Source organism: Mauremys reevesii, linkage group 18, assembly GCF_016161935.1.
Source record: "Mauremys reevesii isolate NIE-2019 linkage group 18, ASM1616193v1, whole genome shotgun sequence".
In the NCBI taxonomy this organism is placed as follows: Eukaryota; Metazoa; Chordata; order Testudines; family Geoemydidae; genus Mauremys; species Mauremys reevesii.
In genome coordinates this window covers 1,747,408-1,819,496 of record NC_052640.1, presented here as the reverse complement: position 1 = coordinate 1,819,496, position 72,089 = coordinate 1,747,408, and positions in this window count along the sequence as shown.

Sequence of the window (72,089 nt, the reverse complement as noted above, 5' to 3'; positions counted from 1 at the left end):
AGGAGAGAGCTCTTCCGTCAGCATAATAAAACCACCACGAGCGGCCACAGCTATGTCAGCAGGAGAAACTCTTCCACCGACAGCGCTGTCCATCCCGGCACTTAGGTCAGTGAAACTTATGTCACTCAGGGATGGTTTATTCACACCTCCGAGCGACATAAAGGGTAGTGTAGACATAGCCTGAGTCACAAAGAGTGTGAAGCTCTGTGGGAAACATGCAGAACGACTCCCTCATTCCTGATCTTTCAAGCAACAGAAAAGCTCAGCAGCCAAAGCATTCTAGAAGAGAGCGAGAGCTCTGTGCTTCCTGAACCGTCAGAACAGCGAGCAATCACTGCACAATTCGTTCCTGGCACTATCCTTTCCCTGGCACCAATGAGGCAGGAACCTGCTTAGATTCAATAAGTGTCCATTTACAAAAGGAAAGCTGGCAATTGTGTAGAATGTTCCCAAGCTGCAGACTGTAATGTGTTGTAAATAATTATCTTTACCATGGAAATCGATATCTCTTGAAATGGAGCCCTTTCTTCACTTGGAAAATATTGCAGATTTTTATTCCTTCATTTGCATAACATCTGAGATAGTCGGCTCCATACATAACACTGAGTATGTGCAGAATCACTGAAATATACATAATATGTATCTCATGCTAAACTGGAATGCTGCAGCTCCAATAACAGAGCATATTACTGCACCATAAAGCACACAAGCTAGTGAAGGAGATAAAAAATGTTTTCCCCTTTGGACAAGTAACCAGTAAAGCTGTGACATGTCCTCAGGTGAAGGTTGCTTGTCTGAAACTATAACATGCAAGAAGAAGTGGAGGGCAATCAGCAGTGACAAAGACAGAGGCATCGACCTCGTAAAACACTGGGGTAAAGGGATGTAAACATGAATCAGTACACAAATTCCTCAGCTGGCCATTGCATTATACATGGGGCACAGATTTGGTATTCTTCTCCCAGCCGGAACGGGGAATGCTGGCATGCTGCGAAAATGTGCACTGCTAAATAACTCTACATTTACCGGCCAGCTCCAGTGACTGTGCCTGAAGAGGGATGCAGGAGCCTCCCAAAAAGCAGCGGGATGTTTCCTGACCCACATCAAGCAAAGGTTGGTGAGAAAACCACTCAAGGAAGATACATATAATGAGGTCAGCTGAGCAGCAGAAGCCCAGTTAATTTGCAGACATTAACCAGTGAGTTTGGTGTCCGAACTGATTGGGATAGAATAAGATTCCAGCCGTTCATATACAGTTGTTCAGTCCTTTACAAAATATTTAACATTGTGCTTAAGTGTTTTGCTGAATCAAGGCCATTAAAGGGAATGTGTTATTTATAACAAAGAAACTTCATACCTCATGGCCATTAAAATTCCACTGTCTAGATGATATGTAAATGCCCGTATGGCACGGTGCTCGAATATGTTCTCACTACCCCTACTTTTATTCACTGTTTAACTAGGTTTACATCCTGCTATTTCCTTGCTCCTTTATCTGAGACATCACAGCGAATGTAACTGGGATTCTAATACACTGGGCATCCAGCTTTTTCACACTTTAATTTCCTAAATTTGCAATATTCCCCATCTCCGACATGCTCTGTTTTAATGCCTAACAGGGGAAACCACAGCTCTCCTGCTGAAGTAGCATTGCAGCTCTGTTCTCCAAGTGAACACACAAAGGTTATCCACCTATTCTGAGCTGGCTACATCACACACGGTATTATTCTTAATCCAGACCAAAAAAAGAGCTCTTTGTTCTTCTCTGAACCATTCTATACAAACAAAATCTTTGCCAGGTACATGACTTAACTGAAGCAGTGACCTCTGACCTCCCTGGCTTCCATTTCCCCTGGCAGTCCAGCCAGTCATGTGGCGCTCAGACTGTTCTGTTTCCCATTCAAGCGTGGCTGTGTGAAGCTCAGAGCCGGAAGGCATTCCCATAAGGGGCACGGAGCCGGCCAAAGTCAAACTTCAGCACAGTCTCGCAGACCAGCAAAAGACAAGGCTTCTGTCATCACCTACTTCGCTTTCAAAGAATGCTTCAACCAAACCTGCTACCACAGGCTGCACAGCCATAATCGGTGTACAGGGGAGAATGCCAGTGCCAACTTCAGTCGAAGATGACATATAACTAAGCTGCCTCATTTGGGCTCCTCGGAAACAAATCGATGGCCTGCCAGGTCTCCAAGCCAATAAATAATAACAATGATCATAATAAACTAGAACTAATAGCAAGGCAATGCCTTTATGTAGCACCCTCCTCACATGGGCAGGAGACTTCGCAATCCAGCTCTATTAAAAGTAACACTGAATAAAGTGTCCTTTCAAATCTGACTGTAAAAATATACTATTTTCTGTTAACAGCCATAGGCAGTTTCAGCTGTTAATTGAACAGCAGCAACAGAACGACACAGAACTGCCAGCTCTGATTGGTTTGTTTGCATGCAGCTGCAACACAGACATCATCTGAGAAGCATTTTCCCACCCAACAAGCTAGGTGACTTCAGAGAAAAACTAAAAACTTTACACACTCACAAAATAGTCAATGCAGCCACCTAGCTGTAATTCATCCTAATTATTTCCCCTGCTACTGTATGCATTAATGACCCTGGTATTAATTTGGAGCACTGTCATTTATACCCATATGTACCAGATTGCTCATTAATACACTGTAAATTGTAATGTGGTGTTTTTCAGCTGCTGTGTCTCACTGTGTATTTAAAGCTGTTATGCTGTAAGCGTACAAGTGAGGGTGACCCAGAATGTGTCTCCAGTCCTGACATTTTTCTGGAAAGGCAGGTTGACAAAGCAGAAAAACATTCAATCTTATACCATAGAATCATAGATATTCATCCTCAGTTCTGTCTGAAGTCCCCAGACCTACCACCCACTGGTTTCCTCTTTCCCGGCAACCAGATGGATCCAGTTAAGTTTTCTCGGTTGCAAGATAAAGTACTGTCAGAGGCCGTGCTTGTCCCAGTGAGGAGCACCTCGAAATTCTAAAGCACCCTCTATGTCTTCCTCCTGCAAATCTCATCACAAACACTCCCCAGACATGGAACTGGCTGACACTGCATTCTGTTTTGCAGGCATATATGGAACATATTCATTGAGTTGCACATGGTGGGTGCCTGCTTTTATTCCTAGCTTATTAGTGGAGTGGGAATTGCAGGATACCTATGTAATTGTGCAATTTACTCAAACACAGTTCTTTTTAGACATGTACAAGCCTTCCTTTCCCCACATTATTTACTGATTGCCTCTGGACAGCTGAAATCCAGAACGCCCCAGACTGTAGATTTCAGATTACTACAGTAGTTCTGTATTGAAGAGCAGTAATTCAGATGCAGGCACCAGAAACTTTCTGTAAAGATTATTATAATTATAGAAGAACCTAGATGCTCCAACCAGGATTGGGGGCCACATTATATGAGGCACTGGGCAAACATATAGTAAGAGAATTTCACTCCCCCAAATGCTGACTAGCTAAGGACAAAGGAAGGATTGTTAATCCCACTTTATAGATGTGGTGACTTAGGGACTTGTCCAAGCCCACACAGGAAATTGGTGGTAGATCTGTCAATTGAACCCACACTTGCTAAGGCCCAGGACTGTGCTTTCGCCACAAGGCCACCTTTCCTTTCTCTAGGACTGCTCGCTGTCCTGCAGTGACATTCCCCACAAAACTCATGTGCAGCGGTTCATGGGGGAGACAAGGCGGGGGAGGTAATACCTTGTATTGGACCAATTTCTGTGGGTGAGAGAGACAAACTTTCGAGCTTACACTGGGCTCTTCGTCAGGTCATGGGGACATTTGACATCCTCCAGTGCCTTCATATGCAGAATTCTTCTGCCAGATGTGTGCAGTCAGACCCATTGTCTTTGCTGGTAAGGGGCCGATAGTCTGACTCAGATCCCTCTTTGTTAAGATAAACCTGCCATCTGAAAGCCCTTCAGAGCAGAAGGCTTCCATGTAGGCCCTTTCAAACAACACGACAACTTGAAATCGGGAATTGGCTCATTCTAATCTTCTCCCACTTTGATGACTTTAGATCTATATTAGCACAAGATGTTTTTAATCTCTTCTATATGGCATTTTGTTTTCCTTTAATCACACAAGGTGGGCTTAAGCAGGAGAACATTATACAATTCCCTCCTGCTGTTTCTTTGTAGCTTGATAGTTGCACATGCTAATGCTCAATTACTTGTTATACAGTGTCTAATATTTTCTGTAGTAAAGAGAATTTTATTATCACTTAACATATTGATGAAAGAGCACAAGCTAGTTAATTGAATACGTAATAAATACAGGCATATACTTGAACTATTGATTACTTCAGATGCGTGCTTGAAGCACTGATGTACAAAGTGCAGATTTGCCCTTAAGACTGTGGAGTCACGTTGCACCAGTCTCTATTTTTAATAATGGGGCAACTTGTTTTTAAGCACATCAGGGGGAAAAAACTGCATGTGCTAAATGAGCTGAGTGCTCGTGTGTTGTGGAGGGGCCAGAGGGGGCATGGGGAGTAACTACGTCCATACTAGGGAGAATACACACTCGACCAGGGATATTTATTTTATCATGTATTTCATAATTAAATGAACCAAACCAACCAACCCAACCCTCTCCATTAACAGAGCATGAAGGTTGAGAGTCAAGGACACAGTAGTTAGGAAATGCCAGAGTTAAAGATGCCTGTGCAACAGAGGAGCTACCCTAAGGCTTTCATGCAACCCCCCTCCCCTCCTTGTTCCTGCTTTGACACACGCCACCCAGGAGCATATGCCCTACCTCCCACCTGGGATTACAGACCTTCTCTGCCTGGAAGAGGCCCCAAAGCACCTTCTGGGGGTCCCAGGTGCCCTGCATCCACCACTGCTGGGAACTTTAGTAGGGAAAGAAGGCCCCAGTTCCCTATAATGGAGGCAGTCCTCTGCCTGCAGCTTCTCTCTGCACTCACCATTGGGAGCAGAAAATGCCCCTTCTGCTGGCAATAATCCCCCGCCTGCTTCTTTCAACTGCTCCAGGCTGAGCTGGGAGCTGGAAACTGGTGGGTCCCAAACCAGAAGAGCAGGGATGGCACATCGCATACCAGAGTTAGACACTAGTACCTCTGAAAAAGAATCTGGTTCTGTAGTTGCCATGATGGCTGTGGTAGTCGCGGTAATGCTCGCGTTACACTGGATCTGGGATGTGTGCCCACTGGCCGCAGTCATTTTTTCAGACCCAATAGCAGGCCCTGTGGCAATAAAAAGGGGTGTCTCCGTATGTAGAAGTTAAGGAGGGTCAAGGAGGAAGCCCATATGGACGGCTGGCCTGGAATCCTCTCCTGAGGAAAGGAGTCTGGCAGGAGGCCAGGAGAGACTGGAGTGGCAACTAGTGTGGAGCAAGCTCTGGTGAGAAGCCCTGCTAAAGGAGCAGCAGCTGGAGTCCCAGGGAACGAGCCCTGGGAGTCACTCAATTGACAACAGAGGGGTGAAAGGTCAAGCCTTCCTGAGGAGGGAAGAGGTCAGTTTAAACCTATACTTTTGGTTTGGATTTACTGAGGGGCTCTAGGCAGGGGTAGCCCTGTGTACAACATGGGTGTAGAGCGTGGAGAGGCCTTGTGAATGGGCCAGCTGCCTCCTAAGGCCCCCCACATTGCCTTAGGATACCCTGACTCCGTTTCCCTCTTCTTCAGCCTAGGACCCTTAAGCAAACTTCCAGAACAAACTCTTCTCAAGTTCAGCAGCACCCCTATTTGGGGCTGGAGTTCTATAACTAACCCAAATATTCCCCATACAAGTTCCCAAATCCCCAGCAAGGCCAGGCTCCCAGTCCTCATGCTGGGATTGCCAGGCCTTGTCCGCCTGGAGCCCTTTCCCCAGCAGATGCTGTAGGTAGGTTCTGGGTCAGTCTCTCTCTCTGAGCATCCCCTTTCTCTGTGTTTCTTTCTAGCAGCACCAGTGACTCCAGACCCAGCTGGTTCTACTAACTAAGCTCCAGACCTCAGCCCAGATGGGGCAGGCAGGGCTAATTGTATGGCACTGGCCAGCTCTGGGCCTCTGGCCCTTAAAGGGGCAGGCCGCCCATGACAAGCCTGCTGACAGGGAACAGCAGGAAGAAATCCATGGACGCGGCAACAAGGAGTCTGGTGACATGACCCTTGACTGCCTGCCCTAGTGTCCCTGGCCTGGAACCCAGCCTAGGGATCAGGCCTGGGCTCCCCTACCAGCCAGTGGTAAGGTAGGTTGGAGCCCCTCAGAAGGGGAAAGGACGCCTGGGAGCCTGGGAAAGGTGTGTATGAACCTCTGAGCCAGGATGGAGGGCAGCAGGCCGGACGGAGGGGCTGGATGTTTTTTGTTGGACAGTCTGTTACCCCGGAAGCAGTGGGGCAAAGTGACCTGTCTGGAGGGCTGAGCCACGAGCAGAGGGGGAGCCCTGCAGGACCAGAGCGACTGTTGGCCCGGGGCACTAGAAGGGGAGAGACTGCTGTGCCACGGGGCTCCAACCGTGAGTCGATTCTTTGACACGCCCCAAAAGGGGGAAGCATGTTGCTAGCGTCCTGTGCAACCTTCCTCAGTATGGGGGTGGGGGAGGAATATGGGTCCTCCGAGGGTCACAGCCCCGCAAAGACAGCTGTCGGGGAAAGAGGCCCTGCTGGGTGGGACTATCATCTCACCTGCCTGTTCAGCGCACTGCTGCCTTTGTCTCTTCATTACCAGCCCAGCTTTAGCCTACCTTCTTAAACAATTCTGGCCTTTCAGCCCCTCTCTCTCTGCCTTTCCCAGTCTAACCCGGAGACAGTCCCAGCCCAGAGAGCACATTCTATTGATGTCTAATGTGCTCCGAGGTGGATCAGTTACCCCAACCAATAATACCTCCATTTACAAAGGATCTTTCAGCAGACGCAATGTGATCCTAAGCCCCTGACTTTTCCAGTCCATTCACAGATTTCCCTCAGACGTTTCCCTTCATTAAAAGAATGCTCCCATCCTCAGGTGCTATTCCGTGACTGAGCACACTAAAATGGAGGCTTTATATTGTATGGACGATCTCTTATAAAAAAGCCATCTATACGGCAGCCTGTGATGGATTCTTATCAGATGCAGGTTTACAGAGAACGGACTGTTCCCTCAGGGAAGTGCAAGTTGTGGTTTAGGTAGTCTGCAGCTTTCTTCTAAATCCCAGAGTGCAGGGGATAGCAGGAAACAATCGCCAGTGAAATAGACGTCTCTGTTCCAGTGCTGGACAATGAGGATGTCTCGGACATTAGTAAAGTGACTGGGAATGAGATACAGTATGAGGCCTTCGGAAGATTTTACACTTTTTCTCCCTTTCATGGAGTTTTTTTTTCTTTCTGGGCTTTCTGATCCTTTTTTCAAGCATCATACTTGATGGCCTGATGCATTCTGGGATACACACCACCACTAGTCCAGGAGGCCACCATGCATCAGAACATTTTGTATTTTAAGCACATGTTTAAACACTGCCGGGTGCTGTCACGCGCCTGTAATCCCAGCTCCTTGGGAGGCCGAGACTAGCAGATTGCTTGCGCTCAGGGGTTCTGGGCTGCGGTGTGCTATGCTGATTGGGTGGCCAGTGCCACTGACAGCCTGGCCAGCGGGTGACTGAGGGCCTGCCTAGGACAACATGAACAGCACGTTGCGATCTGTGCTGTCTCTGTGAGGGCTGATGGACCAATGGCTCAAGGTGACTTAAACACTTTGCTGAATTGGGGACTTAGTGAGGAATATGAAACTGCCTCATAAATATGATGTAGACAAACTCACCTCTACCTGACATCAGTCCAACATATTAAGAAAAATTAAGAAAATCAAAAAAAATCAATGAGGTCCTATTGGCTAAAGGAGTGACAAGAAGCAAGAGATTTTCAAATATATTGATGGGAGAGAAGGACATGAGATGAAGTTGGGAGATGTGGCACAGCAGACTCAATAAAAGAAGAACCCTTAACATCAATATTTGTATTTGATCTGGTTTAGCCACTTCTGTTAGGAGAGAAATGGGATCGGAGACACACAAAGTCCATTTCAGTGCGTACTGTACATAGTAAAGAGTAGGTCTAGGCTGCATTAAGGGGGCTGCACATGATTTTTTAAAAATTCAGAAATGCAGCGTCTAGGAACAGATGGGAAACATGCCTGGGTGCTGTAGGAATTAGCTGCAAAAAGAGTGAAAACTCTACTGCTAGAGTCTGGCATGGCTTAGACACTGGGTGGGGTTTTGGGAATGCAAGATGGATAATTTTGTTCCGGTCTTTAAAAACAGGAATTACCAGCTTATTAGCCTGACTTCTCTCGCAGGTAAAATGCTTGAAAATGGTAATGACTCAATTACTGCTCGACTAGGGGGAAGGAAGGGCAGTAGGGTAGCCAACCTGGTTTGGGAAGCAGAATTTGTGCCAACCCAGCCCCACAGCCTTTTGTGACAAAACAAACTAGTAAGGCAGCTGGTATCATTCATCTGGATCTTAGGAACGGCTGTGACACAGCATTGCGCTGCAATCTCATTGGCGAGGTATTGTCTGGATAACCGTGCTATGAGGTGGATAAACAATTGGCTTGCAGATAGGACAGAAGCAGTATTGTCAGTTGTATTACATCAGATTGGGAAGATGTGTTAAGTGCACCAGCAACAGCAGCAAAGCAGTGTTTCCAGATACACAGTGGAAGCTGTTGTAACCACATTCTACATTATGGGGTGGGGGCTCTGGAGAGTAAGTGGGCTGGGTGAGGAGATGGTCCAGGAATAAAGAAATGGGCCACTTGGTCTTTAGAGTGTGAGGAAGGCTCCTGAAAGGATGGCAGAACATCACCCAGCTGGAGTTGGTGTGCAGAGTGAGGAAGAGGTAGGTAAGGAGCCAAGAACAATCAGGAGTGGAGCACTGTGTCTTCACAGCTTCTAGTTTTGATGTAGCTTAAATGTTAATTGTCCGAGCCAATGAATATGTATATTCCTGACAGTCCTGGCCATCTATAACTGGAAGCTTGTCTGCGTGGATGGAAATGCTTCTGACCTTTACTATCAAATGGACTTTGGATCCTGAGAAATCAGAATTTATTAAATTATATATATTTCCATAGGAGAATGATGGAAATTGATATTTCTCCCCTTTGCGTGATTTCCTTTCTTTACATTTGTTTGCTTGAATAGGGCTATTTACAAGATTAATTCACAGGTAAGTGTTGGAGCTGAAGGAATGGTGGAAAAGACAGCAGATATTTGTTCAAATTCCAAATCAAATTTTGATCTGACTGTATCTTGGGCCATTTCTGTGAATATAATTGATTGTAAAAATCCAAGTCAATCAATCAATCTATAATAAAAGAGCCCCCATCCCATGGTCTGGGCAGCCTTGCCAATCTTTAAAATGTACTAAACAAATAAACAGACCCCTCACTTTCCAGAGATCAGCTCAAATAACCCAGCCACAACTAGAAATGGTTGGCCTTGTTGTCAGCAAAGAAGTTATTTTCTTTGAAAAAAATGAAGTTTGGATTTGCTGGAAAACAAATTATTTTCAGAATTGTTTTCAAATAAAACATTCAGATTTTCACTGAAGAACCAAAAACCCAAGCACCAACATCTTGTTTTGCTTTGTTTTGTTTAAAACCAAAAATTGAGGGATTTTGTTTTTCAATGAAAATCCAAAATTTTTCATGGAAAATTCTTGATGAAAGCAAAATTATTTTAATTTAGTCTGAATTTTTTGACAGATAAAATCATTTCGTGACAAGTTCTTGGAACAATATAAACGTTAACAGGAATTACACACATTCCTCAGAGCCTCCATTGTCACTGCCGTGAATGTTGAGGTCAAATGCTTGAATCTTCACTGAAAGTAAATTGAATCATATCTGCCACGGTGAAATTCAGCATCCACGCTCTGCAGGTTAGCATGCATTGCAGATATTACCATCCATATTCCTCATTTATACAACATAGACCGTGTCTAACATATGTAATCGTGATGTTACTGGAGTTATATAGTATCAGAGGGGTAGCCGTGTTAGTCTGGATCTGTAAAAGCAGCAAAGAGTCTTGTGGCACCTTATAGACCAACAGATGTTTTGGAGCATGAGCTTTCGTGGGTGAATACACACTTCGTCAGATGGAGTTATATAGGTTAGTTATGGTATTGGTTACTTGTAACTTACCAGGCAAATTGTATATTTGATTGTGGTAATAATTGCAATTTTCAATTCAAGTGTTCTGCAGAACAAGAATTACTCACCAAACGAAATCAAGAACATTTTAGATTAATACATTTGGGAATTTTGCTTTCTGTTCACTTAAATGCCATGAACAGAAAAATGGCCAAACTTATTGAAAAACTATTCTCTCTGTTCTAGTAAATATAATGTACAGTATAAAGGAAAATACATGCATGTATAAGTTTGCTATTGTTACAAGGTATATAGGTAAGAGCAAGGGAAGCTGGTGCAACATATTTATACATAATAAAATGCATATAGTCCTGAGATGGCTTTTAGGATCACTGGGCTTTACCCAGTGAGCTACTTGAAACACACAAGCAACAAAGACAAAAATAACCTTGACCCCAAACATAATTTACCACAGAAACCAGAGTATTATTTACACACCGAATAAATAACACCTGAACACTTACTCAGGCATGCCAGTGTACCTACAGAATCTGTGTATGAAAGCTCAGATCCACAATCACTTGTATAATAAGTATCTGTGTATACCAATTAATACGTGCCCATGGATATCATCTCTCTATTGGCTATGTTGTGATTGTAGGGCTTTATTCTGGATATTAGCAAGGCACGTCACCAGGGTATGGCTCAGAGAAAAAACACCTTTACACCTTATTTCATAGATTTGGGGAGGTTTCTGCCAGCACAGCATAGGCTGGGTCGACACGCAATATGAATTTTCTCTTAGGTTTTATGTACATATGTGTCACCCAGTCATATGGGTATCTGCTCAGGCCTGAGAATGCATGAGCAGTGTGTTCGCTCACACTTTCCCCAGCAGAGGCTGGGCTGCAGGATTCCTTTCTGTTAGTATTCAGTGGTGTGTAATAGACGTGCGATTGCTTTCCCTGGGAATTCTCTGCCGGCGATGGTGAGAAGGAGTTGGTGATGTGTGAACTTGGGAGAATTCCTGCCTCACAGTCATCTTCCGTAATACCCTGAAATTCTGCATCCCATTTTTCTTTTCTAGGCAGTGACTTATCTATCTCGGCACTATTCAGAGCAACAAAGAGAGCGCATCCTTTTAGCTCTGCCAGCTTTCCTGAGTTTTTGCAATTTGCTTTCAATCCTGAACACTGGTTGCTGTATGTCTGCCCAGTCCGTTCTTATGTGGAGCTAATCCCATGACTTGATTTTCAAGTACTTTAGCGTCTAGACATGGTATTGCAATCTTTTGTCCTTCCCCGCTGCTTCCATTATTGATTTCGATAGCCCTTCAGGCATGGGCACCTTCTAAGTACAGACGTGATTAGTAGCATTGCGGCTCTTCTCCACATTGGGTGAATTTAATATTTTTGTAAGATAATTCAGCCAAACTTTGCTAACTGGTTTCCATGTAACTATGAAAGAGAGAAGAAAGTACAGCTACAGAGAGGAAGGGAAGAGAAAGAGGGAGGTGGAACTAGCATGCACCACGGAAGAAGAAAGGATACAGTCACAGACAGGAGTTGGCGTTGCCGTAATGCGATCTAACAATAATAATAAAGCCTGGGACCCAGCTGGGACCGTGCAGCAAGACAAGGAGCCCTGATGAGAGAAAGTGCTGCAGAGAACCCTCAACTAGCTGCAGCCCCAGAAATCTTGAATTTACTGTACATATAAATGATCACTAAGGTGTTAGTCCAGGGCTCAGCAGGCAGACGAGGGAGGAATGATAGTGATCGTTTACTTCAACCTCATATTGGAACTTGGTGGGAAGTTGTGTGCACTTGTTTAAAACTTTGCACGCTCCTCGGATTTCCCCATTCCAGGTGCAGGGTGTGGGAGGCTGAAAGTCCTGCTGTGATGAGTGGACCTGATCTGGAATGCTCTGGGTTAAGTGGAGGCCTTTGGATGCACGGATCGGCATCATTGCCAGATCAGAGAGGCTCACTCCTTCTCTGTGTACCCGTGTATCAGGATAACCCAATTAAGTCATTTACAGTGAGGACCTGGAGATGGCAGCAACATATAATCACAGACATAAGCAGAGTTTACATGGTAATTATATATTCTATTTTTTATCAGTGCAACGCAGACAGAAGATTATTTTCTGCTTGATATCATCGTAATTTTTGATCCATTTCCCCCCTAACTTAAAAAGGATTAAGATTGGGTTTCTGGTAATAATTTTGGATATGCCAGCTTCCTAAGTACTACACAGTACTTATGTATTGTATTAAACTGATTATTAACTACTTTTGCTTATTGTTAGCACCGCTTCTGCTCTTCAGGCTAGCATCAGAAATGTATAAAACCAGCTGTTTTGGGTGGTCAGGCAAATATGCCAAAGTCTGTTTTAAAATAAAGTACACTGTCCCTTTAAACTCCCTGGGCTGAAATAGGCTCAAGCAGATAGGCAATGGAGAGACGAAATACTATGCCTGGCTTTGATCATTTTCAAAAGGAATTCGTAGGAGGTGAAGGCACCAGGTGAAACTATTTCATATCCCGAGACCTTGTCTCTGCCGAAACCACCATCTGCTTTTCATTTGCTCTTGGTCTGAGGAGCAGACTGACTGACCTCACCATTTACATCAATAATTGGTCTGTACCAATACGTTTGCACTGGGTTCTGACTGTCACTAGAGGTGAAACTACCTGGCCAGTTGTGAGCAGCATGGTGTCAGCGACGGTGGTACTAATGGGGAAGAAATGGATGCTACGTCTCTATTTATTGCTTGGGGTTAAACAACGTTTGTAGCTGATGTTCAGTTCAGATTCAGGCTGCCTTTGAACACGAGGTCCCCGAGGCAATTCAGATCTGTGATTCACTCCATTGCCTACCAGATGTTGATGGTAGTGCCCATACCAGGGATGGGACATTTATCTGGCAGGCAAAATGTTCAGATGCAGGAGTTCTAGGCTTTGAACTGCTGACATGCTCATTGACCCTTCCGCCAACCTGGTCATGGGCCTAATTCTATGACCAGGCTCAGCGGGAGTTTGATTGTACTCTGCCCTCTCCCTGGGCGTCCTGCGGGTCACAGAGCCAAGTTCAGGGTCTTTGTCTTTATCTTCAGCCCACCTTGTGCGTGGGCATCTGTTACTGTGTGAGAGACAAAACGAGCATCCCAGGCACAGAGCAGCACAGCTACTCCCCTACTTTCCTGGAAGGGGATGCACCAGCACACACCACAGCTGCCAGGAAACAGAAAGGTGGTGCATGGAGCGCCCTGCCCCAGCACAGAGCACAGCTCAGCTCCATCAGGGCCCCTCTCATGTTGTTCGGGGGTGAGGGACAGCTGACTTGGGGGAGCATGGGCATGTCTAGTGCATCCACTGGATGTTGTCTCTGGCACATGAGGGACACAGGAGCTGATAAAGCCACTGGAGCTGCATTATTGGGTGCAGAGCTGATTGCCAGTGGCTCTGTGGCTTGTTCCCTGCATGCCAAGCCATCGGGGCACCTCTGCTTTCAAGCCTGGCTGCTCGAGCTGTGTGCTGCTCTCTAGAATTTGGCCATTAGCGAAGGACCCCATAGCATGGGCGCTAGCAGAGCGGGAATTCTGAGGCTGTGTTGCTGAGCAAAGCAAGTTCTCTGCTCCTTCCAAACAAGGTATTTGTGCCTCCCAGTGCAAACCATGAAATCTCGCTAGAGTAAGTAGCAAGGCATTTGTTCCACAGATCGGTGCCTCGATTAGCGCAAAACACAGGTTTCATTAAAGCAAATGTATAAATCTCTCCTCTCCTAATCTCTGTGCATTTCCAAGCTGCACCATCCAGCTACGGGCTGCACCACTGAGACATTTGCAGACAATTAGGCTACCCTCAAAGATGACATTAATTTTAACTAGTTCCCTATTAGCTGAAAATAACTAATGTAATTCTCCCTGTTTGGCACCAGTAGGGAACCAGTGCAGAGTAAATGAGCTCATGGTTAGGAATTAAAGATTAACAGACTAGCTAGGAGTAATTTTGTCTCTGCATGAATTAGGAAATCGTAGGGAATTACTGTGGACAGAGCTGGGCAGGTTCATTTTACTAGGTCAGTTAAGAATAGCCTGGAATAATTATAGTTTCTCTAGAGCAAGTAGCAACACTGGAGTTAAAGCTGAAAAGTCCTTTTCACTCTCAATTCATCACCTTAGTTGCTCACATTTGCCCTAAACATTTTCCTTGGGGCAGAAATAGATCTTGACTGGTACATTATTTATTTTTGGCAGATTTAATAAATTCCACTTTGCAGTGTTTGAATCACAAAGTTGTGACAATGGTCTGCGCCCCACCAAAATTATCTCCCCTGATTTTACACTGGGGGAATTATTTAAAACCAAGCCATCTTCTCAAGTTAAACTGGGCTCAGCTCCTGGAGCTTACGAGCAAGGCAGGAGTTGGGAAGGCTGAAAAAAACAGAGACTTGGAAACAAAACTTGAAGCACTTGAAAATGCCGTCCAGAACACGTGCAGTGCATCAGTCTCCTTAGCTACAGAAACATAAATCATTCTCTGGACACTGAAAACAGGGCAGGGTGACCCACTTCCCAGCCAGCCTACATCCGAGACACCCATTGCCTCCGCCTTGTTCTGATCCCAGGGTGAGGTTCTTGGGCCTCGGTTAGACTAGATCATCATAGTGGTCCCTTCTGGCCTGGCAAGCTATGGTATCTGAGGCTTCTTGCTGAGATTGTTTGAAGTTTTATGCATGACCTATAGATATAAACATTCGTAATGCATGGTTCAGGACCAGAGTCTGTCCACACAACTCCCAGCAAAGCCAACACCAGCTCCTTCCACCTATGGGAGGGCAGAATGTGGTCCAGAGTTGCTTTTTGTGGTAGGGGTGTGGAAAATTTCATTAAAAAATACGTTTGTGGGCAAGATTCCCATTAATGTTTCTAAGTGGGAATCTGCACCATGAGAGAGAACATCCAGTCAGGCCACTAACACACCTGTAGCTGCTTAGAAAAGAAAAACTCACCACAGATTTGTATCAAAACCTGATGGCCTGGGGGAGGAGAGAGAGAGAACTCAGGAGAGCTTTTTGCATTTTATTTACTCTGGACATTATCTCGCAGTAGGATGCAGCTTTACCTCTCAGTGTTTAGTTCTATTGGAGAAAGGATGCAGCATCATTAAAAATAGAAGCATCAAAGATTATTTACATTTCGAGAATAGCTAAGGTCTTTAAAGAACCTTCCATCATCCTTTAAAGGCTCTTAGTCAAATGCTGTTCATTATTAAAGCCTGCTGGCTTTATTTAGCCTATGACTACAATTATCTATTTATGAGGGAATCAGCAATTGGAAATTTCCCTGTAACGGTAACTGGAGCTTGGCATCCAAATAAAATGAACCCCATTAAGAAAGTATTGTGGTCAGTGGGGTGGATCAAGTGTGCTAATAGTCCAACTAACAGCAATTAAGTCAATTAAGCATTCAGACATATGCTGCTCAATTTCCCTGCTTAAACAGCCTGGTGCATCTGTGAATTTGTGGAACTTATTTATGGCGTAAGCGGCTGCTCATCACTATTAACCAGGGGAACCAGTGAAAAGAAGGGAGGCTTGTGAAAAATTAACGACTGCAGCAAAAAGACCGGCTAATTGCCAGCCCCCCTCCCAGTGAGGGGAAAGGTTTGGCTTTTCAATGTATTTATTTTATTGTCATCCCAATATGGTGACAAGCACTGTATGGAGTTATTTGGATATGCAGATGAGAGAAGTAAAAGTTATCTTCGTTAGCAGCGTCTCGGTGGTGCAGCGTCACTGGGAACACGTCTGTTGTGAGCACTGTCCGTGCGAGAGCACGCCTTGGCCGGTTATAGGGCAGCAGGGCTCAGGCGAGAAAGAGCGCGACTGGCTGGGGAAACGATTCGTGGGAGCCAAGGGAGCGGGTCAGGCAAACCGTCCACACACAGTGACAGCTCAAGCCTCCGCTGCCTGCGGAGAGCCAGAACATCTGGGCTTACGGCCGTGTGGTTACCCACCTGTTTTGGCAAAGACACAGACATGGAAGGGGGCTGTGGCTATTCAACAGCACTTCAGGACTATGAGCTTGCACCAAGCTCCCCCCTGTGCCCCTCCCCTTCACTACCCTTCTGAATGGCTGAATCTACGACACGGCTCCAAACTCTGTGTATCCTGTCGCCAAAGTGTCTGAGCACCTTGCAAGCATCCGTGGGTTTATCCTCATAGCCCTCCTGTGAGCTTGGGAAGTGCCATCCCTGTGGTACAGATGGGGACCTGCCAAGGGAGGCCACGCAGGGGTTCTCTGGCACAGCAGGGCCTGACTCTGACTCGCCGAGCGACATTTTTCAGACAACTTTTTTTCAACAACAAAAAATGCAGATTTGGGCTGATTGAAACATTTCCCCCATCTGGTGCTGAATTCCCTGAATTGTTTCAGTCCAGGCAAAAGCCTCCCAAACGTTCTTGAACACTATCAAAAGGCTGCCTTGCGACATGTTCAAAACAAAAGGGTTTGTTTTTTTCAGTTCCAAACGACTTTTTGTTTCTAAATTCAGTGTCATTGAAAAATTTCTCTCTCACGGTTTAGGCATTTTTGACTTTTTGTTTAAAAAAAAAAATAAAAAATGGAAAAATGGATTGTTGGGACTAGGCAATGAACAGGGAAATCCGCTCGGCTGACACGAGACTGGGCTGCGGGGTTCAGGAACAGGGCTTGCCTGCACTTAGTACCTCAGCAGCACTGGGCCTGAATTCAGCCTTAGTGTAACCGCTTTCATTCCAATGGACTCACAGAGGGATGAATTTGACTTATTCATCCTCCCAGCCTCCACTTAGAAATAGGTTACTGTGGTTTATTATTTACATGGCAGTGGTGCATAAAGACTCCAGTCAGGGCCAAGGCCCAGATCCCAATGTGCTAGATGCTGTACAAGCATTCATTAAAGAGACAGCCCCTGCCCTGTAGCTGTTACAGTGTCAGTTACAGTGCATTGCACCCATTTTACAGATGGGAACTCTGAGACAGAGATGTTTAAGGTGCAATACAGGTCTAAACCTCCCAATCTTGTCCTACTCTGGAGCCAACTGCAGTAATAAAACTATTTAGTGAGCATTGAGAATCTCAAGAATGTGCTTAAAAAATCTCCTCCTCTTCTGCAATTCAGATCCTTGCCCTCTGTCCAGATGAGGATGTTCCAAATTTTTGTTAAGTACTTGCTTTAATGAACTCTGTTAAAGTTAACCTAGCCATATAGTATATGAGAGAAATCTACCATAAATATAGGTAAATAGAGATTGTAAAGATAAATAACCAGAGCAGTGTGTGAGAAGTGAGAATGTTCTCTATTTACTGCAGACCCATAAAAGGCCGGTAAAAGATACTGCACCTTTAATGACTCACTCTCTTCCTGGCAGCCGGCACTCACAGTTAGTGAGCTAAGGATGCAGTGACACAAAAAGCTTACAGATAATTAAATATTGATTTTTGTTTTCTAATCCTATATAAAAATTGTCCTGGGTCTCCCAATGGTAGTTTCATCTCACTAGGACAGAGGCGGGAGGGCTATTAACCCTGCTTGGTTTCAAGCTCGTGTAGAACAAATACAAAGGGAGACTTGAAAAATTGAAGGAACAACAGCTCTAGAACCTCAGAGAGCTGCTGTTGCTCTCCCCCCTCCTCCACCCTCAGCTCTGCCAAGAATGTCACGCCTGGGAAGGAAGCCAGAGCACAATTTGGGATCAGAACTTTTTTTTTTTTTGGAAGAGCTTCACATTTTGTGCTTGGAAAGCTGCAACAGGGCTTCTTGCATTACACACCCGGGCAGCGAGTCGTACATCCCGTGCGCAGATGGGTGCGTACTTTAGCTACGAGCGCTGAGATTGAATACTGCAAATTGAAGGTCCAGGCATGTACATGCCTCAGTATCTGGAGCATTGTTATAACAGAGGACACAAGCAGGTGCCTCTCTCTTTAAGCACAGAATTTGCTTACAGCCAGAAACATCTCCTTCCTTCTGTGCTGTCTGTTCCCTTCCCCATTAGGTTTCCCCGTCTCTGTCGTGGCTGTGTGCTGCTCAGTGAGAACACACCACTAAGTGCCGGACAAAGCACCATTACCAAGAGTGCTGTGGCCCCGGGGAGCTTACAGGCTAGAAAAGAAATATAGAAACACTTTATGCACTAGCAGGGCCAGAGAAAAGACAGCGTTGGGGCATGTGCGCTGAGTCAAATATCTGCATTTTTCTACAGAACGTTTCTTTATTGGAAAATACCGATTTGTCAAATCTGAAACTTTTTACAGAACCATATCGGTTTCGATGAGCCTTTTGTTAGGAAGATTTCTCAGGCCTGGGATGGAATAGCTGGTCCAACAGAGAGAGCCAGAGCAAGCCCCAACTGGACTAGCCCAGGGGTCTGGGATGTGTGAGACTCAGGTTCAAATCCCTCATTCAGCCCTAAGCCCCTGGCCATTTGCAGGCATCGATGTCTCCCTCACTCTCACTTTTGTTCCAGTGCAACATGCAATTTTATTCCCAAACATCAAGATTTTCCACAAAAGGATGTTCTTGTTTTCCAGCCAGCCCTGTAGGAATGAGGCGCTTGGGGACACAGAGCGGCTGAGAGCAGGAGGTTGTTCCCTGCACAGACAGAATGGGAGAAGGGGCTGGTGACACTGGAGGAGTAAAGGGCACTGCTATGAGACAAGCTCCGGGTCAGGCCGGCTTGGACCTGGGAGGTGAGGATACAATGGGCGAGAGGAGGCCAGTGGGGGTGGCATGGTCTGCCTGACAGGTGAGGAGGATATTTCTGGATGGACTGGTGGGATATGCACAGTAGGGAGGGTTGCTGGAGCCTGGACAGCAGATGACTTGGGCCTGGGCACAGGTATTAGCTGCTGGACCAGAAAAGAAGAGGAAGATTTTCCGAGCTGTGGAGAAAGTAGCAGCAGGATTGGAAAACGGCGGGAGTGTAAGAGAGGGAGAGGGAGAGGGAGAGCTCATGCAGACGTGCTGCTACACAACAAGCAAGAGGTATTAAAATAATAACCTTCTGAGGCTGCCACGCGTGGCGTTTTCTATCACTATTGGGAAAGCAATTGCCTTCAGCAAAGATCTATTTCCAAACTTCCTCATTTACAGCCATGCAGTAAGTACTGTGTACACAGTATGAAATGGAATAAACCCCAACATTATACAATAGAGTCACTCATTCACCAAATGAAGCACGGGGCCTCCTTTTGCAGTTATCTTTTCAAAAGCAGCATCCAGCATAACTCACACTGTTTACAGAGTTCAGGATGCAAGTAAATCACGTTGCTTTACATAATTCCTCTCCTTTGGTAAATTGTGCCTTTTCTGAAAGAAGAGAATATTTATTCCCCTCACTTTCCAATGCTGTATATAAATGAGGCCATTGCTCTAATGCGCTGGATGAGTCTGGTTGTAGGGAAAACAGCAAAAAGTCTTCCTGAAAAACTACATGCACCGTTTACTTCGAAATCTTAAATATTTTACTTGCAAAAATCTGTAGCCTGGATGCTTTCCATACTAAGTACAGTAAGTACTCTCTGCGTGTGCTAAGCCCCTGCTCACCCATGCATGTGATCAAGCTAAACAATGAGTCGAGTGCACCTTAACTTTATGGGACTGGATCCATATAAAGGCACTTAGGAGAGCCGCTGTAGCTAAGTTGATTCTGTATCAGTTACAGCATCTTCTGGTGGGTTACTTTGCAGTTTCATGGCTACCAATGTATCTGCATTGTCTTGCCCTTGGAATGTTCTTCCTGGATCCCAGACCACCTCCCTCACCCCATTTAATTCCTCCTAAAAACTCACCTCTGCCGCAGAGCCCGTGAGGAGCCAGGGTGAGGTAAGGCAGCAACACATATTTACTCAGCAGCACCTCAGGCTGCATCCCTGCTGCAGTGAGTAGCCACAGGCCTTGCCCTCCCCCATGGATGCTGGATCCTCACTCACATGCTCTAATCACTTAGAGCCTCGGTCTCTGGACCTGGGCCGGTCTCACTCACACAGCACTTCCTTAGCCAACCGTCGCCTGAGAATGGGCCTGTTCTGGTGAGCGCAGGGAAGGGTGGGAAACCCGTGAATGCTGAGAAGTTTGGGGGTTGTCCCTGCTGTTTCACTCGCCTTGGCTTCTAAGCCTGGCTGGGCTCATACGTTTTCAGTAAGACCTGCCTTGGATCCACGGCGATAGATGCGCTCGAGCCTGTTTACTGCCTCCCCCTCTCGGTCTCAGAAGCCCTCACTTCTCTTTGCAAAGTGCCAAAACTCTAGTCCAGGCTCTGGCAATTTCTCATTTGAGCTACTGCCAGCACTGTCTCTCTTCCCTGCCCGGCTCATACCTGGTCCACCCCTGACAATTCTGCCAAGATCATCGTCCCTCCCCAGCACTCGGAACAGGATTTTTTCCTCCCAAGCTTCTCTCCTGGCCACTCCCTTCACCTCCTTCACCCAGTCACAACTGTATTCCTTCTCTCCTCCTGCCCAATGCCAGTTAACAAACTCCCAGTCTCCTTCCTCTCAGCCTTCACAAACCACAGGGTTCCTGCAGCATCCCAGCTAGGTGACCTCCCTGCACCCAGCCTGCTGATGCCTTGGGACTGATGCCTCCTTGGCACGTGGATTCTCTTTACATGCCAGGTCAGCACGGGCCGTGCGCACACTCTCCGGGCTGTAGATACACAGTTCTTAACAGGCTTCTTTCCTAAGCATCATGAGTAAAGCCACCTTCCTACGAGCACTCCTCTCCTTTGCTTTAGCCAAGCAACAGAAGATGATAAACTAGGGAAAATGGAAGAATCAAAAGCTCCATGCAAAGCCCCGGAGCTGGGTAATGAATGTCTCCATTACAGAAAGTGAAGCCCGTTGCTTTTGCACTAAATGAGCTTACAATAATAGCGTGTAACGTGTGTTAGAATAAAAGTCCGGAGCGCTCCCTGTCTGTGTGGAATACAGGGCCATATGCCACCTGTTTAGATCTCATTCTCAAAACCCAATCCGCACAAAGAGGAGGAACCAATAGTGTTAAACAGTAAAGTACATAATTGTAAATGAAGTGTCTGGGAATACTGTGAAAGCAGCGCCTGGTAATCTCATTTAGTGTGTTCTGAGCAGTTGGAGTGGAACAATTTCTCAAGGCGAGCTGCATGTTCTGGGTAGCGACGGAGGAAAGGAAACAGCGGGGGACACTTCAGTCAAAGCAAAGTGATGGGCTAGTTTGCTTCTTGAGTGCATCCGGCTGCGATCAGAGGTGACAAAGCTGGGCAGCTGATTGCACCGGCAGGGCTAGAGAGAGGCTGTGAGACACTCTCCTTCCCGTCAGGGATGGGCTGAGCTGGTCCAGTTGCTACGCTGCACGGGGCATGTAGCCACCTGGCCATGGGTTTATACCCCCAGAAACACTCCAGCTGATGCTGCCATTTAGGTGCCAATCCGCTGCTCCCACCCCCAAATCTCTGTGGTCCGTTCCGTCTGACATCAGGTGCAAGCACATCCTCACAACCACCACACGGCCTTGGCAGCGGGAGGTGGGGCCTTCACGAGGTTTGGCTTTGACCTGGACAACAGAACCATAAACAATGGCGTGGAATTCCGTGGGGGCTGGACTATCCCTCCCCATTGGTGAAATGCTGCAGCAGGAGAGTATTTCCTGGCTCAGGTGCGTTTCTGCTGGAGCAGCATGTTGTGCAGCTGGTGCTCGCCCATGGAGAGCAGCTGAGGCCAGGGTCACTGCAGATCACCACCTGGGCACAGTGCCCTTTTGGCAGGGCACATTCATTTCAGATTTCACAGGTGATCTGCTGCCTTGATTCCCGAGAGCCGGCATACATCCTCACCGCAGAGTCCCGGCGATGCTCTTCGGAATCATCTGCCTAGCTTCACAGAGCACAAATGACCTATCCACTCAGGGTCACTGCTTGGTCCTGGACTGCACGGGTACGGAGCCACGTGGAGGTGGGGGAAGGAACTGCCTAGCGTTAGCTTCAGGCTTTGGAGCTGTCTGGCCTCTCTGAACGAGGTCTGCGTGCCCTAGTTTCAGCCCGGATTCCCCTTGCAGTGTGAGGTGCTGACTGGAATTCCAGCATCCAGGGAGTTACCCCCTCCCACACCCAGTGGGCTCTCCTCTGGTCTTTCCCCAGGCTCTGCTCTATGCCCCATCTCCTGCCACGGGCTGTATTAGCCTCTCACCCTGTCGCCTTCGGGCTGCCCTTTTGTGCTTCCTCTTGGGGAGCCAGTTTGTGCACAGAGTGTCCGAGCAGCCTCACCAGTGTCCAGGTGTCGCCATCTCTGGGGCTTCTGAATTGCCCCGGTTACAGCACCCGTGAATTTGTCACATGGTTCATGCCTCAGTTGAGATGCGAGTCTAAATGCTACTAAACAGCTATTAACTGCATGCTGGCAAAGTTGGGCTTGGCTCTGAACTTACTGCTTTAGCAAATAAAACAATCGGGGTGTAGCTAGCACTGAGCGCTCACACCTGGATTCATGGACAGTGCAGGCTGATGTGAATCCAGTACATCTGCCCTCTCTTTCCTTCCCTGCCCCCTCCCCGATCCCACTGTCATGGCCACGCACCACCTGCCCCACGATCCCGCTCCCAGCTGACTGCGGCAGACACCTGCCCTCTCGTGGTACCAGTTACATGAAATCCCCAGCGTGTCTGCTTTCTGACCTGGAACATCTGAGCCAGAGAGCCCGGGAGCTTGGCAGTATTGTGAGGGTAATGTGGAGATCAGAAGCAGCCCTGATAGAAACTCCTCTGGTGACGGGCTGCTCCAGAGCAGAGAGCCACACCATCAGTAAGGCTGGGACTTTATTGCATAGCTTCTGCTGTATTTCCCATACGCTCCATTGCCCCGAGCCCTTCCCCACAGGCCTTCTGTGAGAGACACACCCAAGCCCCTCCTTGGGGCACCAGAATGCACCTAGCCAGCCTCGTAGAAGTCAGAGTGTATGACATGGCTGAACAGGGTGGATACGTGCACGGCATTGACCTGTGACCCCGCTGCGTGCACTGCCAAGGCCAGCTCAGATCTTCCTCCTGCGAGGAGACCACAAGCTCCCAGTGATGCTTCCCATTGTGCCCCTTCTCCCCTCCAGCATGCTCAGGATCCATCGTTAGATGGGCAGAAGAAGTCTGCTGCACAGCATAGGGTCCGGGGCCGTGTTCTGGGCAGCCAAGCTGAGACGTGCTCATCTGAGGCACAGAGCAGGGTTCCATGCAGCTGTGTGCACGCAGCGGGGTCACAGGTCAATGCCGTGCACGTATCCACCCTGTTCAGCCGTGTCAGCGCAGAAATACACTCTGACTTCTACGAGGCTGGCTAGGTGCATTCTGGGAAAACGGGCCGGTATCTCCTACTGACCCGACGGCTGGTGCCCCAAGGAGGGGCTTGGGTGTGTCTCTCACATGGTGCAGACACGCAGGGCTCGGGGTGTAGGAGGACTGGCTAACACAGGCATGGGTAAGTGCCCCTGCTGGAAGAACAGGACTAGCCCCACGTTACCTCCTGACCATGTGATACTGCATTGCCCCGGGCATGGTGCATCCACATGGCTAAGAACCAGGTGGTTAATCATGCGCTGTGTGCACGGGAATCACATGTGGGGACAACCTGCTTACAGACCTAGTACAAATCTGTGGTGCAGACGGGCCCTATGGAGCAGTAATGCCCATATCTGATGCTGGCTGAGCAGCGGCAGCATACCCCTTAGACACTGCCATATGGGTTCCCCCAGGTTCTTCTATGCAGCAAACGCATCAGATTTTCATGGTACTGCTGCCACCACTTCCCCATTCTGTGATGTACATGCATGGCCGAGGGGCAGCCTGTCGGTCCCAGAAGGGTAGGCGTGCTCCCACCCAGCATCAGCTGTTAGACTGAGACTCAATAAATCCTTTCGGGGAGCAAGATATCAGGCCAGAGCAGGACCAGCAGCAGCTACAGACTCCTTAGCCAGAGCTGATGGATGCTGGCATTTCAAGTCCTCCACTTTCAGGTCCCTGGATTACCTTACCAGTTGCCAGCATTAATGTGGGCAGGGAGGAAATGGGCAATTCCACAGCAAGCAAAAGCCAGGAGGGGACACTTGGCTTCGCCCATCTGATTTTATTATAATTTGGTTGTGGAACCATGTTCTAGTATGTTCTAGGGACCAAATGAAATTAATGGGCAGGAGGTTTAAAACAAATAAAAGGAATAAGTTCTTCACACAGCCAACCTGTGGAACTCCTGCCTGAGGAGGTTGTGAAGGCTAGGACTATAACAGGGTTTAAAAGAGAACTGGATACATTCATGGAGGTTAAGTCCATAAATGGCTATTAGCCAGGATGGGTAAGAATGGTGTCCCTAGCCTCTGTTCGTCAGAGGGTGGAGATGGATGGCAGGAGAGAGATCACTTGATTGTTACCTGTTAGATTCACTCCCTCTGGGGCACCTGGCATTGGCCACTGTTGGTAGACAGGATACTGGGCTGGATGGACCTTTGGTCTGACCCAGTCTGGCTGCTCTTATGTTCTTATGTTCTGTCGTCTCAGAGTGATCTGCAGTAGCATTGGCTCAGTCAGTACAGCTCCGGATTCCAGATACAGCACTTGAATCTAACTCTTTTTGCCTTGAGCTAATTGGATCCTGCCCAAGCTAAACAACCTCTTAAACTAACATGGAGTGTCTAACATTCTTAACTTCACCTCTGCAGTCGCTTGCTATTCCGACCAGCAACGCAGAGGTCTCACTAGATGGGCGTGTGTCTCAGAAAGGCAGGGCGGTGTAGTGGATAGAACTCTGGACTGGGACTATGAGACCTGGCTTCTATTCCTGGCTCTGCCACTGGCCTTCTTGGAGGCTTTGAACAGGTCACTTCCTGTCCTTGTGCCTCAGTTTACCCATCTGGAAAATGGGGATAATGATAGTGGTCTAGTTGGTAAAGTACTTTGAGAGCTACTGATGATAAGGGTTAGGTGTTATTAGAGATATATAGGGCAAATGCCATAAGGTATGATGACTAAGGCAGCAATGTTATGCTGGAATTATCTTAGCACAGCACTTTCCAATATATAACAACAACAAAACATTGGTGCCAGGACAACTAATAGCGCTGGAATTCTTGTTACAAAGTTCTAGTCAATACCAGAGGTAGATAGCCAACAATCAGCTCTGTTTTTACTTAACAAGCAAGACCCATACATCAAAAGGGTCATTCGCCTTTAAGAAGCAGACTTGAGAATCAAAGTGCCATTTTATAATGATGGTGAGTCACAAACAGATAACGTTCCTGTATGCACCAATTGTCACAAGGATGCCGATCTTATCCAACGCCCCCCATATCTGGGGGGCAGGGACCTAGATCGCTGCCAGTGGTGTAATCTGGCGGCAGCAGCAGCGGTGCTCGGAGCAGAGTGTCGGGAAGAATGCATCCAGAAAGAGCTATCTGAGCCTAGGCCACCATGCACAAGTTCACACTGCTGCAGCTTTGCAGCATGGAGACGGTGCCCAGCCATCGAGAAGAGCTGAACATCTTCTGACTGCTCCATCTGTGAGTATTTGTCCAGTGTCAGAGCTCCGCAGTCCCCACGTTGGGCCCTGGCCCTGGGAAGGATCGGCGGGGACGGACCAGGCACAGAAAAGCTCAGTGATGTGGAACGGGAGCACTTTTCGCAGTTATGCTCTCTCAGATACCCAGGCAGGCAGACTGCCGACCACATCGTTCTTTGTACCTTACTGACCTGCCTGCGTTACCCCCTGTGAGAATCTGCCACTGGAGACCGGACCTTGCCCACATTCAGTGGCTGCATCTTTGTCATTGACACCCTACTTTTTTCTTCTTTTTCTGAGACACTCTATTCTTATCATCAATAACAATAATAATAAACGAGAGTGAACCTAGCTGCAGTAATTAAATGAGTGAGATGACAGGAAGCGAGAGATTGTTTTCATTCGTATCTCCTTAGTAATAAAGAACAAGGGAAGAGAAATACATTCCCTGCTGAACAAGGGTTGCTTCGCAATGCAGTTGTGTTCAGAGTTTCCCATGAGGCTTCAGCAGGTTTTAAAACAAAATAACTATCATTTCCTTAACATCAAAGGGAAAGTTTCACACACACTTTCCCATGCCAGGTTCCCTTTCACTGGCTTATTACATATCAGTGCAAAGCCAGGGACTGGGAAACATTCTCCTTGGCCACAGAGCTCTGCAAGTGAACGGCAGGATGAATTGATTTGGAACCAGTTGGCCACTAAAGTGAATTAATTTAATCCATAAGTGCCTCATTGAAATGCAGAAAATATCCTACTTAGTGTTCCACATCTGAGCAATGGTTCCATGAAGAGATTGTTCTGTAAATTCACCCAGCATATCATGATAATCTCCTGTAAGTAACTAAGCAACAGGAGACACAAGTCACTCATTTGGTACAGCCTTATTGATAATATATTTTTTTAATCAACACTTAAATGAGAAACACTCTTTTCAATCTAACACTTGAGATGATTTCATAACATTTTTCTGGCACTGTCCAATTTTAAAGCAGGAGCAAACTTTTTGAAAAGGAAATGTCTGTTCAAAAAATGCAATTTACCTGAGCAGTCATTTTCTACTTTATTTTGCTATGTTTGCGGAGATCAGTATTTGAATATAAGCTGCTCTCAATTCTTGCTCAGCTTCTCCTCCTCAACCCTTCAAAGAAGCAAAAGTTAACTAACTTATGTAAATTCTCCCTTCATGGAGTGGAGTGCTGGGCAAGGAGGAAAAGGAAAAATTAATTTCTCAACAAAATATTCCTCCTATATGCTGTACACTTCGTATGCATTCCAGTGAAAACAACAACACACAACGGAACTTTATTATTCCACCAGATCTGGGGAGGAAACTTTGTCGCTCTTGGGTTTTGATGATGTGATTTGTAATGTTTTTAATCCTGAAGGGTGTTGAGCTTCTGCAGGGTGGGCTGGGCATGGTATAAATATCCTGAACAGAACAGAATGGAGTGGCAGGCTGTGAAAGGCTCATAAACCCCCACCCCCAAATCTCTCCTAGTTTCATAATTAGTGACAAACCTGGCCCTCAGCCCACGTGTGTCAAGGTTCACAGACTTTTGCAGTGATGTTGGAGCTGGCTTGTGCTTTCTCACTGAGAGCCAGCTAAATTCAGGAGTCTGAGGAGAAGCTGGTGGGACATGGGGCATCTGATGCACTTTGCTTTGAGTTTTTGGGGTAGATTTGAGGCCAGAGCTCCCAGGTGTGTGACGGCCCCACGCAGATCAAACCCAAAGAGACTGTCAGCAAGTCCCTCCCCTGAGCTGAGTGGCCACCCTGGCTCTGAGACTGAGAATTTCCACATGTCCATCTGGGTTATCTTGCAATACAGCCATTACCTTGTAACAAGAGACGCACAACTGCACCATTAGAACTTCATGGTGGGAAAGGCTGGTAGAACATGGGTGGCTGGGAGGGAGAAAATAATTGCTTTAGAAATGGTGATAAGAGGGAAAGAACTTTACACAGTCACGGCCCTGTAGAGCTTAGAAGCTCTTTGGAGCAAGGACTGGTTTTTTGGGCTGTTTATGTAACAGCTGGCCAGGTGGGGTGCTGGTCCTTGCCTGGGGTGCCTGGGTGCTACACTAATCAAAAGAAATAATCATAATAGTGTATGTGCTTTGCCCTTCCCGCTATCTCCTAGCTGGAGAGACTCAGGGGCTGGGCCTTGGTGGTTCGTAGGTGCATTCGCACACACAGCTTTTGGACTTGCTCACGCAGAGGGCCAGCTGCACACACTCCCTGTCTCTGTTACAGGCCACGCGCAGTTCTGAGATTCAGACTCTGTGGGGCTTTCCCCAGGCAGTGGCGAAAGTTCCTGGCTCTCAGCCCAGGGCTCACACCGGTAGGCCAAGCTGCCTCTCTGTTTAGAAACACAGCAGAGAAAAGGGATGTCATAAGCCAAGTGCAAGATAAACACAGAGGCTTTACCCCGGCCAGCCTGCAGCTTACCCGCCAGGAGACTCCTCTGTAAATAAAGCTAACAGAGCTAATCCTCCCACCCCTGCTCTGGCTCCAGTGGCATTTGCTTATCGAGGGGAGATCTTGTTCACATATGGCCAGGCTCTCAAATTAGAATGTGGAAATGTGGAGGAGAAGCCTGGCCCCGAACAGACTGGCCTGGGAGTGCCCCAGCTAGCTGAGGGCTGGGTGGGAAGCACTCAGCACATAGGAAACAATCTGAGATTTCAGGCCCCTCTTTCGGACAGGTGAAGAAGTTCCCATGGAGCTGCTCCTGCTGTAGCAAAGCAGGCTCTCTCTTCTTTAGCAGCTTCTAAACTAGAAATTACGGCTCATGTCCATTATTTTAAATGTTAATGGTCTAATAAACAAGAATCACAAAAATGCTGTATAAATAAATGGAGCTGAATTTATTCCATTCTGTGCCATGGTTAACTAGACCAGGACAATTACTACTTTGTTCTTTATTTATGGCTGCTTTAAGGCTATTCTGATACATACAAGAGAGGTTAAAAAACCACTGTTTTCCTCTGTCTTTATTAAGTGATATGGAGGAGAGCATTCAATACAGCAAAGCTCGGGAAACCAGCATCACTATGAACATTTAACAGGTAGAAAAAAAGATTTTGAAGCCAACTGAAAAGCCTTCACCTTTACAGGCCCAACTTCCTTTTCTGCAAGAGCGGATGACACCGAAAGCAGAGCATTTCTGTACACTGTGGAGGCGCTCTCAGTGTCGGGGCTGTGATGGGCTCCAAGAGGGACTTCTGAACTCAGAGCTTGGCTGGTAAGTGGAAGAGAATCTGATCTTGGTCTGAAATGTGCTTAGAATTTGAATGCCTGGAAGTACATTTAGTTTTAAAAAAACTCAGACTGGTAGGATTCCACATTACTAGAGCTGGTTGAAAATTTTCTGGCAGAATGTTTTTCCATCAGAAACAGCAGGAAAAAAACCCAAAAAGAAGCGTTTTGAAATGTTCCATTTTCACAACATCATGTTTAGATTTTTCATTTCAAAATGACTTTGCATCTTAAATTTTATTTTATATATTTTTTAAAGTTGAAATCAAAACGCGATGTTTTGATTGACTCAAAATGAAAATTTATATATTGTTTCATGGGAAATTAAAAAATGCAATGTTTTGTTCCCTTTTGGAATGAAACAATTTTCAAAATCCAGAGATTTTCCATGAAGTAGAAGTTCCAATTCCTGTCAAGCTCTAAAATTACAATGGTTGCTGGGTTTAAAATAAATTCCAGTTCTCTTATCAGGATACAGCAGATTCTCCTGGGAACTTTCTTATATTGGCTCACCCTGGAAATGAAAATACAAATGCAAAAGAGAGAGACCCTAAAATGAATACCTGACGCACTTCAATAGACAAATATTGTATCCACTGCACAAGTGCTGGCTGGAAGGATGATGCACTCTTTGCCATTCCCTAGGATCCCAGCAGGGGCCGCTAGCCATCCTGCTGTTTGTTGGGAATACAAAGGCAGAGGAGGTCAGGCCCAGGGCTTTGCAAGTGATGAAGTTGGGTAGCGTGTTGCTTGTCAGGGAATGCTTCATGAGCTGTTGGAGACTATTATTGACAGCTTTGTATGCGAGGTGAAAGGTGCTTAGGAATGGAGGAGACTTTTCCCATAACGCGATCGGGGAATGGACACCCGGAGGTTTAATACCTGGCAGTGGTACAGCATTTCCTTGTGACGCCTCATTTAAATGAAGACTTCTTGTGGAGTTAAAGGAAACCGTGATCAGAGGAAAAAATAAACATAAAAAAAATCACAGAGGACAAGAACTGCTTCCGCAATGAACTACAGAACAAGCCGACTCCTGGAGCGAGTTCAGGGAGATGTGTCTGTGTGAAAGCAGCAGATGGGCGGTGGGAGTGTGGGGGCCTCATCGTCACAGGTGCTGAGTGCCCACTCCCCAGGGGCGCAGCTCGAGTTCTGAAAAGCAGGCCCCGTGCGGGGCTCAGGGCATGTAGGAACATATGGGGGGTGGGGAGGGGGTGCGCGTGCAGTGTTTGAACCTGTAGGAGAGAGCAAGTGTGTAGGTGGGTTGGGGGGAGGAACATTTCTTTATTCAGTAGAACCTCTAATTCATCAAGGAAATGTTTCTTACATGTAGTGTGCATTGGCTGTCTCAGATAAATACGTATCATTTCAATAGGGAACCATGAAATCCCAGGGGTACGTGTTTGTGTGTCCTCTCGCTTTATCCACAGCTTGGCTTTCTGCTCAGGATGGGTTTCTGTTGAACACTAATTGCGCTATGATAGGTTATTTCACAGCCATGTTCAGGCCCCTACGTACAGTATATGTCAGCACAATAGCACTATCTGTCATAAAACTCAAAGGAATCCCAGGCCATTAAAAAGGAAATGTGAAACTTCAGCTGCCAGAGGTTCTGATCAGTGTACTCTGGGCTCTTTACACCATAGAGTAGCTAACACACGGTGTCTGCCTGAATAGCACTTTTCTAAGATGCACGATTCACCAGAAGCAGCAGCCCTGATGGTGCACCAGCCTCATGTGTATAGGCAACCGTTGCCACCTCGTTGCACAACACAAGTGCCAGAGAAGACGCTCGCGTGGTGAGCATGGGATAGTGCCTGCAAACAAACTGGAGGTTTGGAAGTTCCCAGATTTTGTGACAAGGGAGATTCTGAAGGTTTGGATGTTTCTCTGAGGCTGATTCACCTTTACTTGAGCTTCTGGGTCTTGCAATAAACTGGGCTGGAAATCATACAAAAGCAGGGTCTCTCATAGGGCTTCTCAGCTTTGATCAGATCATTAAGGCTGGAACTTTCAGTGGGGCCAGAGGTCTCAAGCACCCTATTCCCATTGACTTTGAGTGGGATTTGTGGGCCTTGCTCCTCTGAAAATCACAGCTTGAAACCCCAAGAATATTCTCTCCTGGGAGGATGTAGCATAACACGCTTGGGTCTCCATTTTATCTGCAGATTTCGAGCCCCTTGCTTAAATGTGTCTTCTTAAGTTCATTGTCCGTGATTAACTCTTGAGAGCCGGAAGAGAGCTGCACATCTCCAGGACTCCTGCCCTGGGTTGCACCTCCCTCTGTGGGAAGTGGCGGAGAAGGACTGAGGCTGTCAGATGGGGAGAAGGGCGAGGAGGCCAAAGCAGGGACAAATGTAATTTCTCCTTTCTCGCCTCAGACTGGGGGGCCTTTTTCTTACATTTTGATGGGGGGTCATGTCAGCTCTCAGGGGAATAGTGCAGAGAAGGGCTTCATTTCTCGTCTGGCTCTTTGTGTAGCGGGGCGCCTGTGCCATTCAGTGGGTGATCTGAGATGCCATGACACGGACCAATGGATGCTCCTTTCAGGGCTCCAATAACCGACGGTTACCCCACTCTCTGGAAGGCATCGGGTTGTGAGTTTTGCTCAGGGGTGGAAGTAACATACAGCACTTACAGGTACAGGGGTTGGCCTCTCATGGAAGAGGTGGGGTTGAGGGTCAGCATCCCCGAGCCAGCAGTGGGAGCCCCGGGCCCTTTTAAACCACTGGCCCCAGGGCAGCTGCTCCTGTTGGCAGCCTGGGGGGAGGGGGAGCCAAAAGGGGCAACGACGTTAAAGCGCTTCAAGCAAGATCCTTTGCCACAGCAGTGCTTTAATGTCAGCTGTGTACGGGCCGTTACGACCCGGCTTACTGTCAGCCCTGGGTTTGCTCAGCATGCAGGGTGCCCTGCAGCTGGGTATAAAAGCCGTGCGGCCAAGAGAACAAATAAAATCCCAATATTTATTTGCTTGAGTCGTTTCTGTCTGTAAATGGTTCCGCTTCCTATAGAAACACACACTCACACCAGGCGAGGTCTTTTACTGGAATCTACTGAACAATCGCAAAGAAGTTTGCCCTGAGGAGTCCCCTGGGTCTATTCATGTTTAGTCAGCTAAGAGTCTGGGATTTTTTAAAAAGAAAAAAAATCACCCAGAAACTCAAGGTCATGGGGGTCACCTGCCCAGTGCCTGATTCCAGGAGACAGCTCTTGAAAAAGCTAACACCTAGCCAGGGATATCCCACAATGCACCATGTGCGTTCTGCTGATAAGAGCCTGGGCCATGTAACCTTAGCAGCACGTGACAGGCATAGAGAAGCACCGTTCTATTCTTGAGGGCTGTAAGAGGAAGCTAGTGCACTCTGAAAATGAAGTCAGCCTCAGAAAGGAGACAGATAAGGGAAGGGAACAGGAAGCCGGGAGATATTTTTATATACATTTACAGAGAGGGTTGTGCCAGTTTTGATGGGGAGGATAGCAGAGCCTCACTCCTTCGCAGGTTTTAAAAGGCTACAGGAAGGATTAAAATATACTTCCAAATTCAGATCCATGTTTCCTCTTCAGCTCTTTAACAGTTCCTTCGGGTCAGTGAATGTTTCAGAGGAAAATGTCTCCTCACTCCCAGCATCTTTTGAGCCTTCTCTGGGCGTGATGGGTTATCGTAAACACGCTGAAGGATAAAATAAAATATAACAGGAATACTTTGGCATTTAAAAAAATCCACATTCCTACTCAGATCAGCAGAGAGTAACAGAGAGAGGAGGAGCAGTCAGGCTTTCAGTGTGAATGGATTTCAGCAGCTGGTGAGGAATTCCAATGGGCTTTACTGGCCAGCACCAACATCTAAGCTGGCACCCAGAATGGATGGTAAAATGGTTCCACCAAGCTATTAACAGGAGGGTGGTCTGAGCCTAGGAAGGGGGTTCAGACATTCTGTTCTTTCCCTGCCACTGGCCTGAACAGCTACCATCTCCGTCCCTCAATGTAACTCTCTGTGAAGTGGGGATATGCCCTATCTCACAATGTTCTTGTGAAGCTTCATAAAAGTTTATAAGATGCTGGAGGACCCTCGGAAGAAGAGTGCAGCTGGTGGATACGTTATTATTGTCCAAGGACACAGCCAGCGCTGTGTGCACGGCTTGGAAGTGACTTACAGAAGGGGATCTTCACACCCACCCCCAGAGTTCTCCTTGCCATAGGTCTAGTCAGCAAACTGGGCTGAGGTCACCTGTCTTGACATTTTAGCCCAGATAAAACAACAGTGAGCACTGAGATGACCCCGCACAGGAAGAATGGGAACAACTGCACATGTCTCAACGCAGACCTGTCTCCCTTCAGAAACCTCAAGCAACTTGTCCTCATTTGCAAGGAAACACGGTTTGTTTGGAGGCAGTTGTAAGGCCAAGGACTGGGATAGGGACGTCTCTCTGCTGGAGAGCAAGGCTGCTGATGAGTTCAGAAGGGTCCAGCTGGTGACATCTGGTCACCTCCCACTTTCCACGAGCTCCTGGGGGATTTGAGTTATAAATTAAATCCCAACACAAATCTCAGTTTAACCAACAGAAGAAGGCATCTCGATGTGTGTGCAAGAGAACAAGTGTGTGTGTGAGGAACTCAAGCATTCCCTGGCCTGTGGGCACACCCTGAGCTCCAGCTCTGGTTAGCCTTCCTCTAGAGATGCCATTTGCCCCCTCTTTAACGTCACTTCCCAAACAGCACCCCTGTCACTGGGATGGCATTTCGCACTCTGAACCAGTCTGGACTTTGCATTCCGCTTGGCTAGAAATGGAGCGTCACTAGCTACACGTTCACCCGAAGAGGGCGACACTGTATTTCTGTAACATTTTGTTTGGCAAAGGTTCTTATTTCAGTGTTGCTTTAAATTTAAATACTTCACTGGTCTCTCTTTTTCCAGTCTAATGCTTGATACAGTGCTGCAGCATTACACCGGTTCTGTTCTCCTAGAGTCCGAGAAAGACATCAGGTCAGATTTTGCCCACAGTTACCCCAGCATAAATTCTAGCTCAATGGAGTCACTCTGGAGCATGTCTACACATGGCTCTTTCATTCCGTTTAAGATCAGGAACTTCATGACTTCAGCAAAGTCAGGCTTTACCCCGCTGCCCTGAAAACTTTCCCAGTGTCAGAATCTTTTACACTGAGTTTCTCAGTTGCTCTGCTCTATCCGAAGTGAGGGAGGAAAGCAAGCTAAATATAGAACAGATGAGCCCAAGTACACACTGGGATAAATTCATTATGGAGACAAATGCAGAACTGTCATCACATCCTTCTCACTGCCGTTCCATTTGCTCATCATGTGCTGCACACCTGTGGCCTGCTGGCACTGCTCTTTGATGTAGCGGGGGAGCGGTGCCAGATTCCAAGGTAGCCTTGTGCCCGGCTTGTCTCGCAACTCTCTCTCAGGGCTTTCATGGCTTCTGCTCTTACAATTATGTCAGAATCATCTTTAACCGTCTGGCTTCTGCAAACAAATGTATGTCCTCCCACGTGTTCCCTCTGGCAAAGGGACGAATTCTCTCACTTGCCCTAGCTTCATTCCACTGACTTCAACAGAGCTACTCCTGATTTGCCCCAGTATAACTGAGATCAGAACTAGACCCGAGCTGCCTGCTCCAAACGAGCAACAGTGAAGTGAAAGAAAGGACCTCCTAGCCCGTGGTGTGAGAATCATTGTAGGTCCATAATGCATCAATAGTGTCCATACAGCCCTGCTGTTGGGCTGGTACCATGGCTCTTTGTGGGCTGTGTAAGCAGGTGAATCTGTGTCAATTAGGGACAGTTGGTGGAGGAAAGTTAACGTGAGGAATATAGCAAAGCGGGGCGGGGGGCGGGTTGATCATTGCATGTGCACCTGATTATTAAACACTCCTAGTTGAAATTCTCTGAGGCAAGGGATTTAGACCCACAGGGAGGCAGCCTGGTCCAACTCCCCCCATCCTCGCACCTGGTGTCATCACAATGCCTGAGTCCCAGCCCTGCAGGAGCTGAACACCAGAGCTCTGCAGGCAGGGGCTCAGGAGTAAATGCTAATGCAAAGTGTGGGGGCAGAGACCAGTCAGCCAACTTCCCCCCTCCCCATCCCGAAGAGCGACATGACCCAGGGAGGGGCAGCAGGGTGGAGCTGGGCAATACTGTGCTACGCGGGGAGGGAAGGGATGAATCTGAGCCGGAGCCGGGGCATCACCTGGCTGCTGTTACCAAGGGTCAGGGGGATATAAGGTGGCAACATTTGCTCACTTGCTTATTGTGAGCCACATGCACCCATTCCCCTCCCCAGAGCACCGCCGATGTGGCCCAGTTCCCTCTGCTGGTGCCGTTCAGGGGCCTTCGGCTCACTGGGAACTGCAAGCCCTAACCCCCAGTCTCCGTGCGCCCAGCTAACTGCTGCCTGCTCTGTGCTGCTCTAGGATGGGTGCAATTCAACCCCTTCACCGATGACAGACCTTCCAGCACCAAAATGGTTAACTAGTGCCATGGATTGTGAGAGGTTAGCGGTGTGCAAATCATTAAACACCAAGGCAGCAGCCGCCTTTGTGCAAAAGGAAAACGAACAGATAGACCAATGTCCAGGTGTGCACACAATCAACTAGAAGGGTTCAAGAAAGAATTAGATAAGTTCATGGAGGACAGGTCCATCAATGGCTACTAGCCAGGCTGGGCAGGGAGGGTGTCCCTGGCCTCTGTTTGCCAGAAGTTGGGAATGGGTGACAGGGGATGGATCACTTGATGATTCCCTGTTCTGTTCACTCCCTCTGGGGCACCTGGCATTGGCCACTGTTGGCAGACAGGATACTGGGCTAGATGGACCTTTGGTCTGACCCAGTCTAGCCGATCTTATGAAGGTGACGACGATCTGTGAGCCAGAGCTAGCACTGGCTTGGCTTGGGCCCATTAGCAGCCAAACCTCAACGATGTTTAAACAAATAGAAACAATAAACTAAACCTTTGCTTGAAGGCATTGAAGACCTTCTGTTCACTTGTCCCAGGTTTTGCAGTCGTTATTGTCCCATGAATGTGGGGGTTTCTTAGCCTCTCTAAATTTTAAACAAATATTTTTGCTAGATTTTTGGAGCATGTCATACCCAGGAGGATGCATTTTATTATTAACCCCACTGGCATGGGGCACACTAAGCTTAAAGGCCAAACTCCTGTGGGGACACTGACCAGGAAAGCACAGCCCTTCCATTCCTGCCTGCCAAGTGCAGGATGCTACATTTCTACTTCTAAGACATCCACAGTCTGGAGGGCCCTGGGCATTTCCCCCACATCACACAGGAAAAATCAGCACCGTTGGACTGCATGGATTTGCAACATTTCATTTGCAAACTAACTACGTTCTAATTTACAGCAACACAGACGCCATCCACGCCCATTTTGCATCTTGCTCTTTGCGCTCAGGCAACAGCTGTTTGGTAGAAATTTTTCACATTTAATGCAAACAAGTCGAATCTGGGGTTAAGGTCCCAAGTTTCAACCCAGAACAATTTCTTGCTAAACAACATTTCTGAGAAATAAATAATTCTGGGTCAATCAGAGTGTTCTGTTCGGACACAGGTCAAAGTGTCGCTCCAACTCTGAATTCTTAAATATTATATTAATTTATATAAAATAAAGTTCAAAACAAAGTCATTTCCGAATGAGAATTGAAATGTTCCGTGCTGCAATGGTTGGAACATTCCATTTTGACCTTATCAAAATGCTTTTTTCAATGTTTGTGTTTGGAAAAATTTAATCAAAATTGACAGGTTCCCACAGAAAGTTTTAATTTTGACAATTGACATTTTCTGATGGTAAAACATTCCATCAGAACTTTTCAACCAGCTTTAGTTAGATGAGACATTCTAACTGGTATCTGGAGAAATACGGGGAAAAATGGACTTTGGCTTCCACTAAATTGGCTCTTGTGTTAACCCTGGGACATTGAAGCTGTGTGCTGGGTGCTTATTACAGGTGCTTTGAGAGCAATCACTGTGAACAGGACATTGTTCCATTTGTGACCTGCTAGTTTCATTGCAATACTCAATTTAGTTACTAGTTTTTTTATTAACAGTAAAGAGAATCATTGCCAGAGTGAGTTACTGTGGTAAAGGAGCGGGTTTCGGATGCACAGGATAAAACGATACAGCAGAGTCAAAGCAGCAAAGATTATGGATTACAGGAAGGATATCCCCTCTTCATACAAAGGCTTATCAATGGTTTCTTTTTTTAAAGTTCATCCCACCCGGTTTGTTATTGCTCACATAGTTGGGTTTGTTGTTTATCTAATACAGGCAGCAAGTCTAGCTTTGTTCAGTTATTTCTATGATGACAGGGTTCGCTCCACTCCCTAAAAATTAAAATATAAACCAACTGTGTAACTCCACTCATTCTGGGCTGAAAACTTCCTTCTGATACACCCCTAATTCTATGAATTGTCCTCTCATTTCTTCTACTGTTCTATTGGTGTCTTTTGATTACAAGGCTGCTTTGAAGAGACACTAATTGTAGCCTGCATACAATGCTTTGTAATTATGCCTATTACATTTTGATTCATTTCCATATGTCAACACCACTACAAGGGGTGTATGTGTGTGGGGTGGGGGGGGGAGCACAGTTTTTATAATCGGTTATTGTCTGCAAAAAAAATCTGCACAGAGCGTGAGTGAAGTGTTCTTTGTTGAAACTGAAAATAAGATTATAAATAAAAATCTTCCTCTGACATCCAGAAAATGGACACTTTAAAATAAATTGCCACTGTTGATCAAGAAGATTGCTAGCTACCTTTTACATTAATGAGGCAAATACTCTTCAAATCCCTAATAGCAATATGTTTGAGTATGTCATTTCAATAGCTTCTTTCTTAATAAAGGTTGACCCTAATATTCCCTCTGCTGTCAAAGGCATTGTCCTCCCAGACATATTTGTGATTTTTAGCTGCTCATAAAAAAAAAAAGGAGGACCAACAGTTTTACAAAGGACTATGAAAATGAAAGTGGGGAGCATGCTAGACCCCGGCTGAAGAGGCAGGACTTGGGACAAAAATGCAATTTGCATTGCAGCCTCCTTAAGAGCTGTTCTCGGGAGCTAGAACATTATTGAATGTCATGGGGAAATATCCATCTTAGCAAGTATGTTCATAATGGGTGGAGGAAGCCCACGTAAAATGGCTTTCCTGACAGTTTATGGCTGGGTGACCTGCATCCACTGAAGGTCAGTCCAGGTTTACCAGCTTCCAGCATGAAAATGAGCATTGGGTACTTCCCCTCTTTCCAAAGTAGATACCAGTGTGTAGCAGACAGCGCACATGCTAAATCAAAGGCACCAATCCACTTCCCAGCTCGCTCTCTCACGCCTCCCTCCGCCTCTCCTGCCCAGACGCCTGTTTGGCTTTGTCCCCCTCCAGGTAATTCTACCAACTAATTATAGGACTTGTAAAAGTATGAGAAGAGCTTATTCTTTAGCAATCAATCAATACAAGTTAAAAGGGCATCTTGTTTGTTTCTGTAACAATGCTCTTTAGAAAATTGGGTCCTTTTACATTTCCTGGCTGATACACCATCAGTCATCAGCTGCATCAGTCACATTATGTTATGTTTCGGAGCATAATATAACATGATGTGAATGATGCATCAGGCAGGAGATTCACAAGCGATGGGTTTCTATAAGATGTATTTAAAACTAAAAAGTCCTGAGTTTGGGGAGTAAGAAAGAGTCCAGTTTTGTTTTTGTCCTCGCGTCAGTCGCTGTGCCAGCATGCAGACAGCAGACAAGACAATAGCAGAGGTATCAGCAGGCAAAAGAGGACAACATATAGAAGCTCTCAGATTACCTGTGGTGAAGCAGTTATGACCCAATCCACTCCTAGGATCTATCCCATGCCATGCCCCAGAGCACACTCCATTTGCTGCTCTCAGCAACACATGATCACGCTCTGGTGTTCCAGCTCAAGTGGCCGCCTCAAGGACTGGAAAATGCAGTTTCCTTTGGGCCATATTCGGCAGTGACATCAATGGCAGAGGGAGCTACGGGTTGGCGGACAGAAAACAGGTGTAAGTGGCAAACCAGTAGATAGTGCTGTGTGGGGAGCTGAGTCTGACAAATGGAATGACAAATGGATGTAAGGAGACACTGATGGCAATGACTGTACGTTAGAAGTTAAGAAATCAATATTGCCAGCCCCTCGAGTTAAAAAATCATGCATCAGAGCCCTCCTAAAAGTCATATGATTTATTCAAAAAGAATACATCTTAATTTTGGGTCTGACATCTGATTTAGGTTTGTCCCAGCAGAGTAAGTGAGGGCCGCAATAATCAAGCCTTTTTCCCAAGGAAGAGGGAGGTAGTATGGTGTGGCCAATTCTCATGAGTTTCGGTGCTTTTCAGAAAGCTCCTGGAGTTAGCTGGTTACATGAGAATCTAGACTTTCATTTTAAAAATAGTGAGTTTCTAGTCCTCATGGTTGCTGAGCAAAGCTTGAAAACATAACCTGGGTGTGGCTCTAAAAGCTCAAATCCCAGAATGCAAATACAAAATGGATATTTGTCAAAATCTCATGATTTTTGAATGCTTGGAGTTGGTGGTACTGATATTGGGCCAGACATTGTCCATGCACTGTTGTAAATACAGAATAACTCTCATGGACTTCAGAGGATTTGTACTCCAGATTTACACCAGTGTAACTGAGATCAAACTCCAGCCCTCCATGTTTGGATCTGCTGGTTTCTGTGGACAGGGGCGGCTCCAGGCCCCAGCACGCCAAGCGCGTGCTTGGGGCGGCATGCCGCGGGGGGCGCTCTGCCCGTCGCCGGGAGGGTGGCAAGGCAGGGCTCCGGTGGACCTCCCGCAGGCATGCCTGCGGAGGGTCCGCTGGTCCCGCGGCTCCACCGAAGCTGCGCGGGACCAGCGGACCCTCCGCAGACACGCCTGCGGGAGGTCCACTGGAGCCGCGGGACCAGTGACCGGCAGAGCGCCACCTGCGGCATGCCGCCATGCTTGGGACGGCGAAATATCTAAAGCCGCCCCTGCCTGTGGAAATAAGAGCTCTGAGTGCTGTGAATAGCACTTGTACTATGCACCACAATGAGATGTCAAAGGGGCATCCCAGCTGTATCAGAGTGACGGCTTCTTTTAGTTAGTGTATTAATCAGACTGTGGTTCTATTGTACCCTGATTTTTGTGATATTTTAAATAATTTTTTCCTCCTAGGCCGTTTCACAATCACAAATGTTGCTGGGTTTTATCTTATGTGTGCGCACACACACACATGTGTAATTTCTGTGAAATGACTATTTGCATGTCCAGAAATGCAGAACATTCAATAGCTTGCAAGTTTTTGCTGCAAATTTATTTTTATCCAAATTAAATTTTGAATGTCAAAATGTTACACATTTGCTTTTAAAAAATTAGTCTATTTCTGACTGTAAATGGATGAGACGCTTTCAGTGAATCCAGTGAATTTTGCTGGATTTTTTAAGACTGATCAATTTAAAATCATGTTGAAAGGAAATGCAAAAAGTTTGATATTCAAGGTTTTCATATTTGATTCTTTTGCACACTCGGATTGGGAAGCAAGCTGTGGAGATTGCAGTTGGCATGGAAATGAGAGACAGGGTCTGTAATAAAATCAGCCAGAAGTTTGTGCTTTAAAAAAATCAAGCACATTATTTCTTTAATGTGCTCACATGTACCAGATCACGTAAAGAATACAGTTCAGGATGTACTTTACTGGAATCATTTCAATAGCCACTGAAATTTGCCTTCTCTGGTGTAGAAGCTAGCAGGATTAGACAACAGTTTAGAGCAGGCAGTGAAGATGCGTTCCATGTATAAACGAAGCGGTGGAGCGTATTCAGGTTGGCACCCACACTGGCATTGGACCAGGACATCCTAGATGGAATACACAGACTGTGGCAGAAAAGTTTCCCAGAAGGTAACATTGTGTTTCTTTTTGTGGAACCCTCTCAACAATCTTCCCATTTCAAACAAACCTGCTCAGAAAGTTCCTTATTTGTGCCATGTGTTGTCATCATGTCACTGAGACAAACGGGTATGCAGAACAGCTACCCTGCCCACACGAGGCTTGTATCTTAGTAGCTTTAAATAAATCAATAGATACTGAGTCACACCAATAGGAACTTCACGTCAAGATGGAGGAAGTGCCTCACCTGCCAAGTTATTATTACTAATTAACCACATCACTGCTGCTCAAGTTACCAGAATCCTCTTGCCAACACATGCTCCTCAGTAGCCCACTCAGTCTCACCTCCAGGGCTTCCCTTCTAAGTGGTGGCACAGGATGACACCAGCAGTGAAGGGGCGAATGAGAACTGGCCTGAAAAGCAGCAGAAATGACCAAAATCCTTGTTTGGCTGCTCCCTGGATAAGCAACTATCAACCCAGCTCAAACCACTTCCACCAAAGCTGAGGGGAATAAATACACACCTGGGCCACGCTGGCTGAGAGCGAAAGCATCAAGCAGCCCTTGCTCTAGTGCTGCTGGAGGGCGTCCGCTGCAGACTCCAGGCTGCCCAGCAGGAGAGCGAGGGAGATCTTTGTTTTATTTTTACAGCTGCTTTGTCCAGCCATCGGTAACCAGACAGGGGGTGGACTTGCCTAGTTTTCCAAGTCCCCTTCCAGTAGGTGGGCTGCTGGTCCCACTGTGCATATGTATCCCACAATAGCACTACTATCCCCTTCCGGTGACGGGGCCACATAAGAAGATAAGGACCTACTATAGCTGTCAGCTCAGAGGGTTACTCCTTTAACTCATGCTGTCGATGCTTGTGCTTTTAATGCAAAAGATGCTGCATTGAAAGCCCATTGACAACCCAAAGGGATCGTTAATACATGAGTCCATGTTACTGCAGATCACACTCAAACTGGAACCCTCAGTGACCACTGGCAGCAGTTTCAGTCAATGGGTGGGGTCTATGCTGTGCACATCAGCTCTGGAAGTGGCTCTGTGCCTGACTCAGAGCCCAGTGGAGTCAAAGAGAGTCTTTCCACTGACTTCAGTGAGCTGTAGATCAGGCCCTCTGTGCTGACATTCTCGCTCATGGAGAACCTCTGGCTCACGCCCAAGCAATGCGAGGCTGGGTCTGCTCAGGCATCACACAGCACTGGGCACAGATTCGAGAAGCAATCCTTTCTTATCTCTTCAGGATACAGCAAGGGCTGTGCTTTTCGTAACTTCTCGAAAGCTTCTGCAAAGCTCGAGGGGACGCTGGCATGCACCACAGCTGCAGTGCAGAAGTGGCCCGACAATCAGAGTGACTTTGCCTCGTGCTGGGCAGGTGCCATCTGGGGCCAACAAAGGGAGGTGGGCACTGGAACTGGGACTGACATCTCCTTCCCACTCCCACCCCTCACCTGGAGGTTGCTGTGGGTGAAAGCACCAGTCAGGTTTCAGAATGGAAACTTGGAAGCCTGGAGAGCAAAGCCAGCATTGTGATGAGCGGCTGAGCTGCCCTGAAAGCTGCCATTCAGCCGAGTCTCTGACAGCTCTGCAGGAACCGTCAGAAATCACCTCTCTGACTCAGAGTGATTCACAGGACGTATAAAGGAAATTCAAGTTCTGTTGCTTCCAGGGAGTGAGTGGGCGCTGGAAGGTGACAACATGCCCCTTCTCCATTCATCAGTTTGTCTTATCAAACTGCAGAGCCCTCCACTTCTTCAGTACATTAGATCCTCTCCCGCCACCCACCCAGTCTGTACTGGAAGTTTCACGTTTATTACAAGCTGGCTGGGATAAAAGCACAATCTGAATTTAGCAAATCCTCATGTAACTGCTCCACGTTTTGAGTAGATAATAGAGCTAGACCAAAGCTGAAGTCAAGATTCACTGAATCACTGCCTCAGACGGGGTCCCAGTCCATGGGAATGATGCACACTTTAACAGTAAGTAGTGCAGGCTTTTCCCACAAGGCAACCCCATTGATACACCCATAAAACTTCATCCTATGAATAAAATATCAGTTTGCAAACCCAGCCCCAGAAATGTTCTCAAGTAGCTGTTAATTAAATAATGCCCTGTCCCCAACGAGCCATGTAGTCCCCTTAATGAGGACCCATTTGAGAAACGAAGAAAAGCGAGGAATTCAGTCCTTAGTATAAATATAGAGGTGTAAATGACGAAGGCCTGATGTTCCTCTCACACTGGGGTGGCCCCATTGACTTCACTATTGTCATTCCTAGCCTGGATTGTGAGAAGAGAATGAGACCCTGAACGTATGAGCACTGCAGCTCCTGTCAAATCAGCCAGCGATGGGACAACTACACATGACTGAAACTTAGCACCAGGACACGTCTCCGCTGGAGAATTAACTGCATGCAATTGTGCTGAGCATGAACATTCCCCACCAGCACTGACCCGGCAGGACGGCAGATGCAAACTCACTTCTTCTCCGTTCTTTGGCCCATCTCTCTTTGAACCCACTCAGCAATACACCTCATCATTTGTAGCATCTGGAATATTCTGATCCTTAGTTGTGATTATCCCTGTTGCACCCTGGATGCTTTACAGACAAAGCAATAGAACAAGTCACCATTTTTCTGTCAAAACCTTTTTCCAATGGAAAATTGGGTGTTTGACTAAAGGTACTTTTCTGTGGAAAGCATCTGCTTTTCTCAAAATTAAATTCTTTGTTAGAAAATAGAAAGTTTATGAAGTTTTCTGGTTTGGGCCAAATTTTTCAGTTTGAGCTTTTTACTTTTTTGGCAAAAGGTTGAAATTTTCCATAATAAAAGAGCATTTTCCAAACAGCTCTACAAATAAATGACAGATCCCTGCCTGACATTTGAATTCAACCAAAAAATGTCTGAAATGTTTTTATGCTAAAATGTTGCTACGGTGCTTCATGAGAATTATAGTTCAGGTGCCTCATCCCCCCCATTCTCCTCTATGGGCTGGCCTGCTTGGCCAAACTACATTTCCCATGATGCACCACAGTCTGCCTCTTGATGGTCCACTGTGGTGCACCATGGGAGTCCCTGCCCTTGGTGCACCATGGGACATGTAGTCTGGGTGGGGACCCAGCCAAAAGAGGAGCATGGAGGCATGAGGCACCAAAATTACAACTCCCATGAGGCAGAGCAATGGAATTTTGAAACTGAATTTTTGTGGTTTTGTTATTTTGACTAAAAGTTGAAATTTTCCATGGAAAAGTCAGATGCTTCCTGAACAATTTCATTTGGTCATAAATCCAATTTCCTGTCAAAAAGAGTTTTGAGGGAAAGTTTTCAACCATCTCTAATTTTCAAGGAGGTATGTGAGGTGCATGGCATGGAATGCAAGGGAGGATGTTCCAAGGATGGGGGAACACATGAAGAAAGTTGCAGTCACTTCTGGGAGAAAGAGACCAGGGACAGAGAAAGGCTCAGTGAAAGGACCACCCCAGGGTAGCCAGAAAGATGTGTCTGGCACTGGCTGGGAAACTTGTGCAAGCCCAGGATTATTTGAGAGGGTGGTGGGGGGAGGTGAGTAGGAATGGAAAAAAAACATCACACACAGTTGCACAGATGGAATGAGAAAGTAGTTTACAGCCCTCTTCAGTGCTTCATCCTCAGTGGTGTAAATTATACGGACAGATGTATGATCTGGGAAGTTTTCCAGACTCATTTTTTAAGAGAGAGAGATGCTAAAAACAACCGTAGCTGTGCCATGCCTGAGTATTGGGTTTGCTGCACTGGGTGAGGAAGAGAGATCAGAGCTCATGGCAAACAATGGACGATCCAGGTAAGAACAGCAACTCCCACAAGTGTAGCAAAAGGACTTCCTATCTCACCTGTGCCACACTTTTCATTGCACTGTCACTCTTCAGTGGACACACAGGCAGAGACGAGAGTGTTTGATGCTGCCACACCCTCTGGGGATGAAATGGGACTGCAGCTCTTGCTATACTCTTTGGTATTCTCAGTCAGCACCAAGCATGCTATTTACTGTGGCTAGTGGTAGTGGCTGTTTTCCTAGACTCTAAGCTCTGTAGCTCTCAGGATATTCGTTGGGGTTGCCAGGACATGGGAGGGAGGAGGTGGATGACGATGTGTTTCCATCCATCCCAAGGCGATGTAAGTCTCTGCAAGGGATTCCATTCAGCTTTCAAGGCCGCTTTGAAACAAGGATCAAGCAAAGTTTCCAATGCATGTTCTCCCCCATCAAACGTTACACTCACTCTGGAGACTGTCCAGGGCTTTGACAAGCCTGTCGTTTGTCTACCCACATCCCTGCTGCAAGCTTCCTTAGGCTTTAAAGATGGGATACATTGGGCTGTTGCTGGGGAGAAGTACAGATAGCTGATAGAGATCTGCCTCAAGGTCAAGCAGGTCCCAGCATCACAGCCACAGCACTCCTAACTCACATTTCTGATGGGTTGAGAATGCGTCACCATGCAGGGCCGCCCAGAGGATTCAGGGGGCCTGGGGTCTGAATTGCTGCTGAAGACCCGGCACTTCGGCGGCAGGTCCTGGGGCAGAAGGACCCCCCGCCGTGGGTCTTCGGGGCACTTCGGTGGCGGGTCCCGGAGCGGAAGGACCCCCCACCGCCGAAGACCCAGAGCAGAAGACGCTCCAGGGGCCCGGACCCCGCGAGATTTTTCTGGGGCCCCCAGAGTGAGTGAAGGACCCTGCTCCAGGGGCCTTGAAATCTCTCGTGGCCTGGGGCAAATTGCCCCACTTGCTCCCCCCCCCCCGCCCCCCAGGTGGCCCTGTCACCATGTGGCTTCCGACTGTGGAAAGTGAGGAGCGGCACCTGACACTAGCAGCCAGAGATGAGGGTGAATGTGCCCCGCTAGTGGAGTCCCCCACTGGTCACTGGACTGCCTGGGTTTGCCTCGTGCATGTGGCTGCTGCTGAGCTGCCAAGCGTGTGGCCAGGATCGCTGCGGTGTGGTGGCAGAGGCTCCCCTTCTCGGTGCTGTTATTCCAAAGACTCTCAGTTAAGCTGGGTGCTTCCCAGCAGTGAGAGACTAAAGCGGAATCACAGCCTGGACCAACCTTTGTACGGGGCCTTGTCTGTCTGCAGGTGGGTTGGGGTCTCACTGGCTCTGACAGAGAAGGCAAAGCTCTTCTGTTAGTTTGTGCCCTGTAGCAGGGCCAGGGCAGATTTATGAGAGAAAAACCGCTGGAGGCTCAGGTTTGCCCACCAATCGCGCCCCTCCGCCCCCCACCCCCCCAGTGGGGTTTAGTTACAGGGGCTCTGGCTTAACCCAAACTGACACCTGCTTGGCCAGTGTCCCCAGCTGCACGTTTCTCCCCTCCCTGCAGAGGTACGAGCAGCCAGCTCAGAAATACCAACCCACACAGCAACCGCAAGCCATGCCGGGTGGCTCCTAGGGCTCCCGAGTGCCCTGCCTGGCTTCTGGCCAGCACAGCCCCCTTGTCTCCCTCCCCCAGAGGGTGCCCCCCTCTTATTTTAAGGCTGTTTGCTTCCAGCTGCCGCTGAGCCCTGGATGGGAATGAACCCTCCACACACCAGCCTGTTGGCTGGCTAAGTAGGACCTCTTCCTATGGATGGACACTGCAGGGGTAGGGCTAGAATGTGGCCAGGGCATCCTGGCCCCCCACCATATAGTGTCATCAGACATTTGGGCACTGTGGTTAATTGTTAACAATCAGGTCATCTGTCTAGATATTATACCGAGCTCATTGCAGGGCTACCCACACAGCTGTACAGCCAGCCGTCTTCCTTCCCTCACAGAGCAACTGGTCGCCAGCATCCATTCCTAAATCCAAGGTTTAGAGACCGGATCTCCTCCTGCCAGCGGGGAACCAGAGTCTGAAGTAGTGATACTAATTCACACGCTTTGGACAGCAAAGCACAAGGGGCTTCTAGACCCACACGGAAAGCAGGTTTTTCACCATTAAACTACATCTCCCTGGTGATGAGAATAGCCTGAGACCATGTCATGAAATCCCCTCCCGGCTCCAGAATGCTCTGGAGCAGCCTTGCAGGAGAGGCAGGAACAAGGCTGAGTTCAGAAGACGGGTGACGGCCAGAAACACGACACACAGGCAGTTTGACACTACAGCAATGACAAGTCCGTAGGTCTGCCTTCCCTTTCCAAACCCGCCCAGCTGGTACTGCCGGGCAGCTTGGTGTCCCGTGGCTCCCACCCCCAGAGGTCCCACTAGCCTGTAGCAATGGGACTTTATCACTATGGGAAGGTGGCTGGCCAGGGGCCAGATGCACAGCTAGCACATACTGGGGCTCTGCGACCCCCTTTGGCACCAGAGAGACTGCGCTAGCAACACTTGGAAGTATTTTCCAACACAAACACTCCAGTGCCTTATCAGCATGATTAAACCATCATAAATTGTAAGCTATAAATCAGAGTTTTACTAGAGTGATCTTTTATAATTTTACTGCCTCCCCCTCCCCATCTATTACAATGCTTTTATCCCCACCCCCACCCCTGCACGGCTACATAGTGTATTCCCTTATGAGCAAGTAAGACATGGCATAAAATCAAGAAGGATGATTTAGGTTATATAAATGTTACACTTTTGATTTACAAACAAGGAGAGCATTTACAAGCTTCCTTTCTTTGAAGACATTCCTGGTGTTTAGAAAATCAAACATCTCATTGGAAGGATATTTCAGGGAATAAAATAGAGCTGGCCAAAAAATAGGATTTCCATTTCTTGGGAAGTTACGAGATTCTGAAATTTGGTTTCATACTGAATCAGAATAAAAAGTCAAAATCTTTGAAATTTTTTGCAAAATTAAATGTTCCAAAATATTTCGTCTGGCATTATATAAGCAAACCCAAACCCACGTGTACCTCTCCACTGCTAGCGATACAGGGTTTCAAAGAGGATTTCATTAGCAATCACTGAGATGAGCTGCCATTTTACCTGGGTTGTGGAAGAAGGGGTGAAGTGTAGTGAGGCGTGTGTGACGTGTTTGCAGGGGGACTCCTTTGCTGGAAAGGAGGAGCTGATGCCTGTTCATTTAGCAAGAGGAACAGATCGAGACATAGGCCTGTGTCTAAGCCCTCAGCTCCTCAGAATCTCAGTTTTCATTTTTTAAAGAGTAAGTTTCCACCCCTCATGGTTACAAAGAAAAGCCTGAAAACATGGCCTGAGCAATGTTTGTCTGACTCTGCCCAGAGCCGGAGATAACAGGTCCAAGAGGGGATCATCTGTGCATCTCAAAGGGGTGTTAACTCTGAGACCCGCACATCTGGGGGGTCATGCCCACCTCACCCCAGCAGGGGGCTTTGTGTGTGGCTGGAGGGAGCAGTTCAGCAGGCCTTGCTGCCCAAAAGCAGGGCTGCCCAGAGGGGGGGGTAAGTGGGGCAATTTGCCCCAGGCCCCACAGGGGCCCCCACGAGAGTTTTTCAGGGCCCCTGGAGCGGGGTCCTTCACTTGCTCCAGGGGCCCCGGAAAACTCTTGCGGGGCAGGGGCCCCCGGAGCTTCTTCCGCTCCGGGTCTTCGGCGGCGGGGGGTCCTTCCGCTCTGGGGCGGAAGGGCCCCCCGCCGCCGAATTACCACCGAAGTGGGACCTGCTGCCGAAGTCCCAGGTCTTCGGCGGTAATTCGGTGGCAGGGGTCCCCCGCAGCGGGTCTTCAGGGCACTTTGGCGGTGGGTCCCGGAGCAGAAGGGCCCCCCCACCGCTGAATTACCGCTGAAGCGGGGGGCCCCCCGCCGCCGAAGACCCAAGGCCCCCTAAATCCTCTGGGCGGCCCTACCCAAAAGACACCCCTGAAGCTTTCTTGGTACCTAATGAAGATGGTAGCAGATTGAATGAGTCATCTCTTCACAACTGTATTCATGAATCTATGCTTCAATTAGTCGACCAGCTCTGACATCTAACAATCGATCAGTTCACCACTGAGCTAGCGAGACATGGCATTTCCAATGTCCCCGCTGCTTTAGCATCCACTGAACTGCGTGTTATGTATCTTGCACCATCAGTGTATGCAAGGATTTGCAGACAGGTATAATAACAGAGTCCCTGCCCCAGAGGGCCTACAGTCAAACAGTGTAAGATGCCTGTCCTGCAGACCTTTCTGCTTCCATGAGTGGGACTCTGGGAGAGTGCTGGGACTGCCCAGGCAGATCAGGTTGCAGGATCAGGGCCTAAGTTAGACAATAAGGGTACGTCCATACTACCCGCCCGGGTCAGCGGGTAGTGATCGACTTTTCGGAGTTCGATATATCGCGTCTAATCTAGACGCGATATATCGAACTCCGAACGCGCTCCCATCGACTCTGGAACTCCACCACGGCGAACGGCGGTGGCGGAGTCGACGGGGGAGCCGTGGACGTCGATCCCGCGCCGTGAGGACGGGTAAGTAATTCGAACTAAGGTACTTTGAGTTCAGCTACGCTATTCGCGTAGCTGAACTTGCGTACCTTAGTTCGAACCCCCCCCAGTGTAGACCAGGCCTAAGAGACAAGGAAAGGCTGGGGTAGGGAAAGGATGCAACATTCTGTCATGTAACTCCAGTAGTTTAGGTTTGGCAGGCACCAAGATGGTTCCAGTTACACAGAGAGGCTCTGCAGGCCAGGGAGTGCAGGAGGAGGCTGAGTGGTGGAATACAAGCCCAGAGGAGTGAGTTCTTGGAGGGACTTGAAGGAAAAGCATAAAGAGCTGGGCGCCCATGATTGCAGAGGGTATTTCAAGCATAGGGAGTGGTGTGGAAAAAGGCACAAGTGGAAGGAAGTAGCTAAGGGCTGAGCAAGGTGGGAGGCACTGGATGGGCGAGGAACACCCGGAATTGGCTGAGCATAGCATGTGCTGGGGAAACAAGCAAACATTATGAAAAGGAGAAGTGACATCCCTGGAAATGTTATGGCTGCGTAGCTCAGCAAGAAGCCCCCCACTTTTTGTGAATGACTCACGCTACGGAACTTAGCAGGTAACTGAGGGCTGGAGGATTTCAGAGAATTAAGGTATGTGTCCTCTGCAGCAGCAGCAATTCAGAGCCCTTAGCAAGATTTCCCAAACTCTATTGCTTTCTCCTTTCACCCACTTCCGCTTGACTGTCACAATATCCTCCATCTCAGCTCCCCGTCTCTGGGAATGACCTAAAGCCTTGGGTTTGAATGGCACCCAGCCTTCAATACCAGAGCAACCCAGTCCCTCCAAAGCAGAGAATAAAATCCAAGGCATCTGTGTGTGCTTTATACCCTAAACAGGAACTGGCTTGCCACCTCAACCTCCATACCAAATCACAAGCAACAGAGCAGAAAACCAAATTATTCTCAGCTGTTACACTGCTTAATTTAATATTTCCAATGAGCTCTTTTTCCTTCTCCTCAGGAATGAAATGCATATTTGTGCTGTGTCACAAAACATTAGATTTTGTCAAGGCAATTCATTTTTCAATGGTAATTTGTAAGTGCACACCACACCACACACGGTCTGGGGGATTTTATGGCTTCTTTCAGAGAGAAGGAAAATAAGAACCACTCAGACTAGTGATGAGAGCATGGAAAAAAAAGTGAGAAGAGGCAACAACAACAGACAGAGCATTCATCTCTCTCAGCCACGCAGCCTCAAGAAGGAACGAAGATCTGGGGAGTAAACAGACGCCTGGGCTGGGATGTTCCAAAACAAACATGAACACATCCAGCTGCTCCATACTGAGCCTGCCTGCCCATTATGCAAAGGTCCAGGGCTCTGGAGAATTTTAACCTAGGAGTTAATGGGGCATAACATGTGCTAAATAACCCAATCAGCTTAATACCCACACAGATAAAGTGAGCCTGGTTTTAGATTTATGTCTGAAGAACCTGCATATGGAAGGGAAGGGTTGCTCCAATGACCGAGCCCAAACACTTGGGATCAGTCACTTTAGGATCTAAACTGGGCTCCCAGGATTGTGTGGTTTTTGATGATGTCACTGTGTAACTGTCTGACTGAAACACACAATCTCCCCCTCCCGACTGTCCCAACAGTAGTACCTGTTGGCCAGGCCAGGCCAGGGTATTGTGATGGCACACATTGGGATGGAGCTGCATTAAGATCTGCTATTGTAAGGTGCCTGTGAGCATGCTCAGAAGTGATTTTTGAATTGCTGGCAACTCTTGTTATCTGAGTTGTTCTCGCTTATGTGTGGCCACACACAGGACCTCTGGGAGGGCTGTTTATGTGCTGGGTTTCAAGTGTGACTGTTTGGAACTTCTGTGTGGCAATCGGTTTCTACAGGAGGAAAAGTGTTTTTGTCTTTTTCAGTCTAACCTAACTCAAAAATAGCTAAATATACTTGACTATCTTCTTCAGATTCTCCGAAAGCTAAAACCTTTTGGCTGAGACCAAGCAAGAAAAGAAAAGCCTGAAAAGAGAAGGCTTCAGAGTGTTAAAAATATGAGAGAACAAGGAGTCAACAATGAAACTGTTTTGCAACGTTAAACAGAGTGTTTGTGCACTCACACACACCCCCAACACCTGTGAGACAATTTCACAGCAGAGTAGGTGGGAATTTCAGTTAACAGGTTTGAGGAAAAACAGGATCCCAGGAAAGACAACTGGCATCACATGCTATCTCCAGCCCCACAGAGTGTTAGTGACTCCCCCCAGGCACTTCTCAGCTGGCACCTCAGCTTTCCTAGAGGACACCAATGAGTCATAATTGGGCTTCAGTTATCTCAAGTGAAGATGGTGGGTGGGATTTACAAACACACCCAAGTGCCGTGGGAGCACATATCCCATTGACGATCACTGGGGCTCCTGCTCCCACAGAACTTGGACGTGTTTGAAAATCCCACCTAACATCTTTTCAAAATAATGAACAAAAGCTGAATGTGTGAAAGTACCAACACTGCCGGCAGCATTGCCCCCAGGCAGCAGGCAGGGCCATCGCTCCGCTCTTCGCTACATCTCTATCCACCACCTCTATTTTGTATTTACTACCAGCCTTGGAGTTAATAGCAGGCATCCAGCCTGTCAGATGCTGACATGTTGTGACATACCATCATATGACAACTCCTAAATGATGTCACTAACCAGGATCCTACTGCATCAGGACCAGAAAGACGACGAGATGGTTCGGGCAAGTGCCGGTCCTCACCACAGTAGTAAATACTGGGATATTTGTTGAGATTTCTGTCAGGCATCCTCTTCACCGTTTAGCTAAATATTACCTTGCTGTTTTACCTCAGCAGGTCTATCTGCCACTGGCAGAGGAGTCTATAAAAGGATCATCTCTAGTTTAAAAATACAGAGTCACCTGGCAAATCTACAGTCCCCTAATCTGCACAGCGAGTAATTGGCAAACAAAAATGACTGTCTCTTGTCACACCTTGCACTGAAGGGAGATATGGTTTTGCTTAAAGGTTTCTTTGCAAAATATATTCTAATCTAGGAATTAGTACATTATGGAACATCATAACACCGTAAACACTAATGTACAGCTGTCAGAATCCATGAGCAGAGCACATTTGGTGATGCACTGTCCTTCCTTTGCGAGTTGTTTTTCAGCTGCTGGTTATTTCACACAAGTCAGAAATTCAGGGTGTCTCTCTCCATTGTTAAAATGAACTAGCAGGGCTCTTCCACAGAGAAGGAACCAGAGTTGTATTTTCAAAAGCACTCAGTGTTGGCTCCACCTTGCTCCCATTTAGGTCAGTATCGCCCGTCTATATGCAGAGTTTCATTTAAAGGTAAAATCTCTTGGTTGAAAATTTCAATTTGAACTCTATGTTGTTCTGCCCAATCCCCAACTGGCTGTGATGTCTAGCACTTCCGTGTGCAGCCTTTCTGAAGAAAACTCCACTTGAACTGCAGCATAAGAATGATCACTGAACCAATGTGCTTCCATTTAGTATTTCCCAGATACTTGGGTCTCTGCGTTCTTTACAGATTTATATGAAGGGATCTCTTCACCCACTATTTAAATGCAACTATCTCTGTGATGGAACATAACAGCTGTTCTGCATTAGCCAGCTGATGCACAACACTATAGTGTTACTTTTTTGTGTTTTTTTAGAATGGGAGAATGAATAACAATTCCTCATTCTGGAACTCCAGGAGAAATCTAGATAAGCAGAATGACATTACCCAGCCACCACGCTGTTAGCCCTGCCTCAATGGGTAAAGGTCAATTGAGGTCTTAAATACCCCACAGTCGCATTTATTTTACATCTCCTTCAGGGGACAGCACCTCCGCAGCGAAACCCCCAGAATCTTATTACTTCAGGGCAACCCCCTTACAAGTCCTCAGTGTTGCCCTGGGGTTTCCTGGAGGTCTCCCATTCAAGTATTGACCAAGCCCAGTGCTACTTAGCATATGACGACATTTGCATAGTAAAGGAGTACGTTTTTCAGTGTTACATGAGCAAATACGAGAACAAAATTTCTAGCATATTTTAAGGTTAACCAGTGAAACCTTGCAGGCAGCTAACTATATAAGAGTCTATTCAAACGGCACGATTTATAATGTTGTGTGGGGAATCACAAAGGTGATATTTGCTTGGACCCCCCCATTCTGCAGCACAGCAACCCCACTTTGGTTGGCATGGGACAGATTTACATCATATGACCTTGTCACGGAGTCCCTGGGCGAGGCTCTGGAACTGCTCCCCACAAAGCCAGTCAGGACTTTGGGGAGCCTCCTCTCCCTTGGAGCAGACTGTCTGCAGGGCAGGAAGCTCACATGTAGCATTCAGCATATGCCCCTCCGTGTGCTTCCCACAGCGAGTCCACCCAGTTGGGGTCCTGGGGAAGCCAGAGGGTCCTGCACCCCCACCTTGCAGTCAGACATGACTCTCAGCCAGCCAGTAAAACAGAGGTTTATTTAGATGTCAGGAACACAGTCCAAAACAGGTCTTGCCAGTACAGACAACAAGACCTCCCTTAGTTAGGTCCATCTAGGGTGCCAGGGAGGCCACCACCCCTCTGGGAGGCCCGAGCCTCCTCGGGGCTCCCCTCCATCTTCCAGCCAGGTTCCAAAAACTACCAAACCCCCTCCAGCCCCTCCTCTCTGGGCTGTGTCTCTTTTCCGGGCCAGGAGGTCCCCTGATCTCTCTCTCTCTCCAACGCCTTTAGCATCCCCTTGCAGGGGGAAAGGGCCTGGCCATTAGTTGCTAGGCGACAGAGGGTCGGCCAGAGCTGAGGCCCCCCCACAGTATTCAGAGGGAACATTAAAACCAGTCCCACCGTCACAGACCTTTCTTCCCCAAGGCCTCAGGTCAAGGGTTTTGTTTATTTGTTCTCTGACCCAGTCTAAAGTAGAAATGAACATCCCAGGCAACACATTCGCCTCTAAAACAACAGGATCTGCACTAGTCTCGGCAGACCAATTTCCCTTCTCCTCCAGGAATGTGCTCGGCTGTGCACATAGCACAAATCCCCACCACAAGGACTCATTTCCAAATCAGACAACTGGGCATGTGAGCGATGGTGGGTCACAGAAATGAGTCTAACCGTCAATGGATCAGTAAGGAATACTACCTAGACTGGTGGGAAGAACTGCAATGGAACCAGACTCTGTCGAAAAAGGCAGTTCTGTTGAAACTGAAACGCATTGCGAAAATGTGTTGATTTCCCCAACATTTTGTTTTGGAAAGGGAAAAAAATGTCCTGTATGACATTTTTAAAATGAAATGCTTCAATTTTTTACTTTGACATTTGAGTTATTATGTATTAAATAATTATGGATAATATAAAATGAACAAGTAAATCAAAACAAAACATTTCAATTGGTCCAAAACCAAAATTCTGAATTTTCCGTCATAGAGAATTTCAAAAATGTCAGGTTTCATTCCAAATCAAAATTAGGCCAAATTTCAAAAATCTCAAAATCCTTCACAAAACAGAATTTCCATCCTCTGCCCAGATGAAATAACACTTCCTCTCTTCAGTTCAATCTCTTTGTGGACACAGTGAATGTGCTGTGTGTAATTAAATTAACTTAATTCATTTAGTGACCTACCTGTGGATAGCCATAGCTAAATGTTTCCTTTAATAGAGTCTCCTGCTCCAGTCTGTAAGGAGCAACAAGAGATGTTGCATTTAAAGTGATGTAGCTGCTTTCGGTATATCTGGACATATTTTCTGTGCTTCCTTCTGCTCATTCTGAAGAAAACAGTGGGCTCGATCCTGAGGTAACACAAATTTGTATGGCTTCTTCAGTTTACCCCGGCTGGGGGCCTGGTCCAGGATCTTTATTTCTAGTTTTTCTATTTCTTCTACTTATCCCCCACCTGAAGACACTTTCTTCATTTTCTGGCATTATTTATTAATTGTATTTCAGCAGCAGCCCACAGCACTGCCAACGCATACAAAGAGGAAGACACAGTCTACTCCCTGAAGAGTTCACAGCTGCGGCATACAAAAGATGGGGGGAGAGGAATAGCGCATAGCATCCAATTATGGGCATTTTGTCCCACAGCAGCCAGGGGATTATAACCTCAGGTGAGGATTCTGCACAAAAGGCCTGATTCAGGAATGCATTTAAAGTTAAGCATGTGTTTAAATTCCATTGACGTACATATATAGTGACTGCGCATCTACACAGTCAACCACGTTAAGCAGGATAATCTCAATGTCTTAACCATTGAGTAAGTGAGGGAAGAGCATTGTGCAAGGCTATGAGAGAACAGGACAGGCTGGCTGAGGATGATCCTACATCTTCTAACTGGCCTAGTGGCAAAGGGGAGAGGCACAAAGGCCTCACTTGTGGCACACAGATGATCACACCTCATCTGAAGTGTTTGAGCTTTACAGCATAGAAGGTCAAACCTGGGGGTTGGACAGTTAGATCCGTCATGTTAGAAGACTGTTCTTGCAATCTAGTGCGCTACATGGAGGTGAGATCGAGGTTCTGTAGGGGAGTTGTCCAGATGTGGTACCTTGAGCCAAGATGGTGGCTCCGTGGATTAAACACATCTTTAACCAGGGGGAGATGGAGCATGTCCTGCACCTTAAGGAGCAGATTCTGCAAGGCAACTTGTCACCTGATGCCAGGAAGGACAATGTTGGAACCTGTTGTTATAGGCATGGTTTCATTCAGCTGAGTATCTACTAGTCCTGTATGAACAGATCTGAGCCATTCTGGGGAGCATTACTCCACTGCAGAATTGCACAGGGCAAGCCCACCGTGTCTTAGTGTCTGCACATTGGCTTCCCAAGTAGAACCAGCTAATTTGCTGGTCAGGTTGTTTCTTGCCTTTATTTTCATTGACCCTTGGTAAGGTGTTCCTTGAAAGTCAAGACATGGTCCAGTGTAACACCTAGATACACAGGTTTTGGGTCGTGGTCTGGCCTGTGTCTATTCAGAAAGATGTGGAGCTGTTTGTTGGCCTTTGTGTGGTACAGATGGAAGCAGCTGGAAATTATTGTTCTGAAACTAGGTTTAAGTCTCCATCTTTCACAACAGTGGGCCATCTCTCCCGCTGGCAGTCAGGATCTCTGACTCCAGTGAGACATGCTGAAGCACATGCTTAAGAGCTTTCCTGAACAGTGGCCCTCGTGAAGAAAGACATGAATGTGCCCAGTGCTAGAGAAAGAAACAGACTATGGATTACCCAGTGTGAAATCCTAGCCCTGCCACAGTCAATGGGAGTTTTGCCATTGACTTCCCTGGAGCCAAGATTACACTCCTAGAAACATAATTTCTCCTAAACCAACAATTTGTTGGGTTCTCCAGGAGCAGTTAGCACCCGTGACATGGGCCACACATTTCTCGTAGCCAGGATTCTAAAATGCCCAGTCCTTTCCTTTACCTGGTCCCTTCCTCAGTATTTATTATATATTCCCTTCGTCAGACAGGAAATGGCTCGGATTGGAGCTGAAGGAGGAGGTTGTGGGGCTGAGATTAAGCAAAGCACAAAGGTGAGTTCACAGAGGCGGCAGCAGAGTTGCTGTACGGCGGCACGGGCAGGAGTGGCCCCAATAATCACTAACAATGTATGTTTGCTTTACTTTACAAACATACAGATTTTTCTCTCCCATTCTGGGCAGGGGAAAAGGTTAATGAATTCCTTCAGTGCAAAGAGAGCTTTTTAGAGCTCTCTTCGAAAAGGAGGTCGGGAATCAGTGCTGTAGGTGGGGCAACAAGGCCTGGTTTCAAAATGTCTACAAAAAATAATAGCTAAAGAAGCAGAAAAAAGAGGTAAACTAAACAAACCGGATGGGGATGACAATTGCTCTGCTCCACATGAAGAATATTGAATTATTGTCTATAATTCGGGTTACAGAACCTAAATTAGGGCCTCCCGACTCAAAACTGCTGCATTGTGTGAGGGTACATCCAGGGTCAAATGCTCCTTTGGTTTGCTCATTATTTGCTCTGATACTAGGCTGTCATTAGCAGCAGCAGGGCTGAACAAAGCTGCATTACAAAGGCAGTACACATCAATGGTGCTAATTAATTGGATTAATGGAAGGGCAGCACAAATTAGGTCTGGCTTGGATAATTTCAATGAAAACTGAATACCAATCCCTGAAGTCATTGGAATATGGATGAGGCAAATTGAGTTAAAATAGAGGAGATTGCTGCATTCATTAGCCCGCCCACCCTCTGAAGTAGTTGTTTAATATGCAAACTATTAATATGCAAATCAGCACAAATGAAAAAAGTACTTTTTTTTTTTTAACTCTGCCGAACACAGGCAGCTGCCGGGTGTGCAAGAACCACGCATCCCCGTGCTGGTGGAGGATGGGATTGCTGGGGAAGAGGTGCTTTTATGTCAGAGTCAGTTCAAACAACCCGCCTTGTTCTCAGCTCCTGGAACATGGTTCCCTGCCTGGAATGAATTGGAAAATTAACTTGGAGAAATGATTCCTCCCAAAAAAGAAGTCATAGGCACCGCTCCACAGATGGAAGGACACTGGATATAACACAGGGCCTAGAATAACAGCACTGGTTTTGTATATGTGCATTTCACCAGCAGAATATTTTGAATATTCAAAAAAGATTTGCGGCAGCTGAGTCACACAGTCTGACTGTGGTGTCCCTTACACTAGCTGCACACAGGTGTAATTCCACTGAGGTTGGCAACTAACTCCTGACTTTAACATACTTGAAAATATTTGAAAACAAATGTAGTGTGCCCAAGGGATGGCTATGAGGTGACTTGATCTCAGTCTCTAAAGTACCTACCTGAAGACAAGATTTCTAATAGTTTAGGGCTCCTGAATCTAGCAAAGGCAGAAAAAGATCCAGTGGCTGGAAGCTGAAGATAGACACATTTGCACTAGAAATAAGGTGGTAATTTCTAACAACGAGGGTCATTAAGCACTGGGACAACCTACCTAGAGATGGGATGGATTCTCTGTCATTTGGGGTCTTTAAATCTAGATAGAATGTGTTTCACTGAAACCAGCCCCTCCTTATGGAGTCAGGAGCTACCCAGCATGAGCAAGGTACCGGATATTGGGCTGCAGGGGGATTGCCTAGACATGTCAGACCAGCTCAGCCCATCCCTGACGGGAAGGAGAGTGTCTCACAGCCTCTCTCTAGCCCTGCCGGTGCAATCAGCTGCCCAGCTTTGTCACCTCTGATCGCAGCCGGATGCACTCAAGAAGCAAACTAGCCCATCACTTTGCTTTGACTGAAGTGTCCCCCGCTGTTTCCTTTCCTCCGTCGCTACCCAGAACATGCAGCTCGCCTTGAGAAATTGTTCCACTCCAACTGCTCAGAACACACTAAATGAGATTACCAGGCGCTGCTTTCACAGTATTCCCAGGCACTTCATTTACAATTATGTACTTTACTGTTTAACACTATTGGTTCCTCCTCTTTGTGCGGATTGGGTTTTGAGAATGAGATCTAAACAGGTGGCATATGGCCCTGTATTCCACACAGACAGGGAGCGCTCCGGACTTTTATTCTAACACACGTTACACGTTATTATTGTAAGCTCATTTAGTGCAAAAGCAACGGGCTTTACTTTCTGTAATGGAGACATTCATTACCCAGCTCCGGGGCTTTGCATGGAGCTTTTGATCCTTCCATTTTCCCTAGTTTATCATCTTCTGTTGCTTGACTAAAGCAAAGGACAGGAGTGCTCGTAGGAATGTGGCTTGTCTTACTTCTCATGAATGTATTCAGGGAAAGGGCTTGCAGGTTAGTGGCTGCTGTGGCTGTTTCAGGTGTGAATGCCCTCCTGCTGCACCTATCTCATACGTACCACTGAAGTCTTTAGTAAAGACATTGCTGGCAATGTGGAGGGATGTGAGCTGCCAGGTGGGAAGGGCTTCCGCAGAAACCCTGCACACCATGGAGATGGTCTTCGCTCAGGTGGCTGCAGTGGGGACAGACCTGGGGGCAGGGGCGGCTCCAGGCCCCAGCACGCCAAGCGCATGCTTGGGGCAGCACGCAGTGGGGGGCGCTCTGCCGGTCGCCAGGAGGGCGGCAGGCGGCTCCGGTGGACCTCCCGCAGGCGTGCCTGCGGAGGGTCTGCTGGTCTCGCGGCTTCGGTGGAGCATCCGCAGGCATGCCTGCTGGAGGTCCACCGGAGCCGCGGGACCAGCGACCGGCAGAGCGCCCCCCGCAGAGTGCCACTGTGCTTGGGGTGGCGAAATCGCTAGAGCCGCCCCTGCCTGGGGGCCCATGTCTGTGTGGATCCAGTGGTCCCAAATGCCCAGCACATGCACTGAGCTCACTCACAGTGCAATGAATCTGGCCTAACACCCCCTGGGGCGAATGAGATCAGACTGAGGATCTGTCTGCATGCTGGCTCACCAGCTCGAGGATCATTCTGAGAATTCACGGCCAACGTGGTGACTCGTCCTTTGGGATGTCAGGGACATTTCCTTTGTGGCTACTTTATCTGTGTTTATTGACAAACCCTAGAAGGGGCAGACTATCCGGGGCTCCAGCAGAGAACGGAGCCTCTTAAGAGTGGCCTGACGCACGGAAACACCAGATGCTGCAGAGCAGAGGCCCAGGTGAGTGCTCGGGCCCAGGCTGAGGACTAAGAGGTGCCAGGGCAAAGGAACCTCAGTGACCAGGAGTATCAAAGCGAGGAATCATATGTCCCAAAATAAATTTTCTTCCCTTTGTTACTAGCAGGACCTCACATTATGGCCTCTGAAATTGTTTTAAAATCTAACATGCTTTTGGGGGGAGGGATAGCTCAGTGGTTTGAGCATTGGCCTGCTAAACCCAGGGGTGTGAGTTCAATCCTTGAGGGGGCCACTTATGGTTCTAGAGCAAAAATCTGTCTGGCGATTAGCCCTGCTTTGAGCAGGGGGTTGGACTAGATGATCTCCTGAGGTTCCTTCCAACCCTGATAGTCTATTATTCACCAGTGCTGCTCCTTGTTCACTGGGCCGAGGCCCCAAACCCTGCAGATATTTACTAACACTGATAGCTGCACAAGGGAGTCGTCCCCTGGCACCCAGTGTCTGCAGTTACTCACCCACCACAATGTTTGCAGGAGCAGGGCCTCATTCTGGAAACTGTTCACTGGCCAGGCTCTGTCATTGCTGGTTCTCACACACTGACCCCATGCTGCAACATGTGTGTCGCAAACCCCACTGAAGATGCCAGGCAAAAGCAAAACAATAATTAATTAATTAATGTTTGGCCCAAACTCTGGAGCAGCTGTTTGATTGTATCTCCAGCCATTTAACTTGTGAACGTGACACCAAAAAACCCAAGACCTATCTTGCAACATGGAGTGTTTTGTATCCAAAGTTCCTATACTAGGTGCATGTCCCATCTCCAGGGGCTGCCATCTATATGGGCAGGAATGCTCTGCACCTTAAAACAGGTCATTGGCCAGGTCTTCGGCTAGAATTCCTGCAGGCTGTGCGAGATCGGAGGTTAAGATTTGAGTTCAAAGAAATTAGAGAAGGCAAAGGCCCATTAGTTGATATTGTCTGTCCTTCAGCCAAATGTAGTGCTGTTCCATAGAGCCCATTCCCCCGTGCTTGGTGTAGTACAGTATTAAATGTTCCGAGGGATGGGGCTTCTTCCACGGCCTTCTAGAGATTAATACAGTGCCTAACAGATTTTACTGCCAGGATGTCTTTTTCCCTGGTTCTGCATTATGGACTCTACAGTAGGTGCCAAGAAATCTTTTGTTGTTTATCATCATCATCTAGACTCTTTGGTAGGTTGGTTAAAACAGAACAAACTGTTGGAATTATTGAACACGATGAAGTAACGTGTAAGAACAGCTAAACATGAACTAACATGTTTGTCTTGTCCGACAGCATCTTTTCCGAGGAGTCGGATTTCCCGGGGTTCCGTTGTTAGCTATAGAATATGTAACTGCAAGTTGTATGCAGTATGCCTGGGTGGGATTGCTCCTGGTTTGGTCTAGCCGTGGTATGAATATGTGGTGTAAATCTGCTGCTCCTATTGTGGGCAGCAGGCTTCACTCAGACCTTCAGAGAGCTGGTTCTCCATAGCTTTTCAAGCCATCCTCACTGCAGCGGAAGGTGCAAGCAAAACACCAGGCCTCTCCCATAACACGCTGTAATGGGCCTCTCTCAATTAGAGTGAAATCAGCGCCTTTGTCCTATGGCAGTTCTTTCCTTGGAGAATGTATTTGGTTTGTTTCTGTGTGCATGAGATGACATTCCTGCATCCCTACCAGACACGCAGAGGCTCCTTGCTCTTGTCACCCTGTAACAGCTTCCTGGATTAATGATTCTGCAAAGGGCTAATTCTTAAGAGGGCAATGTCTTTTGCAGGCAGTATTGATCTTTGTCAACTTTCTCTTGGAAGAAAGAAAATATTGGCTTATTTACAAAAGGTAGCTTTTTGCTCCTGGCAAGCCAGCAAGATTCACGGCTCCACACATCTCTCAGAAATTGGATGGACTAAGTGCAGTTCTTGGAATGTCAAAATGAAAGTCCCCCAAGTTCACAAAGCCTAATGAAGCAGACACAATATAATGCACCCGAGCAGGCTTTAGCACCAGCACAATGAATAGAGGGCCCTACGGAGCAGCACAGAGATGAGGCAACAGGAGCACAGCCAGAGATAAGGTTAGGGGAGCTGTGTGGGAACCAGAATTCCCATCTCACAGGAAATTCTGACATTTCAAAATTTAGTTTTGTCTGAACCGTAAGGGACATCGAATGTTGAGATTTCCCACAAAATGAAATATTCAAAAATGTTCATTTTGGTTTGACTGAAACATTTCATTTCAATTTTGACTTTATTTTATATTATAATTTATCATATAAACTGAAATTTGCAGTGACATTGCATTTCAAAGTGAAGAATTGAAAGGTTCTGCTCTGACAATGTTGAAATGGATCATTCTAACATCCTCAAAGCAAAAAAATTTTTCAAAACAAACTTTCATCAAAATCAGCATGTTCCCCCAGCAAGTTTTGACTAAATGACATTTTTCTAACAGAAAAGCGTTCCTTTGGAAAACTTTCAACCAGCATGTAAGGGAGGGTGGGGCAGTTCATGCAATTCTGATCCTTCCCACAGCAGAGTGACCTCCACCTGTCAGAAACTATGGATGCCCAAGGGCCTGATCCTGCAAACACCAGCATATAACTTTACTCATGGAAGAAATACCATTAAAATTTTATAGCTGCAGAGCCAGGATCAGGCCCCAAAACTGTGGTAGTCCATCACTGACAATGCCTCGTTATTCTCTCCTTAGCAGGTGACAAATCTACATCTTAGCCACCCAGCCTTCCCCAGAGTAGACTGTGAACAATATGCATGGGAATGCAGAGTGTCTAACATTGCAAACTACCCTGCAGTGCAGCAAGCAGAGACCCACAAATATTTATACATGACTAAGAGAAATAAATGGATAGATGGATCCCAGAACATTCTAGGAATATGAAAAGGAAGGCAGTTTTCAACTAAAAATTGAGTTTAAGGGGAAAAGTTGATTATGCACCAAATTATAGTGAATTCAAAAAATATCTATTCTTGATGATAAAGGAATATGGAAATACCTGACTGCAATCTGCCCCTTTTGTGGAGCGTGTGGGTTAAAGAGGAGACACTGTGAGACATACAGAGCCTAGTTTCTCGGTTGCACCATTTACTTCTAGTCAGCATAAAGCACTACCAGCCAGCGTGAGTGGCAACGTCGTGTTTGGCAGCGGTTCATACGTGCTCAGCACAGGTGTAAGGGAACAAAGAATCAGGCCATTGCATTACTGTATGATAAGGGTTGATGAGAGGCAGCCAGAGTTTTGATCAATTAACATCTTGGCATGCATACAGGGAAAGGCCACAGGTGGTTTTCAGGGTTTTTCTGGTTATTTTTAAATAGACTTTCCTGTGCATACAAGCAGTGTGATGTGTCTGGTAGCATTTCAGAGCAAACGGGGGAAAGGTGGCGGGATCTGAAGCTGCAGGGGGTCATTTTCCAAAGCAGACTCCCCAGTACATTTTCCAGCTATGCTCAGAGGAAATCCCAACCTTAGAATTAATACTGGGCTTGTGGGTGGTGTTTATTCACTGAAATAAGTCATGCCCTGGGGGGTAGCTTAGTGGCAATATCAGCTTGTGCACTGATCTGCCAGCCAACACTGGGAAATGCTAAAATCACATCACCCGCCTTCTTTACAAACCTCGCTGAATTCTCAGCACAATCGGCTGCAGGCAGACACAGAATTAAGGAGAAATTATTGATGTTATCATTATTACCGAGTCCAGGGCTGTGCTGCCAAGCATTAAATTGGCCCAATTATTGATATCTTTCATTTCTGACAAAAAGCAACCTAGATGTATCTGTCAAATATAGCAAAGTGCCTGCGTCCATTTCCCTTTGGCATATCTTAATTTTGTTCCTGAATGGGGGTTACATTCTCAAGTTTATCAGCATGTGAAGGGCTCACTTGGAATCCTGTATTTAGCACCATGCTAGACAAATAATATTACACACTAAAAAAAAAACAACCCTAAAAAGCTATTACACCCACTAACTCCTGCTGTGCAGAAGGTGCCAAATCAGATTACAGCGCGCAGTTGCCACATTATCCTGTCTCGACTTCACTAACGCTCATTAAGCTTCTAAAATCCTTTTTATGGTGTTTATAACACCTCCAGAGGAGTTTACTGTGTAAATATTATTCTACCATTAAATCCTGCAACAAGGCAACCGTCAACAAGTGGAATCTGTAATGGGCCTGCCGAGAGGCCTCTGCTTGCAGGCTAAAAAGCCTGTGAAGTGAGGCCAATGAAAGCAGCCAAGAACACAGTACGGAGTGATAAAGCACTTCATTCTGATGCTTTAAATCTCCTACCACTTGGGCCTGCTTAATGTAACAGGCCCACTGAGACATTAGATTTGGGCCTAGAGTCAAATAAGCTACAGGGAGCCACTTACTGAACGAACCCTTCCATATACAGCAGGCACTAGCAGTTTAACCCAGTTAATCTAGTGTTGAATCTTCATGGGTTAATGGCTCTTCGCTGACAAAAGGCCAGGATCACGTCCCATCAAGACAGCAGACACCCAAATTTACAGCAGTGCTGAGTATTCCTTGTAGTTAAAGAATATATGTGCTCTGTGTGTCTCTGTGATGTAGTGAAAAACCAGCAAGTGTTGGCTCCCTCTCCCTATACAGATAGTTACACTGGGGCCCGGTTTAGATATAAAGGCAAGCTCTCTCTTTTAGGCATTTTAATTCATGCCATGTGCCTGCATGTTATTCACACACATTTATTTACCAACCTTATTTTGTAAGGATATTGAAAGTACAAACCCTGTCTCTGGGCAGGGGATCTCTGAGAGGTTTGGGAAGCCAGAAGGATTAATAATTCCAGCCAGCATCATCCCCAGCGCCTTCCCCCACCTCCTAACTGGGAACATTTTCAAGTGCTTAAGTCTGTCTCCCAGCCCCTACTCCAGGATTTGCAAACCATCTGAGAACAAAGAAAAACAAAAAGGCAAAGATCCTCTGGAAAAAAAATAAAAACCCAACACAAGAGGAAATCTCAGAAATGGAAGGAAAGGAGACTCCCTGAAGATACTGCAGAGTTGGCAAGTGTCAAAATATCAACAGCTGTTCCTGGAAGGAATACAAACTATACACATTCACAATGTATGCTATCTGTAAGCCCCCCCGCCCTGCATTCTCCAAGCCAAACTGACAGCACTTCATCTGTGACACAGCCTGGCCCTGGGCAGGATGGGGCTTTGGGTGAAAGTGGCTCTTCGACGTGGTCGGGTACTGAGTGGCCTGTCCTAATTCACTGCCCACAGTGACTCCCCACAGGTCATGGCGCTAGTAACCTGGCGTGTAGCCAGGATGGGGTGCTTGATTCCTGCGGTGTCACTTCTTAGCCAGTATCAGACCCTAGTGCTTCTCTAAAACGAAGGAAGGAGCCGGCTGTAGGAGATGTAAAACATCCTCCCAACCACACCTTTTGGGAAGCCTTCACTGGTACCCACTGTAACAGCCCTACCTCTCTCCATGCCAGTGAGCCACTGGGAAGCAGACAGCATCTCCTGACATCCAGCGCCTTGGAGCTTGGCGAACTGCACTTCAATCAAAAAGATGGCCAAGTTTGGAAATGTTTCTAAATAATTTTTACCATCTGTGTTTCCTGGTCCGTTATCAGTGTCTGCAGCCAAGAGACAGGATTCCTCGGGAGAAATTCTAGCCCAGTTTCAGGAGCCTCTGGAAACTGTGAGCCATACACTGGCCGCCTAAGCAGCTAGCACAGAGTAAGGCTAAATGCAGTTTAGGCTCTTTTTTGTTTCCTTTCTTATAGCAAGAACTTTCTGGTGTTTGGCTTGTGATAAAAACCCTCTTGTGACCAAGGAGCAGGACTGAGAATCATCCATTTAGATGGCTGGAGATTCAAGCAGTGCAGAGGACAGAAGTTCGGATTGGCAAAGGATTTGGAGATTTGGCTTCATTCCAAATTGAAGTGAAAACAAAAATTTCAGAATTCTCTCTGAAGGAAAGTTCTGGGAAATTGTTTTGGTTGAAATCAAAACATTTTGCTTTGTTTTTGACTGTTAATTTTGTAACTCATTATAAACACTATATTTTAAAAAATGTAAAACAAAAAAAATCAAAATGTTTGTTTCCAAAATTGCCAAAATGGGATATTTCAATATTGTTAGAGTCCCCCCCGGGTTTTCTTCCTAAATGAAATTCCAGCAAAATCAACCTGCTTTCATGACGCGTTTTGATTTCAATGAAATATGGGTCCATCTGGCAAAGTTTCCCTGACTAGCTTTACTGGGGATTTAAAGAGGAGCCTTCCTGCCCCAGGAGTTTGTATGGCCATCAGGCTGCAATTGACACCACACGCTCTTCAGTTTCACTCACTCTCCAACCTTTTTCCCTTGCTCTGCCCTTCCCTTCACCCTGGGCTGCTGCTCTCCCACTCATGTCAGCATGAAGCCCGTGTGAAGTAACCCTAATTCCCATGATAACAGAACAAAGCAGCTGAGATCACCCCACCTGCCTGGAAGCCTCGGGGGAGGAGAATTGTCTCACTAGTTGATGGGCCCCCACCCCTCCACTCTACAGAAAAATCTGGAGAGTCAGCCCCCAATCTCGAGGCATCTGCGGGAGGTACAGGCTCTTACCAAGGGTGGACTCTGCCTCCACTGGCTGCTCAGCTCAGTTGGACAGACTGCCCGAGCAAGGAGGGCATTGGGGCGCTGGAGGCTGGGAGAGGGCTCGGGTGGTTTGGCCATTAGGAATAGACTAGCAAGGGCTAGATGCGGAGGAAGCAACAGCACAGTGACATGGCTGTGGTGGGACGGACTGGGGAAAGACTCCTGGCTAAAAACCACAGGCTGCTGTTCCAAACCCAGCGCTGTGTAACTTCACAGCTACGATCTCCACATACTGATTAGCTTCATGAGCTTCCACTACCGGCTCAGTGTTCTGCAGAAACAAGAGCGAGGTGGAGCAAGACACTGACATGGAAGTGTGAAGAGTACATGCCATGCTGGGCTGACACAGACACGCAACTGCCCTGCACTGCACCTGGCTTTTGGCAAAGGAAGGGAAAGGAACCAGGCTGTGCTAGGAACTACAAAGCACAGCCGGTTACACTGGCTCACGCGTAGTCCAGATAACATGGCACAGCCGTTAGTAGGAAAGGGAAAGCGTTCAGAGCAACTGCCAGGAACGACAGCCCTACGCTGTGTCTTGGGCACTAACCAGCCTGCTGGCAGCCAGGGAAGCGCCCAGCCACTGGGCCCTGTTGGATTCATCCCAGCTCTTGGACACCCAAGTACCAGCAATGCCCATTAAGGACAAAGCTGGAGAGATTCAAGGCAAAGCCTTTACAGGAGACAACCACCAGCATGACTGTTTGGGTTAATGACTAAACTGCAGGAGGGATGAGAGCATCTGAGTTCCATTTCTGAGAAGATGCAGTGTCAGTCTTTCACACACACGCCATGACTTTGTGTAACTGCAAAATTGGGGCGGGGGGGGGGGGGGGAATGGAACAGGCCTTAGGTTTATTTCAAACCTCCCAGAATCTTAGAAGAATTACCCATTTTTCACAGACCAATATTTATAACAATCGGGGCTTAAATCAAAGGCAATATAATGAAGAAAAGAAACAAATTTCTGCTTCTATTAAAAATCAGAATGGTTTCTTAAAGAAGTAGTGACACAAGGTTATTCCAAGTGCATGTAAAACCCTAGGGACTGGGTGCTGCCATATTCTTTGGAAAGCAAGATCAGTTGTTCCTATTCCCTGCAGGAATCACGTCTCTCTTCCTGAAATCCACCCCAGGATAAACTCTGGCTACTGGTATCTAGCAGGGGGCCAGTTATAAATGCCCTACATCAGTGGTTCTCAAAGCCGGTTGCCGCTTGTTCAGTGAAGGCCTCTGGCGGGCCAGGCCAGCTTGTTTACCTGCCACATCCGCAGGTCCGGCCGATCGCGGCTCCCACTGGCTACGGTTCGCTGCTGCAGGCCAATGGGGGCTGCGGGAAGGGCAGCCAGCACATCCTGCAGCCTGCGCCCCTTTCACTGAACAAGCAGCGGACCGGCTTTGAGAACCACTGCCCTACATGATTAACAGACATTTTTTTCTTTAATAAATGTTCAAGGTATTTTATGTTGCAAAGACTAGGGGCAAACATCAGAAGTTGGGCTAGGGAGCACACCCAGTTCGAACAAGATCCCCCCAACCTCTCTCTGTCCCTCAGGCAGCCCTGCGGGTCACTCAGCTGGTCTGGGAGCAGCAGGATTTTCTGGGGGAGAACACACAGTCTGCTCCAGTCCTCCACTGGCAGATCCTTCCTGAGCAGGCTCCATGGCTCCCTTCCTCGGCTTCAGCAGCAGTCGCTGGCCTGCCCAGAGGACCCAGAGTCTCTCCCTTCTCCTAGGGACAGGTTGGGACAGGCTTATGCACGCAGCGTGGTAACTTACTCCTCCAGCAGCCCCAATGAGTCAGGCCAGTATCAGGGGCTGACTCAGGATGAGTGAGGGCAGAAACCTGACCGATATTTATTAGAACAGCCCTTTCTGTACTCACCAAGGACTCCTCCTTGGCTCCTTTAATGTCGTAGATGGAACCTCTTCATCAGGCTCTGAACCCAGTAGTGCCCATGAACCTACACAACCCTTGCTTCCCCCAGGGACGCTGGCTGTGAGCTACAAGGTAGCACCCTGCTGCCTAGAGGAAGGTCAGAAGCCATGAGATTAGAGATCAGCAGCAATTGCTTGGCTTATTCCAGCAGGAAGAACCATCATCTTGGGGACAGATGTCCTGAGTGAAGTTCAGGAGTTCAAAAGGCAAGTCCTTGTTGCTTTGATATACGGTACGGCATAGGCCACATCAATCCCGTAAAACCTGGAAGGAGCTGGTTGGAGGATGGAGAGCGCTTGCTTGTCAGCTGCCTTTGTGGACCCCGTGTTCTGAAGGAAGCTCTTTTCGACATGCATCTGAAAAGGCCCAAGCTTTGCACAATGTGATTTGGGGCTCTGAATACTCAGACCTGAGCGGCCAGTGTGTGAGAAAACAAATGGAGCTCTGAGGGCATTACAAAGCTCATAGAGCTCCAATTAAAAGCGTTTCCATCAAAAGGCAGGCTTGGATAGGGCTCCCAATTATCCTGACAGGGATACAGAGTTTTAATGGGCACCAACACTTTTAACAAAAGTCGGCACGCTGGGACTGACAAAATCCCATTCAGGCTGGTTTTCTAAGGCGGCAAGGGAGCGGGGTTTGGGAATGGTTCCACGCCTGGCGCAGAGGGCATGAATGCTACCAGGAGGGCTCTGCTGGATGGGCTCCATTCCTAGCTCCAGGGCAAAGATTTTCACTGTCTAAATGCTTCTCCCCTCCCCAATCCCCTTTCTCCTGCCCTTGCCCATTCTGGGTTGAGTGTCATACAGATGTGTAACCGCAAAGCTGTTATCTGGAAGGCTGATGCTTGCAGGGTACCTCCAGTCACTTTAATTTCCCCTGGCCACAAGCACCCTGTTATTCTTCCAGGCCAGGCAATGTCTTCTTCACACAGAGACTCCTGGTGGACATTCCAGAGGCCTGATAAAAGCCACTTGCTGAATGTCTCCTCTGCTCTGGGTCAGTTTTTGCTCTTGCAATATCATGTTTTCCAGCTCAACCTCCGGGTGGTTGGGGGAGCTTTTCTGAGCCTCTTTGGAGTCCATACCCGTGAAGCACCAGCTGATGTCAGCAGTACCCAGGCCATTTCCCTTATTAAAGGTTTAATACATTTGTCTGAGGGAATCGTCTGGGCAGCACTGTCTCGCTCTGCGGCACTTTCCCTTTAAATGCTCAGACAGCAGAATAGGCTCCCAATGAGTCATTCGTCAGGAATGTGGGAGTTCTCGCATTACTTCGCTTTAAAAGCCTTTTAATTCCAGTTTGGTGATGAATGGGCCAGGCCCCTGAAATGAAATGTTCGGAGGCTCAGTGTAGCAGGCCTCCTGCTTGTAATTATTTTTGTACAGAATATGTCAAGTGTCGTGCTTCACAAGAACTCGTTTAGCATGCAAACATTTTGTGATTAAGTGAGGCTTACTTAATTAAGCACTTTGTAATGACTCTTAAACCAAAGAGTAGTGGATTAGTGCGTCCTATTTGTGTCTATCATGTTAAAGGCTCAGTAATAACAGGTTGCTGCAGACAATTAGGGTTAGAATACAAAGTGGATGAAGGAAAAATCAGCAGCCACCATGAGCCCAGCCACTTACAAATGTCCTGATTTAAAGCAGCCTCAACTAAAACAATGTGAATTTGCTTCTTGCATCTGCTACAGCATCACAGCCTGTGCAAACGCTGCTCAGACCCAGCAGTTTGTTGTTACCTTCATTGTTAAACCGCAAGGGGATGCTTGAAGGCGGTCACAGCAACTAGGAGGCTGAGTTGTTCTGATGGGGGTGGGATTTATTCCCAGAGCACAATTCCCTGCAAAACAAAGATCACTGGGGGTTGTAATTACCAAGGCAGAAACTGTTAGTTCAGGGGTGACTCATGAGTAGCTCTGGGATGTCCTTCTTGGCTGCCTTCTTCTTAAATGCAGGGGCAGGGCCCTACAGGTCCCAGCATGCAATGCTTCACCTGGACCCAAGCAGCAGAAGGCTGCAACTGAGAATGAAGGGAAAAATCAGATGTGTATGTCCGCACCAGCGCAGCTCCCCCGGGGTAGCTATGGTGGTGGCCATGGGTGTGGAGTGTTCTCTAGCCCTGCACCAACCTTGGTCTAATGTAGTGCTGCCACCGTGGTTAGCATCAGCAAGGAATGATGGGTCAGGTGTTGTCAGAGTGGGCCCAGTTGCGTAGCCTTCAGGAGCTGAGTTTTCAAGTGAAGGTAGTTGCGATGTGCTCCATTTCTACCAGCTGGATGTGGCCCCTCAAACTCCTGGCGACAGTACCAAGCCGGTGCCCCTCTGCAGTAACGTAACTGAACCTATCCGGCCAAATTCACCCTCTCTGATCATCTAGAGCAGGGGCAGTCAGTAGGCAGACCACGGGCCAAATTCACCCACTCTGTTAGTCTGCAGGACGTTATACAAGTGGGAATTTGGCAGTTCAGTGTTTTCACAGCTCCCATTGAGCAGCACCTCAACCCGGGCCTGTCATGAGAGATTTATACCCTTGTGTATATTGCAGCAAAGAGTCTTGTGGCACCTTATAGACTAACAGACGTTTGGGAGCATGAGCTTTCGTGGGTGAATACCCACTTCGTCGGATGCAAGAGTGGAAATTTCCAGGGGCAGGTATATATAAGCAAGCAAGAAGCAGGCTAGAGATAACGAGGTTGCTTATATATACCTGCCCCTGGAAATTTCCACTACATGCATCCGACGAAGTGGGTATTCACCCACGAAAGCTCATGCTCCCAAACGTCTGTTAGTCTATAAGCTGCCAGAAGACTCTTTGCTGCTTTTACAGATCCAGACTAACACGGCGACCCCTCTGATACTTGTGTATATTGTAAAGTCACACGGCCTCTGCCTGAGCTTCTGGCCAGCGTGGAAAGGTAAAGCCTTTGCAAACAGTCCCTGCTAGTTGCTTGCTATCTTTCAGATAGACCCTAGGCCCAAGTCTGGAGCTGATTAGTTTGGAGGATGATGAGCAGGTGATTCAGCCCTTCGTTGTCAATTCTAATGCTTCCCATCCCCAGTAGGACAAGCTCAGCAGTTGGCCAGCTCCTTGGGCCTTACATCCCAGGCGGGAGCTTACTTGAGGACAGATCATTGATTTGCTGTCAGATAGTCACCGGTACCCAAAATTACAGTACACACACGAGTCCCAGGGCACTCAGGGTGAAGGAAGCCAGCAATGTGAGATTTTGTGTTAAAGTTTGTCCTATTCTTTTAGCAGCCCTCTCGTGCATCAGACAGCTGAGCCTAAGGAGCAATAGCAGATGTGTGCCGTCAGAGGGGCTAACAGCCCATAGGCACGGAGGCACCATACAGATCTCACAAGACAAGAAGTGCCTGGTGGGGGTTCAGAGGTCATCATAGCTAGGAATGAGAAGCACAAGTGGCTCCAGTGTAGTGGCAATGAACTTTTCCACTTGTCACAGTTCACAGGACCTTATCTCCTGTGGTGGTGTCCTTCCCAATACTTTGTTCTGCTCTCACTCTGTGCCGTGGCCTCCAGCCAGACAAATCCCTGCCAACCTTTCTCCACCCTCAAACTGCAGGTGCCTGCAGGTTTCTAGGGTACATTGGCTGTTCTCTCTGGCACGGTGCTTTGTGAGGCACCATCTGAAATCAGACCCAGGAATTTGCAATTGCAGATGGGCCAGCCCAGAACCTGGGGTCCTACCGTGCCCACACGTTGTGCTGGAGCAGAGGAGTGGGGGTGGG